This window comes from Aethalodelphis obliquidens, unplaced genomic scaffold (assembly GCF_003676395.1).
Source record: "Aethalodelphis obliquidens isolate GAN/ISIS:26980383/991018 unplaced genomic scaffold, ASM367639v1 scaffold8, whole genome shotgun sequence".
NCBI classification, from domain to species: domain Eukaryota; kingdom Metazoa; phylum Chordata; class Mammalia; order Artiodactyla; family Delphinidae; genus Aethalodelphis; species Aethalodelphis obliquidens.
Genome location: NW_020837952.1, coordinates 3,917,242 through 3,986,269, shown reverse-complemented (window position 1 = coordinate 3,986,269; position 69,028 = coordinate 3,917,242). Strand labels below are relative to the sequence as shown.

The 69,028-nt window shown below is 56.2% G+C and overlaps 2 protein-coding genes across 26 annotated transcripts; both read right to left on the bottom strand.

Moving 5' to 3' along the window:
* Positions 1-18,293: 18,293 nt before the first annotated feature.
* ATG101 (autophagy related 101) lies at positions 18,294-25,013 on the bottom strand. Of its 5 annotated transcripts, none has more exons than XR_003432777.1 (4): positions 24,527-25,013; positions 21,299-21,625; positions 18,402-19,096; positions 18,294-18,312 (listed from the first exon to the last, which is right to left on the bottom strand). XR_003432777.1 is itself a non-coding variant. In XM_027106361.1 (4 exons), the coding sequence occupies exons 3-4, from the start codon at positions 21,548-21,550 to the stop codon at positions 18,692-18,694; spliced, it is 657 nt and encodes a 218-aa protein (XP_026962162.1). In that variant the 5' UTR covers positions 21,551-21,625; positions 24,527-24,683; positions 24,794-25,013; the 3' UTR covers positions 18,398-18,691. The 5 variants fall into 5 exon arrangements, 4 of the variants coding, with proteins under 4 accessions (XP_026962162.1, XP_026962164.1, XP_026962163.1 ...); XM_027106361.1 differs by lacking the exon at positions 18,294-18,312 and having other exon boundaries at positions 18,398-19,096; positions 24,527-24,683; positions 24,794-25,013; XM_027106363.1 differs by lacking the exon at positions 18,294-18,312 and having other exon boundaries at positions 18,398-19,096; positions 24,527-24,683; positions 24,964-24,978.
* A 7,798-nt stretch (positions 25,014-32,811) lies between these two features.
* NR4A1 (nuclear receptor subfamily 4 group A member 1) lies at positions 32,812-53,916 on the bottom strand. 21 transcript variants are annotated; one of them, XM_027106342.1, is made up of 11 exons: positions 53,567-53,914; positions 53,329-53,396; positions 52,347-52,528; positions 51,177-52,050; positions 49,684-50,144; positions 37,114-37,976; positions 36,180-36,309; positions 35,721-35,872; positions 35,191-35,393; positions 34,926-35,104; positions 32,812-33,629 (listed from the first exon to the last, which is right to left on the bottom strand). In XM_027106342.1, exons 5-11 carry the CDS (start codon positions 49,913-49,915, stop codon positions 33,373-33,375), a joined length of 2,016 nt encoding a protein of 671 aa, XP_026962143.1. In that variant the 5' UTR covers positions 49,916-50,144; positions 51,177-52,050; positions 52,347-52,528; positions 53,329-53,396; positions 53,567-53,914; the 3' UTR covers positions 32,812-33,372. The 21 variants fall into 21 exon arrangements, with proteins under 21 accessions (XP_026962143.1, XP_026962150.1, XP_026962152.1 ...); XM_027106349.1 differs by having other exon boundaries at positions 52,347-52,488; XM_027106351.1 differs by adding an exon at positions 47,631-47,737 and having other exon boundaries at positions 49,684-49,803; positions 50,105-50,144; positions 52,347-53,913.
* Between the last annotated feature and the right edge of the window lie 15,112 nt (positions 53,917-69,028).

Genomic DNA, 69,028 nt, shown 5'->3' with positions numbered 1-69,028 from the left:
TTGGTGGAGCTGAAAAGCTCCCTTCACTGCTTAGCCCAGTGTGAGTGAGGTGTGTCCTTGCAGGTGAAAGCTTCCTGCTAACTCCAGGTGCTTCTCAGGATCGTGTTCCCCAGTCTCTTCTGACCCCACCCCCAATCACCACCCCTACTACTGGGCTAGACGTGGGGAGTGCAGATAGGAAGGAAGCACAGCCGGACTCACAGAGAGACAGACAGACAAACTGTCCCCAGAGTGCTGAGTGCTGCAGTACAGCTGTGCTCTTGTGAGCGTGACCTGGCAGGTGTGGGTTCCTGGGGTGGGCGCTACAGAACCCCAAACAAGAGGTGTGTTTGAGCTGAGTCTGGGGTTATGCAGGTAAACAAGTGGCTCCAGGCTGCAGGACCAAGGGCGCCCAGGCATGAAGGCAGAAAGATGTCGACACAGGCAGGGAGCTACAGGGAGCTGGGGTGGCTGGAGCGGAGGGTGAATGTGGGGACAAGATGGGGGATGCAGCTGGACAGGTGCACCTAGACGGGGTGGAGGCATAAACTAGGTTAAGGAGACTGGACTTTATCCAGAGGGAAATGGACAATCAGGGAAATTATAGGCAGTAACGTGATTACAAGGCAATGCTGGCCAATAGAATTTTCTGCAGCGATAGAAATAGTCTGTATCTGCACTGCCCCATATGGGAGCCACTAGCCACCTGTGGCTTCTAAGACTAAAGAACTGAAGTTGTAAATTCTACTTGATTTTAATTAATTCAATTGTAGCCACAGGTAACTAGTGGCTACAGTCCTGGAAGTGCAGATCCAGAGGAAGGACTGGAAGGAAGATTTGGAGGCAGGGACATCGGTTAGGAGGCTATGGAAATGGTCCAGGTAAGGGCCTGAAGACAGTGGCAAGGACATGGAGAGGAGGGCACAGATGCTAGAAGTGGATGCTAGGAGGACTCCCAGGGTGACCTGGGTGATGGGAGGCTTGCTGTATCATCACTGAGAACAGGGACCCAGGATGAACAGGGTGGAAGAGATGGCAAGGTCAACTTTGGACAAGCAGAAATTGAGATGCCTTGGGACATCCAGGTGTATGGGCATCTAGTAGGTAGCTCTGTATGTGGCTCTGGTGCTCAGGAGAGAATTAAAGCTGGAGACAGAGATCTGTCAGTCACCAGTGGTCACAAACTGGCAACCCATGGGCCAGCGTTGGCCACAGGTGGAAGTTAGGATTGGCTCACACCATTTTTTAATGGATCCTACATTTTAAAATCAGTAGAATTCATATAAAAATCTGGATTTCCATCTCCTCTTGAACAATCAGAAGATCTGACACCATCAGGCCTGAATCCCTCATGCAACAGCCATCTCAGGTCCCTTAGAGGGTCACCCTACGTTTCCCACCTAGCCCTCGTGGGCACTGTATTTGGTCACCCGATAGCATATTTGGTAGCTATGGTAGATGGTTTTGAAAGAAACTCACAACAATCCCCCCATCCCACAGGCCCCTTTACCGTGGCCTTTGCCCCTTCTTTCATTAAGAATCTCTCAATTTCCACTATTTTAAATCCAGCCACACAACCAACATGACAACCACCAGCCGTAACCACAGCAGCCAGAGTTACACTCAGAAATTAAAGTTCAGAACGTATAACATGGTAAAAACATACCCAGGGGCTTCCCTGGTGGCGCAGTGGCTGGCGGCCCGCCTGCCGATGCAGGGGACGTGGGTTCGTGCCCCGGTCCGGGAGGATCCCACATGCCGCGGAGCGGCTGGGCCCGTGAGCCATGGCCGCTGAGCCTGCGCGTCCGGAGCCTGTGCTCCGCAACGGGAGAGGCCACAACAGTGAGAAGCCCGCGTACCACAAAAAAAAAAAAAAAAACCATACCCAGGTAAGCTCAGATTCATCTAACAAAACATCTCTCAACCAATGCAGCCAACTTCCCCACAGAGCCAGCCCATCAGGCCTTCGAGCTTCCGAGCCTTGGCCCCCGGTCCCCACTCCAGCCAACAGCCCAGGCCACCAAGCCTACTCTCTGGGCCAGTTCATTTTAGCCAACAAGGTTGCTGGCAGTAGAGATTGGTCAAAGCAAAGCAAACAGAATAGCTATTCAAGGACTGGGCTTCCTTCGTGACAATCACGCTAAAGGGAAACCAGCCAAGATCTATTGTGTCGCAGGAGCCTCAGAGCGCGGGGAACTCTGGGTAAAATAGTTGCGGCACACTGAAATTCTTGAATCACATTTGCATCCTGTATAAAATTCTTGTACATATTTGGCCATTGCTCCATGCAGAGATTTGTTTCACATAAGTAGTAGTTCCGAAATGTGTTTTTTTTAAAACTCTCTTTGGAAAAAGAAGTGAATTTAAATTTAGTAATGTGGCATTACAGTCCTTGGAAATAAAATTAATTTTATACTGTTGTTCTGACTAAAGGAAATGCACGATCCGAAGAGCCATGATTTATGCTTTTTTTCCAAAGTTCTTCTTCTCTTCCAAAGGGAAGGTTTTCAATGTTTCCCCAAAGGATGTTGGTTGGAATGGTGGTCCCATGGGAGGCTCCTTTAAAAAAAAAAAAAAAAAAAGAGGAGGAGGGGGAAAATCAATTCTTTGGTCAAATCTGCTGGGAAGTGCTCTGTGCTTCTCTTAGAGTCATCATAATATTGGCATAGCAATGCCTCTTACAGGAACTGCAATAAAGAAACAATTTTCACTTTGCCGAACGCAATAATCCCCTAATTTATTAGACCACAAAACCCTATTTTCAAGCAACACCCATTAAAGTCCCTTGAGGCTGGAGGATCATGGAACCCACTTTAAGAAACACCGCCTTAGCCACCGGGGGAGGGGAGGGGGGGCATCAGCCTTGCTTTCTACCCAATGGTTTTGAAATATTCATCATTTCTCCCAAGTGACAAAGGACAAACTATAGTTTCTACTTTTAATTCATTTCTCCAACAATTCCTATAATATTTGCTGTCTGATAAAGACATTTTTAATGAAAAGATACGTTCAAATTTGGGACCACACAGGCAGCACGATGTTCCTATTCACCTGCCACCTGTGCCTTTGAAGGGGGTGCTTCTGCTCCAGCCGTTTCCACAGCCTCTGGACCTCGCTCCCAGGTGCTGGAACACGCTGTTCCAAACTTCAGCCAATCACACAGCCCTGCCCTCTCCACCCAGCTTGCACACAGGAGAAAAAAATGTGCTTTTTTTTTTTTTTGCAAACGCATGAAGAGTGATATCTAAGAACGGACAGTATTGAGAGCATTTGGAGTTACTGGATTTCCTCACAAAACCTCATTGTTGCCAAATCCAAAACGTGAGCATGACGATATCCCGCAGTCTGCCGACTAGCCCCCTTAAGCTTTGCCGTCACTTCTCTAAAGCTTCCGTTCATGCCAGCAGCGTGTCCTATGATCGAACTCCAAAGTGCCTCAGCTGGGTTCTAGCGCATTTCTGCGAGCTAACACATCTTTCACTCGAGAGAACTAAGGGGCTAGAATCCATTTATACTTTCTCCCTCCTCCCCACGCTGTGATCAAAGAAGAACTCTAAATTCAAAATTTTAATTCATTCAAAAATCGATTTCCTCATAGCCTTCTGTGTGCAGTGAATGGGACGGCAAAAATCCCTATCCTATTGGAGCTGACATTTAAGCAGATGGCTCAGGCAGAGAAGTTTCCAGCTAACGTCGTAGCTCTTGTCATGACAGCCAGTCCAAGAAGGAGGTAAATCTACTTTTAGCTGGGTTGTTGGGTTCTTTTGTTTCGGGGGGTTGTTGTTTTTTTCAAATCTTTATTTATGTGGCTGCGCTGGGTCTTAGTTGCGGCACGTGAGATCTTCGTGGGGCATGCGGGATCTTTTTTTAGTTGCAGCATGCGGAATCTTTAGTTGTGGCATGTGCACTTAGTTGCGGCACGCGGGCTCTTAGTTGTGGCATGTGGGCTCTTAGTTGCGACATGTGGGATTTAGTTCCCTGACCAGGGATCGAACCCGGGCCCCCGGCATTGAGAGCGTGGGGTCTTAGCCACTGGACCACCAGAAAGTCTCAGCTGGCTTGTTGTTTTGCAAGGAAGGGATTCAAAGTCAAATAGGAGGGTTCACATGGGCTGTCAACTGTGGGTGAACAGCTGCTGTCATAGTGGTGAGGAGTCAAGGCTGCTGTGGGGAGAGAGACCCTGGCAGAGAAATGCCCTAGGATCTCCCCCCGTCCCCGTGGAGGGAGCAGAGACCCGGGCTATGGACACCTCCATCACAGACCCGTGAAGCCTGGGGGAGCAGACGTGCACAAGGCAAGTGACTGCAAGAGGAACACAGAAGGGACAGTGAGGTGAAACGTTAGGGACCCTCAAGTGGTACCAGGGACCGAGTTAGTTAAGTCAGGTTGCCTACACAGCTTGGAACCCTAACTGGATCCTTTGCTAAAATACATCTTCAGCCTCCAGCAAAGTTCAGTGTGATCTGGGCCAGGGGAGGGCGGCAGCCACGGACAGGGACAGTATTCCAGCAGAAGCTGCGCCACTTTCTGGCCATCGGGGGATTCTTGGAGGAGAAGAGCATCAGGCAACGGAGGCTCCAGGCTGAGAGCTCCGGAGTCCGGCCCCCTAGGCATCCCTCTGTCCCCAGACACCGCTCCCCTTCCTGTGGGGCACGCCCCTTCCCACGCCCCTGCACCATCATCGCTGGGTTGCTCTCTGGTTGAGTGGAGCACATTCTTTGGTGGTTTCCTGAGAAAACGTACGAGAGAGGTGCATGTTCTGGGTCTCCGTGGAAGAGCTGGTCAGCCTCTCACTCATCCCCCCACCCGACCCCCTGACATTGGCTCTCACCATGGCCCTGGTCCCTGGGCCTCCTCGCTGTTTTCTCCTTAACTGTTTGCTCCTTCCTCAGGCTCCCAGCTCTTGCTGTTCTGTTGTCCAGAGGGCTTTTCCCCACTTACCTTTATTGCTCTTTCTCACTCCGGTCTTTACTCAAATGTCACCTTCCCCATGACCCCACTAAATACTTCAACCTTTCCCCTGCACTCTCTGTGCACCCACCATTTTGTTATTCTCCACAGCCCTTCTTACCACTTGTTATGAATTGCAACCCCCAAAAAACAGATGTGTTGAAGTCCTAAGCCCCAGGACCTCACATGTGACCTTATTTGCATTGCAGAGGTAATTGGTCAAATAAAAGTGAGATCACACTGGAATAGGGTGGGCCCCTAATCCAATATGACGGGTGTCTTTATTAGAAGAAAGATATTTGGAGTCAGGTGCACAGGTGTCACGTGGAGAATGCCACATGACAATGAAGACAGAGGTTGGAGTTACGCGGGTACCAGCCAAGAAACACCAAAGGGTACCAGCAAGCCACGTGAGCTCGGAAGAGTTCCCGACAGATCGCAGAGGGAGCATGGCCATGCCGGCACCTTGGTTTTGGACTCCTGGCCTCTATAACTGTGTGGCTTTGTTATGGCAGCTCTGGGAAACCAATATGCCATCTGATATTCTCTGTGTTAAATTACCTGTATTATTTATCATCTGCCCCACCTCACAAGAATGCCAACAGCACAGCGGCAGGGACTTTTATCTGTTTTGTTCGCTGCTGCATCCTCAGGGTCTAGAGCAGTGCCTGGCACAGGTAAGTGGTTTATAACACTAGTGGAATGAATGAATAAATGAAACCTATCATGCCTCTGTACCACTGAAGACTGGGTGCGTGGCTGCCTCTACCTCTCCCTTCCCACCCCTGTGTACCTTCTGTGAAGCATGGGTGACCCTCCATCACACCACCCTTTAATGCAACTCCAGTCACCTGCCATCCACCCTACCTGAGCTACCTGAACCCACCCTTAGACTTTGGTGTCACCTGGAACTGTCCCATCCGGGTCAGCGTCGGGGCTGGACCCAGGGTCTGGCTGGCTTGGGTGCAGATGTCCCCCAGAGCATCTGTTATAATCTGAGAAGTGAGAACAAGTGGGAGTCAAGAAAGAGCCCTGGTGGTCCAGTGGTAAAGAATCCGCCTTCCAACGCAGGGGACGCGGGTTCAATCCCTGGTCGAGGAACTAAGATCCCACATGCCGCGGGGCAACTAAGCCTGTGCGCCACGACTACTGAGCTCGCACGCCTCAACTAGAGAGAGAAAAACCCTCATGTCGCAACTAGAGAGAAGCCCGTGCACCACAACAATAGATTCCCACGTGCCTCATCGAAGATCCCATGTGCCACAACTAAGACCCAGGCAGCCAAATAAATAAATAAATAAATCTTTTAAAAGAAAGAGCCCAGGGCCTGGGGCAGGGGAGCAGCCTCCTTCACCTGCAGGGCTGAGGGCTGAGCTGGAGGAATAGAAGAGGAGCAGAAAGGGAATCAGAGCTGGAGGGGGTCAGGGCTGAACGGTTCAGGACAGAGGCTGTGACGATGTCAGGCGGGCAAGGGCTTTTGCTGTTGGGTGAGGCTGAGACACGTGGGTGGGTGGGTGGGTGTCCCGAGAAGGGACACGAGACGTGTAACTGAACACTCGGATAGAGACTGCCAGGGGCGAGCCCAAGCTGGGGGAATGCCTGACAGGGACCCCCAGGCCTGAACAGGGGAAAGAGGCCAGCTGGGCAACGGGACGAGGAGGGTCAAAGGCCCAGAAGACACGGTGGAGAGCGGGCAAAGGCGACGAGAAGAGGGAGCAGAGACCCAAGAGGGCGGCAGCTTGGGGACCTCATTCTGGACTCCATCCTTGGAGCAGTGAAAACCCATGCTGGCAGGTGGCGATGGGGGCGTCCAATAGGGAATGGCTCGACAGTCTACTCCTTTTTTTTTTTTTTTGCGGCACGCGGGCCTCTCACTGTTGTGGCCTCTCCCGTTGCGGAGCACAGGCTCCGGACGCGCAGGCTCAGCAGCCATGGCTCACGGGCCCAGCCGCTCCGCGGCAAGTGGGATCCTCCCGGACCGGGGCACGAATCCGCGTCCCCTGCATCGGCAGGCGGACTCTCAACCACTGCGCCACCAGGAAGCCCAGTCTACTCCTTTTTAAAAGACCGCTCTGGTGCCCATGGAGAAGGGGTGGACTGAGAAGCACCGACGGACGTGGGGCTGTGGGAGAGGTGAGGCTGGTGGCCAGAGATGGAGCAAAGCTTTCTAAGGGGTACAATGGACCCCACTTGGTGATGGGTGGCTGTGCAGGGGAAGGAGGGGGTGACTCGAGGACAACTGCTGGGGAGGAGGTGGTCCCCTCGCGAGGATGCTGCGCCCGGAACAAAGGGCTTCCTCCCTGACTTCCGCCCTCCCTCTCGCTCATGAAGCTCCCGCCACACCAGCCTCATTTCAGTCCCTCAGACATGCCAATCTCACTCCCACAAGAGGACCTTTTGCCCCGCTGTCCCTCTGGCAGGAACACTGTGCCCCAGCCCTCAGCCTGGCTGGATCCCCGTCTGCCCAGGTCTCGACGCAGATGCCGCCTCCTCGGAGAAGCTTTCCCTGACCACCTCCACCTACAGTCGGCCTGCAGGTCTCCGCCCCATTGCCCTGCTGTGTTACCATCTGCAAATGACCATTTGTTCACACGTCCGTCAAACAACCCCGCCCACCAGCACGTGGGCTCTGTGGCGGGGTCCCTCTGTCTCATTTACCACGTATTCCCCAGTGGCTGCCAGCGGAGCTGCTGAGGAAATCATCGCAGAACGGACCGGTGCGTTAACGCGGCGTTCAGGACCCGGGTTAGGCTGGGGCTGCAGCTTTCAGAGCCATGGCATACAGATGGCGATTTAAGCTCCAGGAGAGCGGGGGGCACCCAGGGCAAGAGGGCAGGGTAAGAGGAAGGCCTCAGACAGTCCTGAGACGCTTGGCATGCAAGCCCTGGGCGAGGAGAGAGGAGGTGCTGGCACGGGACCTTCAGAGAGAGGTGAGACTGGGACGAGGCAAAGCAAGACCTCCCCAAGGGCTTGCGGCTGGGAGCCAGGGAGCCTGGATTCAACTCAGGCAGGCGCTCCAGGGACCTGGGGCCCATTCCCTGAAATCCACATCACCTCGGGGGTTCCCCAAAGTTGGTGTTATCCTTACCCCACTTCACTAATGAGGAAGAGGGTTTCAGTTACCCAGTGAGTGGCGGACCCAGAGTGTGGACCCACTATCGCAATGGAGACCACGGTTTCAGCGTCTCCCCTCCACAGCACCAAGCTTCCCCCCGAGCTATCACGGCAGTCACGGGGACAGCTGTGAAGAGGAGAGGTCGGCAGCAGGTTGAGTAGCCAGGAGAGCCGCTGAGATAAGAACTGAAAAGCAGGTTCAAGCAACCATCCGGGGGTGGATCGTGACCGGTCAGCGCCAGTGTAGACAGGAGCCAGGCTGGAGAGGAGTGAGTGGGAGGTGAGGACGCAGGGACGGCAAGCGGGGGTAACTTTGGAGACGTTTGACTCTAAAGATGAAGCAAGACACAGGGTAGTAACTGGAGGCACCCTGGGTGCACAGGAGGGTTATTTTAAGGTGGAAGAAACCTGAGTGTTTTGAAGTTGGAGCCAGCAGAGAAGGAGTGGTTAAAGGAGCATTAAAAAAACTAAAGCGAAGGGGGTGAGGTGCAGAGCTGGAGAGAGCACCCAGCGTGGCGGAGCATCCTGGTGCCTCCTTTCTGTGAGAAGCAAGAGGTGAGGGCATCTGAGCAGAAAATGGGAGATGAGGGGTAGGGTGGGAGCAGGGGCAGAGTGGAGAGTGGGCGTGGTCCGCAGTAATTCAGCAGAGCTGCCCGAAGCTGCAAAGGGTCCTGTGCGGGTCTGGTGACCATTCTTGGCGCCATCAGTCCACCCAGGGGTGAGGTGGGTGGGGGGGCACTTGGCAGGCATCCAGGGCTGAGGTTGTGCCAGGAGGGCTCCATGCGAGGAGTGAGGTCAGGCAGTGGGCAAATGGGATTGGGGCAACGCACCACGGAGTCGGACCTGGAGGAGAAGGAAGTGGGGGTGGGGAGGCGCTGAGGGATAAGGAGGAAGTAGGGACAAATGAAAATGGTGAAATGCACAGAGCGAAAGAATAAAGGTGTGACATAGAGCACAGCAGCATCTGAAGCAGGGACTTCACAGACGGAGTAGTTTCCAGCCGTGTCAAGGTAAACAGAGGAACCGGGTGTGGGAGATGAGGCTCAGCCCTCCGGGCAGGATGCGGGCCTCACAGGATCACTGCAGCTTGGAAGGGAAGCACAGTAGCCACGGAGTAGGATGAGGTCTTCCGTGTGTGTGCTTTGTGTTGTTTCGTTTTGCCCAGGTGAGCCGTGTGTGTGTGTGTGTGTGTGTGTGTCTGTGTGTGTCTGTGTGTGTGTGTGTTAGAGCATTCACACATACAAAGGAGTAGACTATAGAATGGAAACCCATCCCTCTCCCTGCAACGGCTTTGCCGGCCCAGAGGGACCACGTTCCCCCTTTCTTCTGCATGGGGGCTCCTCCCCCATCACGCAGGCTTAGGGCGGTGGTGGGGAGGGGTAGCTCAGGGAAGCCATGTGGTCCAGAAAGAAGCCTTCCGCCCTCCCTCCCTCCAGAACTGCGGGGGGGCGAGGGGGGGCATGGACACGCCCCAGTTCCAAAATCCTTTGTTTCCCGACTCCCAAAATAGCTGGCTCCCCGGCTTCCCTCCCACCTCTCCGGGCGCCCCTCCTCCACGGCCCACCATGTCCTCTCACCCTGCCCTTAAGGGGTGTCCTGCTTGGCCTGCTCCCTTCTCCCCCCAACCTGGTCCCTTCCCACAGCTCCATCTTCTGCCTCTAGAGTCACCATGGCCTGGAAGCCCCCCTGCTGAGCCCCAGCCCCATCCACTGATTATCCACCTTGGACGCCCCCAGCGTGCTTCCAACCCAACACACCTGAGCTGGACGCATCACCGCCCCTCTGCCTGCGGCGCCCCCATCTGCAGCAGCCATGAGCCAGTCTATGGGCGCCCAGCCTCTGTTCACCCCAGGACTGAAACGGGATTAGATTTGGTAAGGCGACAGCCCGCTCCTCTAGGCCTTGTGGTTTGGGGTGTCTGAGTAGAGCACGTGACCAAGGCTTAGGACATTCCATACTGGCAGCACAGTACCTCCGGGGTAACACACAGTCACAGCTGCTCCCAGGGTTTGGCCTGAGGGACCTGGGACCTAAGGGACCCTAACCCCACCTCTTTCATGATAGATATGAATCTGAGAGGCCATGAAGCCAACATCCCCTCTTCACATGGAGGCTGAGACTAATAACAGGCACACTTACTGCGCCAGGCTCTCTACACATGGGGATCTCATTTCATCCTAACAAAACATGTACTAGTTCGGCCCCACTTTTCCCCACTCCGAAGAGGAGGGATTTGAGCCACGAGGGGTTAAGCACCGTGCCCAGGTCACACAGCTAGAGAATGTGGTACCAGCTTTCAAATCCAGGCACCTGATTCCAAGGCCTTGCTCTGACCACTAGACCACCCTGTCAGAGGCTGACAGACCAACCAAGCCACGGGAGGCATAGAGGCCAGGCCTGCTGTCACTGTCAGACCTGAGTCAGGGCAGACCTGAGGCCAGAACTGCCGCTAGCCTTTGCAGTTATGTGCAGTATAAATTCCCCTCTGCTCAAGCCAAATATCTTTTGGGTTTCCTATAAATTCAGACCAAAAAAGTCGTAACTGATAACACGGCCCCTCAGTGGGTGGCAGGCATCACCACCCGCTCAGTAATTCAGTCCAAGAGCTGGGGCTCCGTCCTCCCTGTTCCCTCTCCTTCATCTCTCACATCCAACTAGTGACCAAAGCCTGAATCCCAAACATCACTTGGATCTGTCCCCTTTTCTTTCCACCCCAGTCCAGGCCACCACTTTTTTTTTAAATAAATTTATTTATTTTATTTATCTATTTTTGGCTGCACTGGGTCTTCGTTGCTGCGCGCAGGCTTTCTCTAGTTGCGGCAAGCAGGGACTACTCTTCATTGTGGTGCGCGGGCTTCTCATTGCAGTGGCTTCTCTTGCTGCAGAGCATGGGCTCTAGGCACGCGGGCTTCAGTGGTTGTAGCACGCGGGCTCAGTAGTTCTGGCGCACGGGCTTAGTTGCTCCGCGGCATGTGGGAATCTCACCAGACCAGGGCTTGAACCTGTGTCCCCTGCACTGGCAGGCGGATTCTTAACCACTGCGCCACCGGGAAAGCCCTTTTGCTGGGTTTTGATCACAGCCTCCTTGCTGTCTCTCTACCTCCAGCCTGTTCCCACCCACAGACTTACCCCCCATTCCCTAAGATCCAGATCTTACCACGTCACTTCCCGGCTTAAAACCCTCCAGAGCCCTCACTGCCCCCAGGGTAAATTCCACTCCCGTCCAGGCTACCACGCCTCTGGTCTCCCGTCCGGTCCCTTTTCACACCCAGCTCTACTTACCTGCTTCTAGGGTACCACCAGCCCCACACGCCACTGCGCGTCTGCCCCGAATGTTCTTCCTCCCCTTCTTCGCTCCGTGAATGCCCATTCAGTACCCCTTCCTCGACAAGCCAAGCCAGTCACTCTCTGCTCTTGGCTCCATCAACACTGGGCACTTCTCATTGTCTGTGTTAGCTTCAGTCTTTTTTTTTTTTTTTTTAACAAACTTAATTTTTATTTTATTTATTTTTGGCTGTGTTGGGTCTTCGTTTCTGTGCGAGGGCTTTCTCTAGTTGCGGCAAGCGGAAGCCACCCTTCATCGCAGTGCGCGGGCCTCTCACTATCGCAGCCTCTCTTGTTGTGGAGCACAGGCTCTGGACGCGCAGGCTCAGTAGTTGTGGATCACGGGCCCAGTTGCTCCGCGGCATGTGGGATCCTCCCGGACCAGGGCTCGAACCCGTGTCCCCTGCATTGGCAGGCAGATTCCAAACCACTGCGCCACCAGGGAAGCCCCTAGCTTCAGTCTTGTAAGCATCACTCTTTACCGGACTGTGAGGTCCTTGAGGGCAGGGCCTCTGCCCCATTCATCTCATCCCCAGCCCCAGAGCCGCCCGGCACAGAGCAGTCACTCAATAAACACTCATGGAAAAGATGAATAAACGAAGTGTTCCCAGGAACAGGTGGGGAGCGGGTGGTTCTATACCTTTTCTCTGGGAATGGCCAGGTTCGGAGGAAAAAATAACAACGTCACATGATGATCACAGCCTTTCATCTACAGACAAGCACACTATATATTTGATCCTCCTGCCATTGTTGCTTCCATGTTATGGATGAAGATACTGAGGTCCATGAAGGTTTACAGTGTAGAATTCATTGCACACGCTCACAAAATCCACTCTTTTTTTGAGGCACAAGCTCTGGCCAGACTATGTTCAGTCGTCAATAGGGCAGCTGAATGAAGACATGTTATTGCCCACACTGGCCACAGGGGGGCAATCGATTGTTGGCGTGAGAGTCACTGCCCCACTCCTACCCACCCTTGGAAAGCTCTGGATCTGGGTGTGGAAAGGGAATAGCCAGCACTGAGGAGGGACCAGGGGAGAGGGGCCATGGCTGGGGTTTGCTATTTCAGGATCTGCCAGAAACAGTCCAAACTGGAGCGGGGCCCGGGGGCTACCGCTAATGCCAAGAGTCAGGAGCTGGAAACATAGACCGTATACCCCAAACTTGCATTACCAGCATATTTAATAACAAGCCACAGGAAGAGATGGGGCAGTGATGGGGCACTGTTGGGGCACCCAAGACCTCCAAATGGGGGACAGTGACCCACAGCCCTCAGCAGGGACAAGTCACTGGCCTGTCAGACCACGGCCACCCTGCATCAGAGATGGGACAGGGCCCAGCAGGCAGGGGGCTGGTCAGCGTCTGCGGGCACTGAGCATCCGGGGGTGTGGCCTCTTCAGTGCCCAGGACACACAGCAGTTGCCCGGGGGCCCATTCATTCCTGGAGCGCTGACCTCCCAGACCCACACCATGAGCAGTTCAGGAGGTTGGATAGAGCAGATCAGAGGCAGCAGCTGAGTGCAAAGATCCCAAGTTGAGGTCTCACGACAATCCAGGTTTCTCCCAGGCTGTCGTCTGCACCGCACACGGATCAAAGGTAGCAGGAGTTCCCCGTACAGCCAGTGTGCTGGAATGGGAGCTCTCTGGGAGACAGACCACACAAGGCTCGGGAATCTGTAACAGACAGCCACCCCTGTCTTTGCTGGGAAGGGAGCCAAGGAATGACAGACCTTTCCAGCTCAGAGTGAGACTCAGGGGCTGGAGGAAGGTTAAGTCAAGATGTCCACCCACCTGTGGCCCCGGCGTTTCCATCAAGGACAGCACAGGCTAATGGAGCTTGCTGGTGACCAGATGCCTGGCCTCACTCCATGGCACTCAGACCTACAGCCATCCCCCACCTCTCCCTCCCAGCCGGAGCCTGAGAAATGCCATGACAGCAGCACCCATTTCCCAGTTTTCTACATTATTTTCCTCCCCACTCAGTCTGACAGCCTTGACCAGGGTCAGAGTTCCACAGCAAACATCTCGGTATCTTTCTCCAGGAACACTGAGGTCTCCAGCACATGCCACGGGCCAGCTACCCAAGCACTGAGCTGAAGGGATAGTGAAGGCAGGAAGTTGGATGAAGAAAGCCTTTGCCTACCCCATCTTCTCTCACCCCACCGGGACACCCCCAGCCGTGTCTGGGTGTGAGCAGACACCGTGATGCTGGGGGCACGGTCCGTCCCTCCATCGAATCTCTCTACGCCTCTAACACCACCCAGACTTGAACCCAAAGGCCAACCCAAGTCATCACCTTGACCTCTGATCCTTCTGCTCTGTCCACTTGGATTTTTTTTCCATAGGTGTATATATTCCAGCTGACCCTCTGAGCTCACCCGCACCCTCAGGTTTGGGCCAGGAAAGCTTAGTCCAGCTGGTTGGGGAGTTGCTGAGGTACCTGGAAGGCCATTCCCAGCAGGAAGAAGGTATCTAGCAAGGCTGCCGGGAAGTAAGGATGGGAAGGAGGACACGGAGCGGGAGGGGGGGAGTTGAGGTTCCAGTCCCGGAAACCATATGACAAATGTGGTGTGAAGGTTCATTCTTTTGGGAAGAGAGGCCATATTCTGCATCAGCATCTCAAAGAGTGGTGAGAAATCAGGGAAAGAGAGGAGAGAGCAAAGAGGGCAACCCAAGGGGTCCTTCTCACTCAGGGATGCCACCCCACCCCCTGAGCTCGGAACCAAGCAGGAGCCCCGGGGTCCAGTTCCGGCTCTGTCATCCACTTGAGCATGTCACTTTCTTCTCTCTGAGCTTCCCCATTTGTAAAGTGAAGGGTTCACAGCAGAACTGGAGACTGTCCCAGATGGGGAAGGAGAAAAGAGCATAGTATGGAGATGGGAGAAAGGATGGAAATGCAGCAAATTCAGCAGAACTTATGGGCAAGGGGGTGGGCGAACCGGGACACAGTAAAGAGAGGGCGTTCCAGCCCCTCCCCCAGAACACAGCAAAGGCAGGTGGGGAATGTCCCCGGGCTGGCCCGCCTCCCTAAGGCCAGGAGCAGTCACAAGCACACACACACACACACATCCCTGGCCAGCCCTCTCTCCAAGGGGGTGGGATCAGCATGCCTGAGGTGAGAAGTCCACAGCTCAGCAAGGCCAGCGTGGCACAGCTGTCCGGGATTAGCACCAAATCCTGGGCTGCTCTGTGCAGGGATCACACGTCCTCAGCCTCACAGCTGCACCCTGCCCACTCCGGCCCCTCACCCCTCATCGGCCCCTCCTCTCCAGCACTCACTCCCTTCTCAGAGGGAAGCTGGGACCCTGCCTCTGCCCTGGCGGGCAGGGGAGGGGCTTTAGAGTGGGAGGGGCAAGAGAGGTCAGAGGCACCCCTGGTGAACAGCTCCACCCACAGAAACCTGGGAATCCCTTGGTACACCACTGAACAGAGGAGACAGACACAGAAGGCTTCCCTCGCCAAACCCTATGGCTCTGCCCAAGGCAGCCTTGGCCTAGAATTACCTTGTCTTTAGGCCACCCAGGCCCTTCCCTCCAGATGGTTCCTGTCCTTGGAGAGGCAGAGGCAGGAGGGCCAGATGGAGCCCCTACAGCTGGGAACCCTCAGTCCCAGCTTCCTGGAGCAGCGTGCTCCTGAGGCCCCCCAGCTGTTAGGAATCTTGTCACCTACCCCCCCACGCACACCCCAAAGCCCCTTGCTCTGGGCCACACACGTCCCCCCACCTGAGCAGGGGCTGGGGGGAGGAGGCCCCAGCACACCTCCCCATCCCCCAGGGTCATCCAGGCTCCTGGCTCTGCCCTAAAACTCGATCCACACTCCCATCCCTGCCCCAAGAGGGAGGCCACAGTGAGGAATCATACCCAAACCTCTCTCCGGGGAAAAGGCTTCCTGAAGGAGAGGACGGGAGGAAGCAGAAGCCGGGGGCCTGGGTTGGCTGAGTTCCTGTGGCCATGGCTCTCCCCAGCCTCCCAGTGGGATGGGCAGTGCTGGGATGACACAAAGTTGGGCCTTAGCACCAGGTGGGGCTGGCGCAAAGCGGGGTGGCGTGGGCGCAGGGAAGAAGGGCTCCCCCGCACACTGTGCCCCCCCCAGACTCCCTCCTCTGTGACCCGCCCTGCTTCTCCCTCTCCCGCAGTTACACAGTGACCTAGAAAAAGGCGTGGGTCGGGGCGCCACTGGGCTGGAGAGACGACCGGGAGAGGGAGGGAAGGGCAGCCTCTCCGCTCAGATCCCGGCACCCCTGGGATAGCCGCCGGCCCACCCCGTGGGCTTCCAGAGCTGGAACGGGAGTCGCTGAAAAGCTGATTCTGTGGCTGAGCGCAGAGAGCCCGGTCAGTACGACGGTTTCCAGCCCCTGCGCCCCCACTCCCAAGGCGCTGCGGCTCTCATCTGGGCGGGCTCTCACCTGTGTGTGCGCGCGCGCGCGCGCGCCAGCATCGCCGGAGGGCTTCCCGCTGAAGCCGTCTGGCGCTGGGGGCCGCTCCCTCGAAGTCGGGCGTGGAGTCCGCGGGCCGCCGGGGGGCCGCGACCCCCGAGCGCAGCCGGACGCGCCTACGAGTCATCCTCGCCTCCACTGGCGCCGCCGGGCTCTCCCTCCCGGGACGCGCGCAGCTCTCGGGCCAGCAGCGCCGTCAGACCCTGGGCGCGAAGCAGTAGGCCGGCGCCCAGGAACAGGAGCCCGCAGAGCACGAGCAGCGACAGCACGCCCAGCACCGCCGCCTGCACGGCGCGCGGCCCCTCGGGGGGCTCCGGCAGCACCCCCGACTGGTTGCAACAGGAGCTCAGCCAGGCGGCCCGGGCTGTGACGTCCGCCTGCGAGCCGTTCATGCTTCACGCCGGCTGCCCAGAGGTGCTGGCGACCGCCAGATGTGCGGGAGCCCGGGGCCGGCGGGTGGGCGGCGGCCGCGTCAGGGAGGGGCCCAAGGGGCGGATCCCAGACGCCGTGCGACCCCACCCCCTGCGTCGGAGCGTTCAGGCCCTTTTTAGACAAAGGGCTCCTCCAGTGTAGCTATGGCCCAGAATCCCAGGGCCGGTGTTACTTCTCGGCTCAAAGGCCCACACAACCACGCACGCACCCAACCGGCCAAACCCAGGAGTCCTGTCCCCAGGGCTCTCCCTCTCCCTTAGCAGAGGTCAGGAGATAGCCCGCCCTCAGAATCCCGAAAGGATCTTCCAGACCACATCCCAGGTGCTGGCTAGGGCGCTGCCCTCGCTGAGCGGGACACAGGACAAACAAGGGCCATCCCCACTCCTGGGCTTTCTGTCCCTGGGCCAAAAAGGTCAATACTGCTAGGTGGCCCAGGTGGCCACTGGGACAGGAGGCAAATAAGCAGCCTCTAGACCCTTAGTGATCATAGCCTTCATCGTGCATCATCCCATTGGGAGCGTCCTGGGGCCGGACAAGCAGGCCAGTGCCTCCTTGGTCCCAGGGGAGGGAGATGGAGGGCAGGAGGACTTTAAGGCCTGCCCCCATTCCTTTGCTCAGGCCCCAGAGGTCAAGGAGAGTTACAGACCAAGGGGAAAGCATAGATCTGAGTCACCAGGGCTCCTGTCCTGACCTTGAGTAAATCAGTCCCCTGCCTCCGGGAAATCACGCCACCAAAAGGGATGGAGATGTTACTGAACTGCCCACTACGGGGGGCTTGCTGCCAACTGGGTGTCCCACAGCCAAGCCAGGGCGGGAGACTGGCGCAGAGCCTGGCTGCAAAAAAGTAGAAAGTCTGGGGAAGCTGGGATGGAGGAAAGACCCTCCTGACCAGGTCTCCTGAGAACTGTAGCAACCCTGAACTCGGTTTAAAACAAAGTCGCTGTCGGCAAACACCTGACTCAGCCAACTCCCCGGAAGGGATGAGCTGATGGCCTCTAGGAGGAAAAGAAGGTCCCCCAGACTGCAGCAGGCCAGGTAGGGTCACACCTCATCAAGGACTTGCTGAGAATTGGCCTTCCCCATCTCCAAACCCCTGAGAACCTCCTGAGTTCTCCAACTCCCCAGTGCCCCAGAGGTCAAGGGTAGGACATCAGAAAACCCCTCATGAAACAGCGCACGGCCAAGAGTGGCTTGGGGTGAGGAAAACGTGCAAACACTTCCTGGCCATCCTGGCGCCTAACTGCTCCAGGACCGTGGACAAGACCCCCAGCCCCTTTCTCCCTTAGCACAGCTGCTTATGCACTGCTCACTTAGTTTGGTTAGAACTGGCACCTATGTAACAAAAAGCATTGTAAAACATGGAAGACTAAATCAATGAAAAGCACACAATGGAGTTCACCAGTTTTGAGCATGCTTGCCTAGAAATGAGTGAGTTACCAATGTCCTAACAACTGGCGAGGGCCAGCCCAAACTGGAAGAAGTGTTACCAGACATCAGTCTTAAGGTGGCCAATCTCTCTCCAGAGACAGAAACACCAAATCAAAGGAGCTCTCTGGTGCAAGTGGGGGCCTGTGTGTGCTCTATGCAGACAGAGGAGATATTCTTTGGGGTCATCTGAAGGAAGACCAGATAATATAAAAGGCAGGGATGTCATAGCTTCCTTAGGAAGGGAGGAGAAATAGCACAGTCATATCCAAAAGCAGTAGATCCTGATCTGTGCCCTCATTCATGGGACTGACCATGGTCACACCTGCTTATGTGAATGTCCAACAAAGTACGAAATCAATCAGCTTTCATCTATCTTTAATCCCATCCGCCCACTCCCCTCATCTTGGAATAATGCTCTCAACACACACGTGTGTCCTGGCAGGTCTGCTATGAAAGTGTTAATGTTTTGGGCTTCCCTGGTGGCGCAGTGGTTGAGAGTCCGCCTGCCGATGCAGGGGACACCGGGTTCGTGCCCCAGTCCGGGAGGATCCCACATGCCGTGGAGCGGCTGGGCCCATGAGCCATGGCCGCTGAGCCTGCGCGTCAGGAGCCTGCGCTCCGCAATGGGAGAGGCCACAGCAGTGAGAGGCCTGCGTACCGCAAAAAAAAAAAAAAAAAAAGTGTTAATGTTTCAGGCCAGAACACCAGCCAAGGTAGAGATGGCTCAACCCAAACTCACATTCTCAACTTTATTCACCAGCCTAGTGATGTCCTCTGTACAGCGTAGGAAAGGGGACCCCCACCAGGGGCACGGAGAGACAGTGTAGGCCGGACCTGACCATCAGTGAAGGTGATAGGATGACCAGAGACTGGCAACCACACACCAGGAAGCCAGGGGTGGCCCTTCCAGATCTCATCAAGGACCTGGAGCGGGTTCCAGAGCCCCAAGGGCTAACAGGGCCTAACAGTACGATCCCCAGAAGCCAAGGTCTGCAAGCCATCAAGGAGCACCCGAGGCCCCAGCGACACCTAGAGGGCCAGGGTGTCTTTGATGAGCCTGCGCATGGTGGTGGTGACGGAGGAGCCCAGGGCGTCGGTGATTTGGAAGGAGATCTTGTAGAGGTAGGGCTGCACGTCCCGCAAGCCTGTGTCAAACACGTTGTCCACCTCCGACTGCGTGGGCATCTTGGGCAGGTACTCGTGCCGGTTCATCACCTCTACAATGTTGGTGATCTTCTCGCAGAGCTTCTCACCCACCTTCTCCCGGCAGATCTGCCGTTCCTGCTCCGTGGCCAGGGCCACCACGTGCACCTTGACCGTCCACACCTCCCAGGGGATGCACTCGTCTGAGAAAGGCCAGCGAGACTTCTTCTTCTGATAGAACTCCAAGGACATCTGGCCCAGCCCATCGCCCCCGGAGTTTCGCAGAGCATCCTGGGGAAGGAGGAGCAAGAGTGAGCAGGCCAAAGCCTCCGAGGGGCTCTCGCCCTGAGCGCCTGCTTCCTATGCCCCAGGGAGCTGCTCTCCTAGCTTCTTCAGTCCCCCGGGAGGGCAGGGAATGAGGCCCAGAGAGTAAAGGATTCGTGTGAAGCGCCACAGCCAACTGCCGGCCTCAAGCTGAACGGTCCAAGCAAAGTCTGTGCGCCCACCCAGCTCCTCCAGCTTTGCTCGGAAGTGAGGTTTTTAAGCACATATTCTGGGCCAGGCTCTTTACACACGCAATCCTTCTCGCTCCTCTCAACAACTCTGTGCGGCAGGTATATAACCTCCATTTGACGGAGGCAGAATGAGGCTCAGAGACACTGGCAAGTTACCTTGCCAAAGTCCCAGGCCAGTGGATGACGGCGCCAGGGTTTGAATCCAGATTGTCTGATTTCAAAATCTTTGCCTTTCAACTTTACAAGAAGGACCTTCCTTCTCCTTCCACAACCCCGCCCCTTTGGCCCCCATCCTTCAGAAGGTTCTCCAAAATCACCTTCTCTCCAACGTCTCCTTCTCCCCAGGCCAATTAAGCACAATCCTACCTCATTCACTCAATGACAACCTAAACTCACAGCCTCTAAAGAAAAGCCCAGTGATCCTTAAAGAGAGAGACAAAAGCCAAGGAACCGAAGGGGGACAGGAGGGGAAGGACAGACCAGACCTGGAGCTTCTCCCTCCTCTCCTCTGAGAAGCCAATGGGGCCACCTGGTCCGATAAATCTGCCTGCCCCCCCGTGGGGTGTGGCAACCCCACACTCCTCCTAATGCAGCCAAGACCCTAAAGCACCTTTCCATCTGAGTCCGGGCCAACCCAGAAGGTAAGGATGCCTCCCTCAAGTCCTTAACTGCCCATCAGGAATAAGTCTCTCCTTCACGAACAAACCAAGCTCGTGTGCCCTCAGCTGACAGTAATAACAGCTGCCGCTTCTGTAACGCTTCCTGGGTGCAGGCTGTGAAGCACTTGACATATTTGACTCATTTAATCCTCACGGTGCATGTACCCCATGAGGTGGGCACAATTTTCATCCTAATTTTACACACAGTGAAATTGAGGCTGGGAGGAGTGGAATCACTTGCCCAGGGTCACACACTTGCTGGGTGGCAGAGCCTGGCTCGAGTCTGTGCTCTAAGAGTCCACTGTGCTCCCCGTGCCGCTCATAGGCATCTGGAGGACAGAGGGCTGAGTACCGCTGCCTCCCTTTGAAGGGGGACTGGGAAACTCTTATGAACTTGCCCTTTCTGGCCTTGGAGGGATGGAGGTGGGGAGCCCACTGTGGCCTGGGAGAGGGTCCACCCCCTGCAAGGATCACACCTCTGTGGAATGGAAGTCAGACAGACAACCCTCCTCCTCTGACCTCAGGGAACACCTTAAGAGAAATTCCCTTGGTTACTTGAAAATTTAAAAATATGCACTCATCGGGGCTTCCCTGGTGGCACAGTGGTTGAGGGTCCGCGGCTGGGCCCGTGAGCCATGGCTGCTGAGCCTGCGTGTCCGGAGCCTGTGCTCCGCAACGGGAGAGGCCACAACAGTGAGAGGCCCGCGCACCGCAAAAAAAAAAAAAAAAAAAAAAAAAAAAAAAAAATGCACTCATTGAAATAGTGAAACACTGCAACACTGAATGAAGACAAAATAAAAATCATGCCTCCATTCCCACCCTGAGGTGACCAACATTAGCAGAATGGCGTGTCCCATCCACCTTTCCCCTCACCCCTACAGGCACACACAGACACGTGCCACGCTGCCCGAGAGACACTCCACTTGGATGCCCACTGCCTGAGCCCAGCATCCCTCCCTCTCAGGGAGTTTCATATAAGAAAGGCCCAAATGTGGAAGCAGAGCAGAGGGGTATCAGGAGAGAGAGCTGCAGGGTCAGAGAAGGTCAAGAGCACAGCGGCAGCGATCACCCAGGGGCCCTGACCGCCAGCGCTCCGAGGGCTTCCTGCTCTGCTTCCTTGTACTTTTACCAGGTCCCCTCACCTCCCCGCCCCCCACCACGCCCTCCTCACCCACAGAAGCTCTGAAAGCTCCTCTTCCTTAGAACCTGAAAGGACCCGACAAGTACCCCCAGGAAGGGCGAGCTGGCCCAGCAGCAGGCCGGGGCGGGGTGGGGATGACACTCAGGGGCCGCCTGCCCCCCACCGCGCCCCACCTTACCCTGAACTCCCCGACGACCTTGCGCAGGGCGCGGTCCAACTCCTCAGACGAGACGCGCACGTAGGTGAAGTCGATGAAGTCGCAGTCAACGTCCTGGGTGCCCACGGTGCCGATGGAGTAGGTGCCCTCCTTCTTGTAGTGGAACTTGCCGGTGCTGCGGTGCAGGAGCACCGTGTGCAGCACGGCCAGCATAGCCTCCTCCACCTGCCGCCCCTCCACCGACACCTCCAGCACCTCCGAGCGACAGTTCATCTTGCAGCCGGTGGCCCACGCTGGGGTCGGGACGAGAGTAAAGACCGGGGAGCTTCGCCCCACCCGGGGACCGCCCTGCAGAAGGAACCATATCAGATGTGGACACCTTCTGCATGATCTGCGCGTCACCTGTTCACCTCCTTCCAGGCCCAGCCCAGCCCCTGACGCCGCAGCCCGTCTCTGCACTGCGCAGCACATGCTGGCAGAGAATCACAGACTCTCGGGATCGGAGAAGAGGAGAGCCTCAAAGTTCCCAGTCCAAACACCCGGCCCAGGCCTGAAGTCCATGACGGTGTGCAGTGCAGGTTACAGCAAATGCTCACTGTGCAACACCTATCAGCCCCTGCCCTTGAGAAGCTGCCAGGATGGAGGAGAGACAGGCAGGTAAACATTACCAGAGTGGTGAGACTACATGGTGGGAATAGAAGAAAAGGAAGATTGGAATCTGATTTCCTGGGATCTTGAATGACCAGATTAAGGCATCTGGACTCTGTCCCGAGGGCAGAAGAGTCACTGCATCACTGTCCAGCACTGAATCTGGGCAGCAGAAAGTGAACTCTGGTTGACAAGCAGAGAATGGCTCGTCGCTATTTTGGGGTCACGGACTGCTCTGAGAAGTCAGTGAAAGCTAAGAAGACTGGACTTGAAAACCTGACTGACATATACACACCAAATCTCACGTTTCCATCCACAGACTGAGGTAAAAACTTGCCAATTTAAGGCAGAAAGGGCTGGGCAAGGAGGCCAGTTAGAGGCCACTACAATAGTGACAGTTACAGAGACAGTGCAATGGGATATGGGAGAGTGAAGTACAGAGTGTGGGGTTTTCACGTCCAAAGGGCCTGGGTCTGAATCCCAGCTCTCCTATATCTTGCTCTGTGACCTTAAGCAAATCATTCAACCTCTGAGTCTATTTTCTCATGTGTAAATTTGGATCGTTATGAGGATGAAATAAAATAACACATGTAAAACACAGCAGAACAGTGGTTAAGAGCAGTGACTCTGGGCTCCCCTGGTGGTGCAGTGGTTGAGAGTCCGCCTGCCGATGCAGGGGACACAGGTTCGTGCCCCAGTCCGGGAAGATCCCACATGCCGCGGAGCGGCTGGGCCCGTGAGCCATGGCCGCTGAGCCTGCGCGTCCGGAGCCTGTGCTCCGCAACGGGAGAGGCCACAACAGTGAGAGGCCCGCGTACCGCAAAAAAAAAAAAAAAAAAAAAAAGAGCAGTGACTCTAAAGCCGGACGGCCTGGGTTGGAACCCCGGCTCTGCCAACTGCTGACTGTGTGATGTGATCATGGACAAGCTGCCTCACCCCTATGTGCCTCAGTTTCCCCAATCCATAAAAAGGGCATATTCACAATAGCTACCCCGAAAGGGTCGTCTCAAGGACAGGATGAGTAAGTATCTGTAACGCACTTAATGCAGTTCCTGACAGGTAGTATTAGCTGCTATAATTATTTCATTGTCATTGATGAGAGATGACACAAGGCTACAGGACAGGACTAGTGGAGAGAGTGGGAATGAAAGAAGAGACTTGAGGGCTTCCCTGGTGGCACAGTGGTTAAGAATCTGCCTGCCAATGCAGGGGACACGGGTTCAAGCCCTGGTCCGGGAAGATTCCACATGCCGCAGAGCAATGAAGCCCATGCGCCACAACTACTGAGCCTGTGCTCTAGAGCCCGCAATATAAAACTACCGAGCCCGTGCGTCACAACTACTGAAGCCCACGTGCCTAGAGCCCATGCTCTGCAACAAGAGAAGCCACTGTAATGAGAAGCCCACGCACCGCAACCAAGTGTAGCCCCTGCTCGCCACAACTAGAGAAAACCCACGTGCAGCAAAGAAGACCCAACATAGCCAAAAATCAAATAAATAAATTTTAAAAATTAAAAAAAAAAAGAACAGACTTGAGAACCAGAACTTCATCAGTAACTGAATATGAGCCCAGCAAGAGAGGGTTCAGCCTACACACCTCCCCTGACAGAGAATTCACTACTTCTCGCAGCAGGCCATTCCGTCTTTTCAAAGCTCTACTCAGTGATTCCCTCTATGGAAGGAATCTCTTAGTGCTTCAAACCACTAAACTTAGTTTTGATATCAAGAGCCACACGCAGAATAAGTCTCACCCTTTTTCCACAAAGGAGCCTTTCAGATATTTAAAGGCAACTCTTCCATCACCCCCTTACCCCTCCCCCCCACCCCATCTACAGGTTAAAGGTCTCCAGTCCCCATAAACATGCCAGCTTGACATCACATCTTATCTCCTCAAGTCTGGCAGCTCTCTTCAAAGTGTATTGGTTTGTCTCTTTGTCCCTGAAGACAGGGCAGCAGGCCATGGACTGCTCAGAATCAAGCTGGCTCTCTGCCTCTCGCTTGGCAATCAGCCCAGGACTACCTGTATTATCAGTTATCTTTTCACAGGTGTTAATCTTGACTGATCTCTCCAACTAGGCAGACGATTCCTTGAGGGCAGGGACTGTATCCTAGTCATCACTGGAATCTCAGTATACCTGATTCCTAGTACAGTGACTGCTCAATTCATCCTGATGCAGGAATTGTTGCTGGGTTGGTTCTCTAGTCTAACTCCATCCAGCAATTTCCCATCTAAAGATTCCCAGCTCTGGTCCAGCTCCCCTTTCTTCCACAAACCCCCTCTTGTATCCCCCGCAGGCCATCCATCTCTTCACTTTTGGCCCAAACCCAGGCTCTTCCCTCATTCTCGGCGCCACTCCACTCCTTCAGGAAGTCATTACTAACCAACCTCAGCCTCCTTCCCAACGCGGCCACCTTTGGTCTGTGATGAGCTTCTCTGCTCCCTCTCCCCCGACCCCGGTGAGCAGGGGACTTCTCCAAGGCAGGGCCTGGGAAGTCTCGTCCCTTCGGTGCCCCCAAGGCCCAGATCTGCAGAGCACAGGTGCAGAGGCTGACTGATGCCTTCTCTGAGTCAGGCCGGAGCCCAGGGTACCCCCATCCTCACCTTATGCAGAGAGACTGGAGCGCGGGTCCCTCAGGCTGGATCTTGCCCTTCCTCCTCCTCAGGCGCAGGTAAGCCCTCCGCAGGTGCGATCTCCGCAGGTACGATCTCCGCAGGTACGCCGCAAACTCCGCGCGCCCGAGGAGCCGCAAGAAATGGGCTGAACGCAAAAACACACAGTTATTCGGCTCCGCATCAAGAAACCCCGGCCGGACGCAGGAAGGACTTCCCGTCCGAGTCGCGTTTCTCCAGCCACCAGTCCCGGCGAACCTCCACGGTCCAGGGCTACGCGGGAGGAGCGGACTCCTCCAGGTCTCGGGAGCGGCGCCCCGCGCCCAGCCTGGCCGGTCCCGGGAGTTCGAGGCGCGCCCGCGCTCGTACAAGAGAAGGGGGCACACGGCTAAAACGGCCCCCCACCTCCCCGAATCCCCGTCCTGGACCTTCGGGCCACGCAACCGCCCTCCCCGCGGGCGGCAGATCACCTCGGCAGGAGGCGGTGCCGGCGCCGGAAGCCCTGACCCTCCTCTGCGAGCCTGGCCGGTCCCACCTGCTCCATCGGCCTCCGGCGGGGGCGCGAGCGGAGCTGGCCGAGCCCTGACACTAGTGCAGCTACCCAGATCGTTCTACCTCCACTCCAGAGGACAAAAAGAATCATACGCTGCTCTATAATTTGAAATCTACCTGTTTCTGGGTTATCTATCAGCTTTTAAGATTTGATGGTAAGAAGTATCGCCCTCATTTGGACGAGTCCATTCACTCCCACCACCGAGGATGTTGTTGTGTTTCGGCTGGAACAACTCACTTCCGCCATAGAGATTAGAGGGAAGGAGGGGCCTGATGGGCTCTGTGCTGCCTCCCTTGGCCGAGAGTAGTCATCGGCGGCGAGCCACCCCTGGAAAGGAGCCCCAAGTCTGGGCTCAGAGGCTTGGAAGGGGCATCGATCCCCCAAGATGAGGGGCATGCTATTTGGAGAGGTGCCCTGGAGATGAGCTCAAGCCAGTGTTCTGAGTGAATGGCAAAACTTTAGCTTGTTCAATGTGCACGATAGACAAGATCCCTGGCCCCACAAAGATGCTGGACAAAGGGGCTTAACCTTACTCCGTTATCTTCACACAGGAGCACTTCTTGGTGCTCTGCCATGACGGATCTGGTGACATTTCTTGTAAAGCTTGTAATTCTGCCATTGCCTCTGTGTGTGCCTCTTGATGTCATTCATCCATTCTTATTTTCTCCTCTATAAATGGGGCCTGGGGAAGGAGAAAGCCGCCTGCTTTAGAGAGCAGCATCCTCTTCTAGAGCCTGGACTTAACCAGAAAGGAATCAGGATAAAATATTGAGAGGGGAGGATCTGTAAGGAGCCAAAGGAGGGGGACCCAGGGACGTTAGAACCAGCCCCAGGGGGCCGGGGGGAGAGGGGCGGGGAGAAACAGAGCCTAGGGACTTCCCTGGCGGTCCAGTGGTTAAGACTCCCCACTTCCACTGCAGGAGGCGCGGGTTCGATCGTTGGTGGGGGAACTAAGACCCTGCGTGTCGTGTGACAAAAAAAGAAAAAAACAGAGCCTAACTTCCAGAGACTGCCAGTGAGTGAGGGGAGTGACTGACCGCTCTCTGTCCCCTGACACACTCATCTCAGGGCCCTTCACTGCCACTGTCCTGAATTCCCCATCATCACCACTACCAGTCACCGAGCTTTGCAAGGTACCACACCAGCACTTCACATGCACTAGTGTGTTGATTTCTCCTACTGCCTTTGAAAGTAAATACAGTTTCCCCCCATGTTACAGATAATGAATCTGAGGCCCGGTGATATGTAGTGATGTGCTGTGACGGCTAATGTTATGTCTCAACTCGACTGTGCCAGAGTGCCCAGACATTTTGTCAAACATTATTCTGAGTGTGTCTGTGAGGGTCTTTCTGCAAGAGATTAACATCTGAATGCAGACTTAGTAAAGCAGATTACCTTCCCTAAGGGGGGTGGGCCCCATCCAATCGGTTGAAGGCCTGAATAGAATAAAAGGTTCTGACCCTCCCTGACGGCTTTCAAGATGGGACATTAGACTTGAAGTGAACTATCTGCTCCTCCGGGGCCCGCGTTTGGAATCGCACCATCGGCTCTCCTGGATCTCCAGCTTGCTGGCTGTAGATCTTGGGACCTGTCAGCTCCCATAATCACATGAGCCAATTCCTCATAGTAAATCTCTTTCTATATATACACATCCTATTGGATCTCTTTCTCTGGAAAACCCTGACTAATACACTTGCCAAAGCTACACAGCTACTCTTTCCTCATTCTGCCAGTCTTTTTACCCACTCTCCTCCCTCCACACCTCACCTTGTCCCTGGAGCCTTTCCTGCCTGAGCCCCCTCACCTATCTTATCTCACATCCAGACACTGGCCAGTTCTTGCCTCCTCGTACCTCCCTGAAACCTTACGGGGCCATTCTCGTTGCAACTCTGACCCTGAGTCCTACACACATCTGGGTGGTCCTGTCAGGGAGCAAGGGTCTCAGCCCAAAAAAAGGAGGCTGTGTGGAGTGAATTCTCCCGTCCTATGCCACTACTCCTGATGACCCAGATGGAATCATTCAATCATGCCACGCCTGTGTGACTGTCCCCATGCCAGGCCGATGTCCTACCAAGGGGAACAAGTCACAATCCTGGCCCTCCAGGAACTCAGAGTCTCACAGAGGAAATGGACCAGAAGTTGCCCCTGGGTGAGAAAACACAACCAATGGTATGAAAAATGGCAGCAGGTTTTGCAGGGGCCAGAAGGGGCCAGGATGGAAGCCACTGCTGTTATCCCAGAAAGAGGCCTGTGGCCCGGAAGAGAAAGTGACACATTCAGAGTGAAGAGGAGTCCCAAGCCCTGCTCTCAGCAAGCTGGGAGGTGACTGGGCACCAGTGGAAAACCAAGACAACTTCAGAGAGCACACAACAGTAACCTGAGGAGATGGACAAGAAGGGGGCTTGGCAATTCCAGGAAGAAGTGGGGCTGCAGGGAACTATGTTGGAGAGGCTTCCTGGAGAAAGAGACAGAAAAGAGCTGGAGAAAGAGGTCTCACTGAGGGCTGAGGGTGGGAACTGAGAGTTCTGAGGCAGGACAGGCCAGGACAGAGGGAGCTGACTTCTCAGCCAGAGTCATGGCCAGCCAGTCAGACAGGCGACTGGCGAAGGCCCTCTGAGGCACGTCTGCAGCAAAGCCTTTGTGGAGGGACCTCGAAGGCCAACCCAAGACCTTGGGAGTAGGCAGCTGGCTTCCCATGGCGAGTGTGGCCTCGGACGGCCCCGCCCCATCCTAGTGCGCCCAGGGGAGAGCTGAGCCCTGAAGCTGGCCCTGCAGGCCACCCCCAACCGCTCCAGAGCTGACCCCAGTGCGTCACAGGGAGTGACTCAAGCCTCTGCAGCAACAATGAGTGGGACTGACGTCAGGCTGGGGGCCCCTGACAGTGGCCGGCTTGGCGGTGTAGCCAGCACCCTGCCCGCTGACCCTCTGATCCGAGCCAAGCCACAGGGGCCATGAGGACCAGCTGTCCCCTCTGACATCTGCCCCCTGGGATCCTGCGCAGGGGTTGCTCCACCTCCCACCCTTTCTGGATGTCACTCCCAGCCCCACCTCTTCCCAGGCAGAGGAAACGGCTGGGCGGATGAGAGAGTGGCAGAGAGCATGAGGAAGAGGTGGCGCCCAGCCCAGTCTCATCAGGCAGCCTCTAGACCTGGGCTGGGTGGGAGGGGGCGCATCTGCTGCCCTTTCCCCTGGGACACATGGGGCTCTGTCCTTCTGTGACGGGGAAGGGTGTTGTGTCTCTTTCTCTGAGAAGATCTACGTAGTTGTCTCTCTGACCAAGCTGGGGTGGTGCTTTATTTCTGTGTCCTGCCGGGATAAGGGGTCAATCTCGCCTTCCTGCGAGGTCTGTGCCTCTGTTCCTTTGGGAGGTGTGTGCATATCTGTTGTTCTTTGGGGCAGAGGATTCTGTGAGGCTATCCTTGCAAAAGAAGAAGGATAGCTGTTTACCCACCCTTGGTAAGGGAGTCTCTCCACCTACTCCTGGGGGGGCTGCTTTTCTGTCCCAGGTTTCCTATCGGGTGGGGTCACCTCTGTAGCTATCCTCATGGTACCCCAGTTACCTGGGATGGGGTCCAGGTCTGCTGCTTGGGCTACCCCAAGGCTGGGCGCCCCGGGTGGCGGCCCTTTCCCTCTGATGTTCCTTGACTAGGGCAGCGGCGGTCAGCACCCTGCCTGCTCGGCTCGCAGCTGGGCACTGCTCCCTGCTAACGCAGCACGTACCAAGACAGGCCCCCCCTGCACCCCCCTCCCCAGCCAGCTGCCACCCCAGGCCCTCACAGCCCAGCTGGCATGATTTATGGTCCTGAGCCAGCACCTGGGTGAGACCTTGAGGAGACCTCAAATGGCCCCCCCGGCCTGGCAGGGTCAGGGCCCAGCAGGAGGCAAAGGGGAACCAGGGTGGTGGGCAGGATGGCTGGAGCATGGTCCTAGGGGTGGGGGACGGGAGGCAGACGCCAAGGCCAGAGCCTCCAGGGCCCCAGAGCCTTCAGAGTCCAGCTGGGGACCCTGGAATGTGCCTCCCGCCCTCAGAATGTCCCTGGCTGTGTGGGGAAGGGGATATTGAGGGGGTGGAGGGGGGTTTCCTCAGCCTTGCACTCCTTCCTGCCCTTCCCACAGGGGGCTGGACGTTTCCAAGTCCCACTAGGCAGCCTAGGCCTTACCCAATCAGCCCCCAGCCCGGGGGCCAGGGCAGGGCTGGCAGCGGGCTGAGCCTGCAGCAGAGAGAAGCAGCGGTCTGGGGCTCCAGGGAGAGCAGAGCAGCCGCCCGCTGAGCTGTGGGGCTGCAAGGCCAGGTCCGGACGGGGAGGCAAGGCAGACGGGCGGAGGCGCACCCCTTCAGCCTCACGTTCTGAGAAGGCCCAGCAGCCCTGGGGTCACGGCTAAAGTCAGGGGCTCGGTGGGGCTGGGGCTCGTCCAGATTTAAGCTAAAACACGCTGGGAATCCTCAGACCCAACTCTCACGTGAGGGGGACGCAGCACTGCCCTCAACCAGAACAGGCCCAACACAGCTGCCTCACGGCTACGGAAGGACATCACTCGACCTGCGGACTGTCCAGCCACCACCCAGCAGCCCCCCACCTCTGACAGGCTCTCACAGGCTTCCGTCTGCAGCCACAGAGCCGGCTACCACCCAGCCCGGCGCGTGGACACTCAGAGCAACCGTGCGGTATCGTACAGCTCAAGTACCGGCTGGTTGCCTGTGACCTTCAGAAGCTTCTCTACTTCCTTGAGGCCGACCCTCACCACCTAGCTCCGTAACCACGTCCGGATGTAGCAGTTTCCCCTATCCCAGGCCCCCGTGAAGGGCCATCGGCCCCTGCTCAGAGCCTAGACCTCAGAGCTATGGCCCCAGTCACCGAGCCGCCCCCAGACTGGGGAGGGGGCCAGGGCCTCTGGGCACAGGGCCCTGCGTGGGTGGGGTGCTGGGAGACAGGGAGGTAGGCTTCCTGGGTCTCCTGTGAGGACAAACAGTGGGATTTGAGGCCTTGGAAAATCCCGCCTGGGATTCCAGGCCCTGCCGGCGTCACTGCCTTTTGACTATTGTCCCCGACGGAAACGGCCCAGCCCCCGGGCCGCAGGGACAGAGCGGCCATTGTGAGGCCCCACCAGGCTCAATGCCCCCTTGTTCGCCCTCCTGGCCCCTAGCAAGACTCAGAGGCCAGTTCTTCCAGTTGCTGGTTGGAAAGAAAAGGCCTGCCTGCAGGCTCCAGCCCTTGGGCGGGGCAGGGTGGGGCAGGGCTGGAGAAATCAGCCCCCCACCCCGTACCCCAATTGCCAGAGTCCCAGAAAAGAGCCACCATCCATGGGGCTTCTTTCATTTACAAGGACAGGGAGACCTAGTGGTTAAGTAGTTAGACCCATGCAGCTCAGCCACTTAGAAGTCAAGTGACCTTGGGAAAGTCATTTCCTTTCCTCTGAAATGAATTCTCCTCTTTGGTAAAAACAATAGCTATTACTGATTGGGTGCCTGCTACAAGGCAGGCACTGTTGGAAACACTTTGTATACATTCATTCATGTAATCACTATTAGCAAATTTGTGAAATAGGTACAACTAATTTCCCCATTTATAGATGAAAACACTGAGGCACAGAAAGGTAAAGTGACTTGCCCAAAATTGCACAGCTAGGAAGAGCTGGAGCCAAGATTTAAAGCCGGGTAGTCTGGTTCCGGAGTCCTCGCTCTTTACCCCTCTGCTGTGTTGCACGCTTTCCTTACAGTGTGGTACCGAGGGCTAGAAGTAACAAACATCATATGAAAGGAACTTGGCGGATGATAAATCCTAATATGTGGTAGCTGCTGTCATCACTATGGGGCCTAGATGTCTATAGGGACCAAGATTCTCCACTGCCCCGGCCCATTCCCGGCCCCTGGCCCCTCCTCAAACACCTTTTGCTTTCCCCAGGGGCCTGCCCTGTGCTCCACATCTATCTTTGCCAAAGAGTGATTCAGAGGGAGAGGGACTCAGTCCAGCCACAGCTGGTGGGGCACTTCCCAGCAAGCTCTGCTCCTAACCAGAGTACTGCCACCAGACTCACCTCCGCGTGGAACAGATAGGAAACCAGGGCTCAGTGAGGAAGAGGGGCTTCTCAGAGAGCAGCGTGGAGCTGGGGTAGGGCTGAGAACAGAAGCAGATCTCCCAACCACCCCACCCCTAGCCCCGCCTTGCCAGGTGCTGGTGCTGTGACACAGGCTCACTCACGAGCTCTGGCGGGGGTGCCAGGGATGCACGCTTGGCAGTCTGCACACTGCTGGCCATGGCAGTCATCATGCACAGGGCCCAGGACTCCCCAGCCCACCCCACATGGACCCTTCAGAACAGAACCTGAGCGAGGGCAGGTGGCTGGGGACTCCTTGGGGAACCTGCAGACTGAGGCTGGAGCACCAGGGAAGGCCCTTGATTCGGTCCTACTGCAGAGCAGAGCCCTATTTTGTTTGACTTCCAACCAGCAGGGGCTGCCCTCATCCAGCCAGTTCCTAGGGGCTGTGGAGGTAGAGGTTCAGTGGTCCTGGGCCAAGGGCCCTGCTGGGTCATGAGGCTGGAAGGGCACTGAGAGCAGGGAAAGGGGCCGGACCCCGCGTGGCTACCTTGGGCCTCGGGTTAGGGTCAGGCTACGTTCATGTTTCTCGAAAGAGTGGCCTCCAGGCCTCCAGCCTCACAAACACCTGGGTGCTGGGCAAAAGTAGAGCTCCATGAGCCCCACCCCATCAAATCTGAGTCTTTGGGGTAGAGCCTAGGAATTTGTTTTTGTTTTTTTTTAAAGAATCAATTTTATTTACTTTTGGTTGCATTGGGTCTTTGTTGCTGCATGCAGGCTTTCTCTAGTTGCGGCAAGTGGGGGCTACTCTTCGTTGCAGTGCACGGGCTTCTCATTGCGGTGGCTTCTCTTGTTGCGGAGCACAGGCTCTAGGCACGCGGGCTTCAGTAGTTGTGGCACGCGGGCTCAGTAGTTGTGGCACGCAGGCTCAGTAGTTGTGGCACACGGGCTTAGTTGCTCCGCTGCATGTGGGATCTTCCCCAACTAGGGATCAAACCCGTGTCCCCTGAGTTGGCAGGCGGATTCTTAACCACTGCGCCACCAGGGAAGTCCCTAGGAATTTACATTTTAAGCCAGCTAAGCATCTGATGGGCTTGGGGGATGGAGAACCTACGTGGGGGTATTTGGGCACAGGTAGGGACCTCAGAACAGTTTCCTTGCCAAGAGGGTGCTAGACGCGTGGGGAGAAATATTGAAAATGGCGATGGGAAGAAAACTTATACTGAGTAACGATAGCTGCTATCACCATCCTGAGCTGCCTTGTACCCAGCCCTATGGTGAGCACCACACCCACCCCCTCGCAATCCCAGCAGCCAGGTGAGGTGGGGAATGCCCTCCTCCCTGTTACAGATGTGGAAGCCGAATCAGAGGCCATCACCCCAGGTTAGGAACTTACAGCCAAAGCCGGTGCTCTTATCCCTGGATGAATCAGCCTCCAGGCGCAGGCCCCATCCACAAGCCAGGCCTGCTTCCCAGAAGCTTTCTCCGTGTCGGAAACTAGTCTCAGTGCTTTGCATAACAACCCCATGAAGCAGCTGCGATTATTTCCACCTTTTACAAATGAGTGAACTGAGGCCAGTAAGCTCAGCTTGGTAACATCCAAGATTTATGGGTGCCACCCCTGCCTCTCATGCCATTTGGGGGATGGGTGGTATGGGGGGAGGGTGTCAGAGAGAGACAGGATCCTAGCTTCAGCTACACGTCTATTTTTTATTCAATATATTAAATATATTAATCAGAAAAGACACGTACTATAAATCCAGGAAAATACACAAATATAAATGTCAGAATCTGTCACTTGTCTGCCTCCTAGAGTGAGTCTATGTACACATGGAAGGAGGGCGGGAAGAGAGCAAGTAGGAGGAGGCTGGTGGGGGCCCGTCCCTCCCTCCCAAACCCCACTCCCACCTCAACCTCTTCCTTCCTGTATTTACAGCAGCATTTGGCTTATTTACAGCATGGCGGTATGTGTGTTAAAAACGGTTTTATCTTACAAAAACATAAAGACCAGGGCTGGGCTGGGGGTTAAGACAAATAGTAAGGGTCACCCCTGTGAACGCATCCCCCTCCCCCAGGGCATGAACTCCCTGCCGACCTCCCAGAGCAGGTGGCGGGGAGGGGCGGCCAGTCTGCAGCTCAGGCCCAGGCTGAGGGGTGGTGCTCCAGGGGTCCGTGGGCCGTGGGCTAAAGGCACGTGGGGTGGCGTGTGAGCGTGCACACGGAGTGCACGCGTGTTCCCGGGCTGGGGTCAGAAGGGCAGCGTGTCCATAAAGATCTTCTCGACGATGGGTGGAGGGGGCACCAAGTCCTCCAGCTTGAGGTAGAAGATGCGCTGCAGGCCCTGGGTGCACAGGGTCCGCAGCTCGGGCAGCTTGCCCAGCAGGCGCGACAGGCAGCTGGTGGGCTGAGGCTCGCCTGCCTCGGCCGAGACGTGCTCCTTCAGGCAGCTGGCGATGCGGTTCTGCAGCTCCTCTACCCTGCAAGGCTCCTGCAGCCCGTGCCGGTCTGTGGGGAAGGTGCAGGATTAGCTGCACAGCTGAGGAGCAGACGCCCCTCTCCCCGGCCTCTCCCAGGTCTCTGGAACGGCCGCCAGTGACCAGGCCCCACAGCCCTCTGCACTGTGCAAAGGCACAGGAGCCTGCTTCTGAGCCCCAGCAGAAGCCTAGCAAGGCAGCAACGTTCATTATCCTCATCTTCCAAGTGACACAGTGAGGCCCAGAGAGGTTAAATGACTTGCCTAAGGTCGCAAAAAGGAAATAAAACCCTATGCAGGTTTTCTGACGAGGCCAGTGTTGCTTTTGGTTTCTGGTTTTTTTCCCCCCAGACTGTTTGTGAGAAACCCTGGGTTTGAGCAGCAGGGTTTCAGAGGCCACCTCCAGGGAAAGCAGGCCTCAAAACCCACCACACTCTCTCTGCAGCCCAGAGTGCCTCAGATTCTGTCCTACAGTTTTTTGCCCTATGTAGCTTTGTGAAATTTCAGTTAAAAAAATTAAGTGAAAAAGAGATGGGGCAGATTCTGGTGCTTTAAAAAATAAAGAGACCCGAAAACCTCCGCATTTAATGCCAAAAACTCCATCCTGCGTAATTATATTTACATAAAGTACACAACGAGCACAGCTAATCTGTGCTATTAGCAGTCGGGGTGGCAGCCACCTTTTGGGGAACTGATGACAGGAAGGGGGCACAGGAGGGGTTCTGGTGTCCTGGTCATGTCTGTTTCTTTTTTTTTTTTTTTTTGCGGTAGGTGGGCCTTTCACTGCTGTGGCCTCTCCCGTTGCGGAGCACAGGCTCCGGACGCACAGGCTCAGCGGCCATGGCTCACGGGCCCAGCCGCTGCGCGGCATGTGGGATCCTCCCGGACCGGGGCACGAACCCGTGTCCCCTGCATCGGCAGGCGGACTCTCAACCACTGCGCCACCAGGGAAGCTCATGTCTGTTTCTTGATCTAGGTGCTGTTTATGTGCACATGCTCCGTTTGTAAAAACTTCCTGTGTGCAACACGATTAAGATTTTAAAAACAAACCCAAACTTTAGGCCACACATGACACCTACACGATCAGGATCTGTGGTCCTCTGGGATAACTCACAGGCTGGCTTGGTTTGCAGTCAGCCACAGCTGGGCCTGAAGCCTGGCTCTGCCACCTGCCAGCTGTGTTGCCCTGAGCCATGCTTACCCCTCTCTGCATCTAATCACCCTCGCTCCACAAGGTGGGGGCCCAGGAAGCGCCAGGTGCCCGCCCATCCAGGGCCAGGCCCTCAGGCCCTCCCCATCTCCCCAGGTCTGTGGAACTAGCCACCCACCTGTGATAAGGACGAGCGCAGAGAGGCAGGCAAAAGCAGGGACGTCGACGACCAAGCTGTGCAGGGAGCGAGAGAAGGCCAGGATGCTGTCGATCCAGTCCCCGAAGCCGCGGGCACACTGCAGCCGGTGCAGCACCAGGCCCGAGCAGAAGATGAGCTTCCCCTCAGCCGGCTTAGACCTGGTGGGCAGGGATGCAGACACGAGTCAGAGGGGCTGGAGGGCAGGGCGGCAGGGTGAGGGGTGAGCAGACAGCCGGAAGCTCACCGGTAGGCCAGGCGGAGGATGAAGAGCTCCAGGAAGGCCGACTCCAGCAGCAGGTCCTGGTCCCCGGGGGAAAGCTCGGCAAAGCCGGGGATCTTCTCAGCCCACTTGCGGATAACCTCCAGGGAACCCGAAAGCAGGTCGTAGAACTGCTGCACGTCCCCGGCATCCTCCTTCCCGAAGTGGGGCAGCACCAGCTCCTGGAACTAGGAAGCGGCCTGGCCGGGTCAGACCCCAGGGAAAGCCCCGCACCAAGGCCGCCACGTACAGCCATGACACGCCCTCCCTCGGATGTCAGATCCCGGGGGTGAGAGTGGAGCTGAGATTCCGCCCACACTTGCTTGCCAACTCTCACATATTAACCCAGGGCCACAGCTGCTGGAAGGAGCACGTTTTTCTAATTGACCCCTGCCCTAAGGGGTACATTTTCCCATCTGGTCAGCCTGGAGGGGCCTCCTCTCTTTTCAATTTGTGGAACTGGGGCTTTTCTAATGTGCAGGAAAGCGCTGAACGTGGGGTAGGCGGGGCCTCACCTTGGAGTAGTCCAGTTTGGAAGTGCTGGGCCCCGAGTCCAGGTGTGCCCGGACCAGGGAGGTGAGGAGATTCGCAGGGGAGGCATCCGGGGGTTGCTTGGGCTTTGAAGGGAGCCGCCCCCGCCGCCCCTTCAGGCTGTCTGTCCGGACAACTGCAGAGAAATGGGCAAGGGTGAGCAAGGGAGGAAGGGAGCCAGGGAAGGGCCTCTCAGCCCAAGCTGTGCCCAGCAGTGCCAGGCAGCAACCCCAAGTGCAAGGACCTAGAGCCCCCGAGACCCAGGGGACTCTGCAGGGACCTCCCCCACCACAAGGCAGGCAGGTGGACCAGAGGTCGGGGAGGAAGTAGGGCCCAGGCATGCCCTGCCCTGCGGCCCACCAGAACAAATGTCTGGGGGACTCTGCCGGCCCCACCCCACTCAGGCCCGCCGCTGTCCCACTGGGCCTGTGCCAGCCACCCACCTTCCTTCACCATGCCCACAGCCAGGCACTTCTGGAAGCGACAGAACTGGCAGCGGTTTCGCCGTCTCTTGTCCACAGGGCAGTCCTTGTTAGCCAGGCAGATGTACTTGGCATTTTTCTGCACTGTGCGCTGGCGGGGGGGGGCAACACGGAACACGCTGTCAGAGCGTGGGGATGGGGGGAGCCCAGGGGAGGGAAGCGACCAGATCCTACTGCCATCGCAGACAAAAGCGCTCTCTGTTCACAGCTATTTTTCTAACATTTGGGTGGCAGGGGAGGGAGAGATGGATGGGTGGGGGAAGGAAGAGAAAAGTCTTGGGGACACTGGGGGAGGGTTCGGCCTCACCCTCAGGACACAAGATTAGGGGCTCGGGGCTCCCCAGCAGCTGGTACTTCTTAACATGCCTGCGTCCGCCTGCCCCTTCCCTGGGGCAGACACGAGAGGGCTGAGGAGGGGCTGGGGGTGGGGACGGGAAGCGAAGCAGGCACCCAGCACTGGGACAAACACACAGCCTGTTCCCAAGTCCACCCCCAGCCCTCAAGCACCAAGCCCTCTTCTCAGATCCTTTCATCTCGCGCCAGGAACACGAGTGCCTGGGGCCCCCCTTCCCACCAGGACCTTGAGTGGGGGGAGGCCAGGCAGAGGAAAGCTAGAGGCTGGCCACTGAACTTCCCCTCGTGGGTACCCCTGCAGCCCGCACCCTCTGCCCAGCTCTCACCCCTCCCTCCATAACTCTACAGCCCCAGTCCCAGCATGAAAAGGTCCCCGCTCCCTGCTCCCAGGACAGTAGCCCACCTGGCAGGCCTGCCCTCTGCTTAAAGAGCAGAACTTGTTGGGAGGAGAACCCAAGGGAAGTCACCACAGACCCTGCTGGGGTGAGAGAGCAGCCTGTCCCACCTGTCATAAAAAGCTACCCCCCGGGCAGCCCAGTACCTTGAAGAAGCCCTTGCAGCCCTCGCAGGTGCGGACACCGTAATGCTGGCAAGAGGCGTTGTCCCCACACACGGCACAGCGGCCCTCGCTTGCACCCGGAGCCCCACTCCGGGCTTTGGCTGGGGTCACGGGCGCATCCACCATCCCCAAGCCATCGAGGTGTGAAGACGCGGGCACCAGGCCTGGGAACACTGTCGGCATGGAATAGCTCTCTCCCTCCCCCAGCTGGTGGGCAGCCTGCGAGGGGAACAGCCTCAGGGGGCTCTGGGCCAGGCTGGGACTGGGGCCGGGGGGAGGGCTGAAGGAAAAGAAGGTCAGCGGCTGGGGGTGCCCAGAAGCCTTGGGCAGCTGCTCTGTCCATGCCCGCATGCCTTCGTAAGTCTGGCTGGGCGAGAAGGGGCCGAAGGAGCCGTCCCAGGGAGAGAGCTGTGGCGGCTGGAAGCTGGGCGTGGACGGTGACGGGGCTGAGCAGGGGCTGCCGTAGTAGTCGGAGCCGCTGGAGGACAGGGTCTCGTCGAGAGGGCCGCTCAGGGTGCCGGGGTAGCAGCCGAACACCTGGAAGTCCTCGAACTTGAATGAAGCGGAGGCAGGGGAGGTGGCTGACGATGAAGACGTGGAGGAGGCCGAGGAGGAGGCCGAGGAGCACGGCTGGGCTGTTCCCGGCAGCTGGTACAGGAAGGTGTCAAACTCCCCCGTGTAGCCGTCCATGAAGGTGCTGAAGCTGGGCAAGGCCGTGGGGACAGCGGGGGCCGCCTCAGGGCTGGCCAGGTCCATGGTGGGCTTGCTGAGCTCAGGGGTCAGGGGGTCACCGGGTCCCGGGCTTGATGCTGGTGTCCCATACTGGGCTTGGATGCAGGGCATCTCTGGAGAAGGAAGAGACCAAAGGGTGGGGAGGTGGGGAGTCAGTGAGAGAAGCCTGAGGCCTGACCTCTAAGTATAGGCCCCTGAGTTGCCAGGTGGCAGGAGTCCCAGCCAGACAGGGGACACGAGGCGTTAGGGCCACAGCCCACCACAGAACCCAGGAATCCTGGCCCCCAGCCAGAGCACCGTCTCAACCTCCATGTCACAAAGCCCCTGGGCAATGGCCCAGCAAGAGTGGGCTCAAGTCGGAAGGCCAGCCACACCCCAGGCAGCCTGGGAACCCTAGGGAAGGCATCTAGCCAGCATTTCTCTGCTGGAACAGGGGAAAGCTGTGTTCCTCCAGCCCCCTGCCCCTCCCTTACTGGGTAAGGCATGGGTGGGGGCTGGGAGAAGGGTGGGTGGGAGAGGCAGCCAGGCAAGGCCTGAGCCCAGTCCCGGGAGCAGATATGTCGTTCCTCCAACCTGCACTTCTGGGAATATTCCCAGGCATGGCCCAGCCTCTCCCAAACCCCCTCTCCTCCTCCCCACACAGTGCCAGTGCCTGGGCTGAAGGACATCCTGCAGATGGAAAAGGAGCTGGGAGTAAAGGCCCAGCTGCCTACGAAAGCAGCCTAAGCAGCAGTGAGCCTGTGCCCCTCCACCCCTACCCCCACCCGTCCCCACCCTACGTACTGAGCAAAGGCTGCAGATCCCACGCGCACCCCAGTCCTGCCATCTGGGGACAGGCACCCACTCTACGCTGCCTGGGATGCTCCCAGAAGCAAAGAGAAAGGGAGCCCGGCCTCCTTACCCAGTCCCCAGCTCCCCAGGGGATCAGGTAACCTGGCTCCAGACCTTTAAAGGCCACGTGCTGGAAGGGGGAACGTGAGGGAGACAGCAGCCCCTGGACTTCCAGGAGAAGTCCTGAAGAGGAATTCCTCTGCTACCCCCAAAGCGTCTCCCCCTGTTATTTTTATGAGAACACTCAAGAGTCCAGGAGGCTGGAGATGGCTGTGCAGGGAAGAGGAGGAGCCTGCTGGTGAGTGCCGGAAGCCCGGGTCCCTCCGCTAAAGAGTTCTGTGCCCTGAAGAAACCAGGAGCTCAGGCAAAGGTGCTTACACCCTGCCCCAAACCTGTGGAGCCTGAAGGAGCAGACGGAGCATCATTCGGGGGGATCCCTAAGTTCGCAGACAAGTCAAAAACTAACGCAGGGGAGGCTCCGGGACAGTTCCCCATCCCGCCTCCTGGCTTGGCGGTCTCCGTGACCCTGGTCTCATCAGTCAGGGAGGGAGGCTGGGTAAGAAAGCAAGCTGAAGCAGAGCGCCATAGTCAAGGGGGACAGCAGGAGGGGCCAAGGTTGGCATCACCTCCTGGCCAAGAGCCCAGGGAGTCCTCTGGTTCTAGCCTTTCTCCCACCTCCTTTGGCCCCGGACAGGGCAGCTCCACCCCTGACCTGACACTCCCACAACCAACCCAGACAACAGAGCCCCCAGAAACTCTGGCCCCACCCACCCAGTGGCACCCATCCAGAGGCACTGAGCACCTGCAAGAGGTAAGGGTGGCCACGTCTGCCTGCGCTACGACAGCCTGGGCAGGGATGGGTTTGGGTGGAGGAAAAGAGGCAGCAGCTACACAGGGTTGGGCTGGGCGTTCCAGCCTTATTCAAATCCCGTTTCTCCACGTGGACGTCCCACATCCGGATCAATCCCCACCAAACTACCCCCACTCCTGCCTTCATGCAGGTACTTAATGACACAAGATATGGACCTACATGTAGCCTTTGGCGGAAGCACAGGGAGAAGGAAGAGGCGGGGTTGAAGGAGGGAGCAGGGAGAATCCAGCTTCAGGCGGGTCCTGGCAACACTGTGGTTTGCACCTGTCGTGCTGAGCAAGCCTCAGGCTGCACCCTACCTGTGTGATCCAACATAGACCAAGGCGGGAGTGGGGCAGGGCTGGTATCCTCTAGGTGGTACCACACCACAGAACGCAACATTAGCAACTGCCTACCAAGGATCCCAAAGGATGACGCTTTCCACCACGCTCCCTCCCTCTCTCCCTCCCTCTCCCTCTCTCACACACACAGACAGACGCAGATCCAAGCTACAGTAAAAACAATCTTCCCTACGCTTCCAGAGACCCTGCTCCTGCCGGTGAGAAGACGCCTCTATTCCAACACACAGCAGCACCCCCTGCACAGTTCAGCCAATGCTGACCTCAACAATCTAGACCTCTCCTAGATAATCCAGGGAGAAACTTGCAGCTGCGGGTCACCACAAACTAAGCCACAGCCTCTAAAGTGTTAAGAAAACAACTAACGGCTGGGGTGCGAGCTGACAAGCTGGGAAGAAGGAGACCCTTTTGGAAATTCAATCCTGGTAGGAGTCAGATACATCCCAGCAGCCCAAGCTCTGTGCACCTTCTCCCCCACGCACACTGTACTGAGACCCCAACCAGCAACTAAGTCCCAGGCGCCCGGGCCCACTAAAGGACCCTGGGAGACTGAACTCTAGCCAGTCTCCTACTGAACAGGTCCCCACTGCCGGCACCAACCTAACCCTCTGTGGCTTCCACCTTGCACAGACACGGCCCCCCCCCGACACACACACACACACACACACACACACACACACACACACACACACACCGCTCAGTAAACTCCAGTCCGATCTGAGTCCTCATCCCGTTCCAACCGCTAACCCCCAACGCCACAACTGCATCCTACTCCCGCCCTCCTTCATGCTGACCCTAAAACACCCTTTCTGCCCGCGCGAACACCCATCTCCTTCATGCAGCAAGCCCCCCAACCCAAAACAGAGCTCTGTGGAGATGCACGCTTCCCGGGGGTCACCTACCCGGCTGGCTCCTGCTCCCCGTGCCCAGGACCGGCGCCCCAAGTCGCCGCCCGGTCCCGCGTGCGCTCCCGCGGTCCTGCACACTCCCCCAACTTTCGCAGCCTCCACCACTGGGACTCCCGGCCGCGCCGGACCCTGCTCTTAAGCGCTCCGTGACGCACGGGGAGGGGCGGGGGCGCCACTGACGCACGCGGCCGGGCGAGCTCTGGCCATACAAGGGCGCGGGGGGCGGCGCGGTTCCGGCGGGAGGCGGCCAGGGGTAGGCACGGGGACGGGGAGCCCGAGGAGGCGGGGCGAGAGGGGGGGCCTGGAATGTCTGCGCGCGTGACGCACGCGGGGTTCCATTGACGCAGGGAGCGCGGATTGTTTGATCTATAAATAGTCCCCTCTCGCCCTCTGCGCCAGCTAAAAATAGCAGCTCGCGGATTCGCTAGGCTCCTCCGGCAGGACCCAGCACCGGCCCGGGGCCCCTGGGGCCGAAATAAGCAGCCCGAGGGCCAGAGCCCAAGAAAAGGGTGCTCTAGCGCCGTGGCTGCGGGGCTTCCCCGGACGAGGAGCTCCTCACCCTCCGGCGGCTCCCGGGAGCCACGAACGCGCCCGGCTCCGCTTTTGCACCATCCCCAGCCCTTCCAGCGGGCACGGGGAAGGCCCAGGGCTGGGGCGGGCAACTCAGAGACTCACCCCGGGGAACCTGCGCCCCCCACCTCAGCCCAAGGCGCTGCCACTGCACTTGACCCTTCTTCCCCAGCGGGGTCTCGGGCTGTCTCTCTCACACACACACACACACACACACTTATTCCCTCTGTCTCTCTCACACACACACACACACACACACACACACACACACACTCACACACACACACTTATTCCCTCCCCCCAATTTCTCATGCAAAGTACCTTCCGGAGGGCAGGGATTCGCCAAGCCCAAGACAGGCCAACTGGCTGTGCTTCACAGCTGAAGTTGATTTCTCACCACTACCCTCCCCAGTCCCTGACAGGGTGAAAGCACTCTAGTTGGGAAATTACAGAATTTCAGAACCGGGTGGAGCCTGAGAAATCTTTTCGAATCTGTGCCGACTCTTCCCCACTTTATAAATAAACAGGCTCAGCAAAATAATAGCACTTGCTCAAGGCCACAGAGCAAGGCGGTGGCACACTGGGGTGGAACCTGACTACATCTCTAGGGGATCCCTTCACACCCTCCGCTGTCCATGATCGAGGAGTTCCCACCTGCAGCCTTCCCGGGAGCCCTCGCCTGCTAGGTGGGAGAGGAAGGAAGAAAAGGCTACTATTTAGAAGAAGAGAGCCCCTCCCCACACCCCTCCCCCTCTCCCCTCTCCACACTGAGCTTGCGCCCACGGACCCCACTCTGGCCTCCCCTGGTCACCCAACAGCACTTTCCTCTACCCTTGAGGCACTTCCTGCTCCTCACTTCCACTCTCACCTCCGTCTCAGGTTTCCCACACCCTGCTCTCCAGCCCCCACTTCTGTCCACTCAAAGGTCCCACCAGCACCTCAAATGTCACCCGTTCCAGACAGAGCTTGCCGTCTCTGCACTCCCCGCCTGCCACCCATCTCTGCTCCTGATGCCCCACATGCTACTTTTCACTCTTTCCTGAAATTCTATTTTGGAACTTCTCTTGGATCCTCCGTTCCTAATTGCCAGCCAGAGCCCACGCCTCACTGGTGCCTGAAGGCAGCAGACCAGCTGATTGAGGCCAACGACCTCCCCTTCTCCCTTCTTCTTGCCCGCACCCATTAAGAAACTGCCCCTTCACCAGCCTGCCTCCTCTTCCCAAACCCTACTGTCCACCACGGATGGAGCAGTCTTCATGTAACACCAGCATCATTCGGTGATCCGGTCAGAGCCTAGCATAGCTCCCGCACTGCAGCCCACAGTCTCAACATGGACCAGTCTTCAGAGAGCTCTGGCCTTTGCTAAAACACCTTCCAAAGACGCTTCAACGGCCACCTGCGTGCAGATGAAGTGTGGGCAGGATGATGTTTAGCCAAAGTTTTGTTTTTCTTTGTCTTGGGCTTTTGCAGAAGATATTACTTGGATAAAAAGGATTCCACAGCTTAAAACTGGTTAGAAACCACTAATATAATTCATGTCTTCCCATTTTGCAGATTAGGACCCAAGGGCTCCCAGAAGAGCTGCACCTTGCTCAGAAGCACAAGCAAGTCCGGGCTGGTGAAACTAACCCAGCTGCATCACGGGCTGGTTTCCCCACCTAGCCCCCCGCCCCCCCGCCCAGCAGGGCCTTCCTCAGAAAATAAAAACAATTCTAATATGTTAGCAAAAGATGATTAGCCAGGCCAATGTTCTTCCCAGGTCAGTGTTCTTCCCTCCAAAACTCATCAGCAAAAGAAAAAAAGAGACAAGAAAAAGTATATGAGCTGCAGCCTTAATGGCTCTTTGAAAGCTGACCTAGCCTTGAGCCCTAGCACCCCCTTTTTTCCCCACCACTTTCCATCTGTAAAGAGCAACACAGACCATCCCCTACCTTTCCCATGGGGAGGCCCACCCAGGAGCCCCAGGGAACTCAAGTGTGGTGAGGAGCTGTCCAGGTCCCCAGTCTAAATCTCCGCGTCTCAGCATCCAGCCTCCAGATTTGTGCCTGCAGCCCGGGCCCCATCTCCGCGGGAGATGGCAGATTTGCAGGTTGCAGTCTTGCTGCCCCAAAGGCAGAGGGTGGAAGAGACAGCAGCAGCTACCACCTGGCCATGCTTGTGGAGGTGGGGGATGCTGGGGGCTTGGAACACACCACACTCTGAAAATAAGTAAATAAGGAGAAAAAGGCAGTCCCTCTATAGGAACACACCCGGGGAGCACCTAGCCTAAGACAGAGAGGGGAGAGGCGAGAGGGGCTTGGGGACCTCAGGCTTCATCCCTGCTGGCCAGATGCCCTCCAGGGAGGGTGGCCTGGGGCTCTGAGGTGGAATCTGGCCAAGGTGGAACTCTTGAAAAGGCATAACTGATGCAGACGTTGGGAGACCTGGAGCATAAGCTGGTCGAAGACTGGACGGAGACTCCAAGGGACTCCACTAAGCCCAACCTTTAGGAGCAAGGTCAGAGTGAACAGCTCATTGTGGGGTAGGTAAGGGTTGGAAAGAGACAGGTAATGATGGCAGAGGTATCCGAAACTAGAGGTGAGGACCAGAAGGTAAAGCAGGGCCATGATAACACAGGAAGGGCAGGGAAAGATGCTGTGCTGGAGACGAGACAGCTGCCCGAGGTCAGGCTCGCACAGCACAGCACAGCCCACCAATCTACCCTCACCACCCCCAGGATCCCCACTGCCCCAACATAAAGACCTTGGGCTAAACCTTCCCACCACCCATTGGGCACATTGTTCCTCTTCCTTCTATTCTAACCCTACTCATCCTCTAAGACTTCAGCTCATAACATCCTCCTGGACCAGCCTAACTCTTAATAATAAGTACCTTCTCACTGGAGGGTTTGGGGGTGGGGGAGTGAGGGACACCAGTGAAGGGTCAGACCCTCGGCTTAGGGCACGTCACGTGGATTCTTCCACTTAACCCTCTCCCTAACCGTCTACGTTCGGAATTACCACCTACATTTTATAAATGAGGAGGAGGCTTAGGGGCCAGGAATCAGCTCCCCGAACTCCCAGTTCTGTGCTAGACCCACTGCCCTCAACTCTGAACTCCAGAGCTCTGGCTTCTGGCCCCACAAGCCTTGAGTCTCACAAGTGCACCACACAGCTGGTACGCACAAGGCCTATAAGCTGGAAACAGCAGTGCCTACGAGGGCGTCTCTGGGGGGGCTGGAAGCGTCCCAGCTCCTAGTCTGAACGGTGGTCACCTGGGTGTGCTCAGTATGGAAAAGTAATCACACTCTATGCTCTGAAGATTTCACGTCTGTGATTTGCATGCTTTTCTGTATGGATGTTATACTTTCAGAAAGAAAAGTTTATTTACAAAAATAGCCACACCTAAATGGAAGAGACATATTTATTCAAATGGAGGCAGATGCTGCTGGAGTTTCCTGAAATCACAGAGAAACAGTGGCTGTTTCTCATTACGTTATTCGTTCTATCGACACATACTCAAGAGCACAGCTACGGTTAGGAGAGGCTGCAGCATCTGACATCAGAAAGGGGTCCTCTTTCAGCATGTTTTCTGAACCACTCAGCTCGGGCCTGGCCCCTGCTCGTCAAGTCTTGTGGGGCTCGGGGACTCTCGTGCTCAGGCCATCCCTCCCCCGACAACCAGTGTGTGAACGGGAGGGCAAGGCCCTGTCTCTCCCACCTTGGCAGGAGGCCCCTTCATGCATCCTCAACGGTAAGTAGCCCAGGGCAGGCCGCAAATGGGCAGCCAAAGTACACCATCGTCCCCCAGCCAAGACGGTGGGTAAATAGGAGATGGAGGAAGTGGAACTGCACAGCCCCTTTCCCACGCTGCCCCGCCCACCTCAGGCTGGCCCCTGCCCCTGCTGAGCAAAGGGCAGGAACTTGCCCTACTTTCGCCAAGACCATCCTCACCCATGGGCCTCCACACCCTTCCCACAGGGTAGGCAGAGGGAGTGAGCTTTGCCTCCTCCCCCCCACCCCCCACCCCAGCTTCCCCACCTTAGCCCCAGGACCTATCTCCAGGCCTGACCCGGCCACTTCCTCTTCCTGCCCTGGCAGCAGGCAGGGGGATTTGTGCCGTGGGCAGGGAAGCTCTGCCTACTGCTCCAGGGGGCTTCCACGGACAGCTCTGGGAACTGGGGATGTAGGGGCAGGCCCAGGTCTGATCTTCTGGCCCTTGTCCAGGCCCTGCCACGACCACACGTTTTGTTACCTCCCGGGAAAACAGGTTCCCAAGGACACGGGCAGGTCAGCCGCCACCCTCCACTTCTCACCCCAGCCCCAGCAGAGGCAAAAGATAAAGGAACTCTCAGAGGCATCTTTGACCTGGAGCCAGCAAGCCTGGTGTGTGACCCGGGGCCAGTCCCTTGCCCTCTTCGGGACCGTTTCCTCATCTGCCCAATGCTGACAACATCACTAGTCCTGGTGCTATTAGAATTCAAGTCACTAACGGAAGGGGGAGGCTCACAGTGAAATGGGAGCACTGTCTGGGGGCTGGGGCTCTAGGGACCCGCAGCAGGATCCTGAGGGAGGCACAGAAAGGAGACACCAGCGCCGTCAGCTCGATGGGGAGCCAGCACCCTCCTTCTTCAAGACCCAGAGATAAATAGTACCCCCATCCCCACCTCTCCCTCTCCAGGGCTGCGTGAAAGGAAATGAGAGTATGCCCAGCACCAGGGAAATTCCGGACTGTGTGCAGCAAGTGCTCAACTGATACTCCGAAGAGAGCTGGTTACTTGAGCAGGTCAGACCTCTCTCCACAGAGGTCATTTCCAGTCCAGTGATGTCTCAACCCCCAGCCCGCTATCAGGCCAGAAGGAATCCACATACAACATAAAGCAACAAGATCAGACTTCAGGAAGAACCTCCAGACAGAGCTGGAAAACATAGACAAGATCATGGAGGTCCTCTGGGAAGAGTCGACCCACGCCTCATTTGTAGCCTCCTCAAATCTCCTTCCATTGGCTTCCCTGGTGGCGCAGCGGTTAAGAATCGCCTGCCAATGCAGGGGACACGGGTTCGAGCCCTGCTCCGGGAAGATCCCACATGCTGCGGAGCAACTAAGCCCGTGCGCCACAACTACTGAGCCTGCGCTCGAGAGCCTGTAAGCCACAACTACCAAGCCCACGTGCCACAACTACTGAAGCCCGTGTGCCTAGAGCCCGCAACAAGAGAAGCCACGGCAATGAGAAGCCCGTACACTGCAAACAAAAGTGGCCCCCGCTCGCCGCAACTAGAGAAAAGCCCGTGCACAGCAACGGAGACCCAACACAGCCAAAAAAAAAAAAAAATCTCCTTCCATGCCCCTCAGTCTGCTCAGCTCCTGGCCAGCTCTTCTCTCCCCGACCCTAGGGGGTTCTCCCACCACCTCGCACAACATCAACAACCCACCAAATTCTCCTGTGCCTGCCCAAGGTCTCCACCCAGCCTCCCTGGGCAAAATTTCAAATTCCAAAATAAAAACCCTCTGATAACGAGGCCCAGCCGGAAAGACTGATGCATTTTCCTATTGTTGAAGTATTTTTAGTCACAGGCTCTGGATTCGTTTAAAGACTCACGTTCAGAAAGGGAAAAAATTTTTTTTCAAGAACCGAGAAGGAGAGCACACAGCCTCCCACGTAAGGAGCTCCGCTTATTCCATGCCGGCCCAAGCCCCTGGCCCGGCTCCCGGGGAGCGTGCTTGTGGCAAGCCGGTTGGCGGACTTGCCAAGCCTAGCTCCAGTCCAGCTTCTCAGGCACCAAACCAGGCGGGAAGCCAGGCAAGTAGGGCGGGGCAGGGGCCGAGGGCGGGCTCAGGGACGTCAATCCACAAGTTCAGACCCCAAGTCCCAACCAGCTGGGGGGCCAGGGACCCTACTCAAGGACAAGTGCTGAGGTACCTGACTGACACCCAGCTCACTCCAGCATCCGTCCCCAGTGTTGTCCAGGCCGGGTCAACAGGACAGGAGGATGGAAGACCCTGTTGCAAATCTCTGAGGAAGGAGACAGGCGGCATCACCTATTTCCTCGTCGCCTGGTTCTCAACCACAAAGGGATCCAAGTCCAACTCCCGTCATCCAAGTGCCAAAAAGCCTTTACCCTCATTCCTCGGGAGGGTCGGCCACCCCTGCTTCCTCCTCCGCCCCTCCCCCTCCGGAGGCCAAAGAAACCACAGTGAGGACGGTCACAATGGAAAAAGATGCACACAGCCCAGCCCCTGTGCCTCGGTTTCCCCATTCCTAAGACTCACCAGCTTCCTCCACGCGATCTGCTTTGATTCTCTGAGGGCCTGGACAACTGCACCAAGGGAGAATCCCGGGATTGGTTGGGGACTCTTCCCGGTGGCCTCAGGAAGCCCTGCGGGAAGAGACGTGACCGCCCAGTCAGCCCGTCCTGCCGACCGAGGCTGTGCACCAGCTGAGCGGACTCAGGACACGGAGCGGCCTCCAAGCCAGCATGTCCTCCTCTGTTTATATAGCTGAAACCGGAGCTGGCCTCTGGGGGCAGGGGGAGCTGCCTCAGGGCCCTCTGGCTGAGGCCTGACTTTGGCCCAGGTCAGCAAGAGCCTAAAATAGTCAGCTGACGGGAGCCCTGGCATGAGCGTGACCCTGGGCCCGTGCCCGGGCCTGGCAGACAGGTGCCCACGTCACAGGACCAGCAGCTGTAGCACTCGTGGAGCCCCCGCTGGTAGCACTCATGGTGGCCTTGCCAGCACCTCTGGCATGGGAATTCCACCCAATCACCACCCTTACCCAGACAACGGACTGACCGCAAGGAATTCTGGCCCCAGGAGCCACTGGGTACCCAAAGGGAAGGCTAGGCACTCAGCAGGCCGCGTCTGACCTGAGGGCAGAGGTGGGGGCTGAGCGGAGGGAAAGACACCCGGCCGCTGCTGTCATCTTCACTCACGTGCTTCCCGAGTCCAGATGTCCAGCTGACCAGGGACACCCGCCTCTTCCACTTACAGTAATTCCTCTCCCTGCCCCAGCCCGAGGTTGGTGGCACAGTGCCTGCTGCCAGCAAGAGGCCAGGTGCATACCCAGCGCAGCCCCCAGAACAGGAGGCCCTGCTTCCCAGGGCTTTCCCTCCTTCCCTCCAGGCTTGGAGGGCTGGGCAGCCCATCCTCCCCATCCCAGCCACCTCTCTGGGACTCTCTGCACCTCGAACACCAACTCCACAAGAGGCAACAGAGTTTGGGGGTCCAGGGTGGGATACTGAGCCAGCTCCTGCTTCATCTGGGGATCTCTCAAGGCCCGAAGGGGGTGTTGCTCAGAGATGACCCTCGTTTCTGGGCAAGGAAGAAGGGAATAAGAGGGTCCCTGTCCAGGGCGCCAAGCTGAACTCCAGCTCTCTCAGGTAAACACGGTGACCAGGACTATGTACCCTTGACCCCGCCCCAGTACCTCAAGTCCCCAAGGAAAGGCCTGGTGGAAATCCCATTCCCATACTCTGCCCCTCACCCACAGATCAGCTTGTGTCTTCTCCGGAGGCATCTTCAGGCAAGGAAGGTATGTCCTCCACCAGCTGACCGGGCCACTGGGCTTGCCCAGAATCCAGAAGACCTGGATTCTGAGCTCGGGTCTACACGTCCTCAGTGTAGGACCTTGAAAAGTGCCTTGTCCCCTCTCTAACTCAGTTTCTTCATCCATAAGAAGAGGAGGGGAGCTAGACGGCCACGGATTTCTCTGGCCATGGCCACAAGTCTGAGACTTTCCCTCTCAGGGATGTTGGATGAATAGTGAAGGGTCTGTCCCTGCCCTTGGTCAGCGAGATCCTCCCCATTCATAGAGCCACCCGCCCCATACCAGACCCCACAGGACCTACAGGCCCACCGCAGAAGGGGGCAGTCATCACCCTTTCAGGGAGGCAAGGGGTGGTCCAAGTTTCCCTTCACGCACTCCCCTGGTACAGTGTCTACACCCTAGGAACAAGGCAACTTCCCATCCCCCAGGTCTGCCCCGCTATACTCCCAGCCTGGCCTTGAGCTATACAACCCCACCCCATCAGCTTCCCAGAAGGAGGCACATGCTGCCCTGGGAGCAGCTGTCATCCCCAACAACCCCATGACACCCAGGCCCAGAGCCCCCCAGTCTGTCCTGCTAAGAAAGTCAGGCTTCCCCCCTTCCCTGCCCCCGCGTTACCCCCACCACTGAAGAAATCAGATCTCCCATGCTGAGCAGCACCTCGCCCACCACCTCTGCAGGGCTTCCCCCTCCATCCCCCAAACCACATCCGCTTCAGGCAGCTCCACACCCACCTCAGGGGCCCCAGGGGCGTACAAGGGGCAACAGCAGGGCACTCACCCCTCTGGATGGACCAACAGTCCTCGAACAACACTCGACCATCCCTCGGGCCTTCGGGGCCTGGCAGAAGGCGCTGACACCAGGGAGGGGCTGGGGCTGGCCTCTGTCCACAGTGGAGGCCTGCAGAGGGAGAGTCCACGCGAGAGAGGAGAAACCAGCTAGCGGGACCATTCCCTGGAGACAGCACAGCCAGAAAACACAGGAGTGGGAACAGAAGCAGGACCCGGGCCATGAGGGGGGACAAGGCAGCCCAAGGACCTCCGTGAGCTGGGCGTCAGAGGCTGGGGGCCCACACCGCAAGCAAACAGCACTTGGGAACGTGGGGTGTGGCCAGGAGCTGCCGACAGTGTCTGGGGCACCTCTGGGCCCTGGAGACACAGCTCCTCAGCCTCACACCCCACTCCTGGGGGGAGGGGGGTACCTCAATCCAGCTTTCAGCTCCCTGATGTGCACAAAAGGGCCTGTTGTAGGCAGAGAAAAGGGAGCTATTGTGAGGACAGAGCAGAATACCCCTCTCTCCTTTAATGGGCTCCAACTTGGCCCCCAAAGCTTCAGAGGCTGCAGAGCAAGGGCTCCATGCCCCCATCTCTAGGCAGCCCAGCCTTCTAATCTGAGCCATGGGGACTCTCAGGAAATCCTCTCTGAAGGGATTCCAGTCACAAAGCTGGAAGGTCCAGCTTGGGGTGGAGGGGTTAAGAGCATGGATGCTGCAGCCCTGTGGCCTGGGTTCAGATCCTGGCTCCATCACTTGTAACCTTAGGCAAGTTACATAGCTTCTCTGTTACTCATCTGTGAAAATGAGAATCTGTGGGACCTCCCTGGTGGCGCAGTGGTTAAGAATCCGCCTGCTAATGCAGGGGACACGGGTTCAAGCCCTGGCCCGGGAAGATCCCACATACCGTGAAGCAACTAAGCCCGTGCGCCACAACTACTGAGCCTGCGCTCCAGAACCTGCGAGCCACAACTACTGAGCCCACATGCTGCAACTACTGAAGTCTGCGTGTAGAGCCCGTGCTCTGCTACAAGAGAAGCTACCACAATGAGCAGCCCGTGCACCGCAACAAAGAGTAGCCCCCGCTCGCTGCAACTAGAGAAAGCCTGCACGCAGCAACGAAGACCCAATGCAGCCAAAAATAAATAATAAATAAATAGTCTAAAAAAAAAAGAAGAGAATCTGTAATTGACATCTCTAAAATTAACAACCATACGTTTACCAGCGGGCTTAAAATGAGCTCATATGTGTAAAGGACTTAAAACAGTGCTGGATACACACAGGTGCTATCATTATTAGGAGAAATTGAATGATGACACATAAAAGCTAACCCCAGACCTGGTTCCTATTCCAAGCCACTTCTGGGCACCTGGCCTCTACTTCCAGGGCCACCTGTGCGTGCCACCCCTTCAGCCTCTTCAAGCTCTCCCCCAACCCTGCTGGTGCCAAAGCCTTCAGCCAGGGCAACGCAGACCCCACTCCTCTCCTTCCCTTCTCCTACCCTTACTCAGCCCTCTCCTCTCTTGCCTGGGCCCCAAGGTGAGGGCAGGACCAGACAAGGCGTGATCTTCCCTGGTTATCAGGATGCCCTTCAGGCCGATGAGATCTAGGAAAAGAGAAGTAGATGCTTCCACGGTGCCAGGTAGAGGAAGTGAGGAGGAGGGGTCCCAGAGGGTAGGTGATGGACTCCTTCACCCTCCTAACCTCTGTCCCACGGTCCACAGGCTTAGGGGAGTTCCTCTAGCCCATGGTACCCAGATTCTCCTCTTACAGAGCTATTAGCACCCCGATATCCCTGTGGGTATAATGGGGAGCAGGGCATGAAGAAGGGGAAGGCGGTCTGGATCATCTAGAGGGAGTCCAACCCCACACAGAAGGCAAAACCAGGCTGCAAACCTGGGCCAGCCCACAGCCTACACCTGCTTCCCAGAATGACCCTGTCATCTTCCCGTACCCCAGAAACGGTCTGCGGTCATGCCCTAGCCTCCCCCCATCCCCGACCCCACCAACCTTCCCTTTTCTCCCTTCCAGCCCACAGCTGCGGACAAAGGGTAGGGAGGGCCAAACACCTCTTACCACAGTCAGGCCCAACCTGAGTGCCCGGGAAGACCCTGTATCTGAGAACAGGGGTCAGAGTCGGGGATCCAGTTGGTGCCCAGAAAGTGATTCACAGCATCTTAGAGCAGGCATCTGATCCCATCTCCTGCCCTCCATCCAAATCCCATCCTCAACAGTCATTCCACAAGCATTTACTGAGGGCCTACTGTGAGCCAGTGAGCCTCAAACAGTGGGAGATCCAAGAAGCAGCAGATCAAGGTCCCGGGGCCCCAGGAGGTTACGATGCAGGAACGAATCAACATTGGTTCCAGTCAGCCCTGTGCCGAGGACAAACCAGCTGAGTGGGCTTGGAGGAGGAGAAAGTGATTCCCCCCCAAAGGAAGTGGGCGCCTCAGGCCAGACTTCAGCCCCCAGCCCCTGCTCTCCAGCTCCCCTTCCCTGCTGTGCTCCAGCCCCGTGCTCTCTTGCCCCATGCAGAGCCTCTGCATTGGCTGTTCCTTCTGCCAGGACAGTCACTGCCTGCGATACCTGTGTGGCTAGCGCCTTCTCATCAATCAGGTTTCCATTCCCATTTCACCTCCACTCCCACCCCGCCACATGAACCTATTTTTACCATCGCCATAGGACTAATGCTGTGCGTTTGTTTACGTGTCTGTCTCAATGGCTGCAGAGTTCAGACTCCAAACCAGAGCTCAGTACTAATAGGTGCTCAGTTAAGTATCTGTGGAATGCGGGAGAGGGGGACTCAGACGTGCCTGCATCAGGAAGGGTTTAGGAGGAGGGTCAGCCAGTCACCTGGAAGGAGGCAGGGAGAACACTGCGGCTAAGGAGCTGTCCCCTCCACTTGGGGGCAGACCCAAACTCCAAGGGTTCCCTCCTATGCTGAGTCACGACTGACACAGGAGCCCCCAGCCCCGCATGAACCCACCTGAAACCTCCTTCTCCTCCCTCCTATCAACTGAGTCTTTCCTTATCTGAACTCCTTGCAACAGGACATGAATGACAGACCCTCTGGAGCCCTGGTGGCTTCCTGATGGCATAAACTCTGCCTTGGCCAATGTCCCCACCCAGAAATGGGCATATTACTATTACCAACAATAACAGCAGCAGCTAATATTTGTTGAACACCATGTGCTAAATATATCACTACGCACTTTACACTCAGGTTCTCATTTTAGCCTCACAACACTGTGAGAAAAGCATTATTATGAACGTTTTAACAAGGAGGAAACTAAGGCACAGAAATGTTAAGCAACCTGTCCAAGGTCACACAGCTAGGAAGTGACAAAGCTAGGATTAGAACCCAGGGAGCCCAACCAGGGAGCCCAGGGTCAGGCAACCCCCTTCCCTCCTTGGACCTGCTTAGTGGGCACAGAGCAATTTGACAGCCAACACCAGAGAGCCAGTGGGAAGCTCCAGGGCCTGAGTTGCTGGGTTGAACCTCTCAGCTAATTTTCTTAACTACAGCACAGGCCTCAACATTCATAATCAGTCTCATTCATCCTGCTAGACTTGGTCCATCCTTCTGCCTGGCTGCCATCGCTTGGAATCTTGGCTTTACCGTACTATACATTTGTCATTGTCATTCCTCTCACCTCTAGGTCACTACAAAGAGTCGGCTGGCTTCCCTTTCAAGTCTTCAACCAATTCACTTGGTGTGGGTCTAGGGCCAAGCCTGAAGTCACCACTGAAGCCTCCTACCACATCAGCACACTTTGGGCATAACTATTCTCAATCCACCTACCTCTGCCCAGCCTTCCTTTTCCCAGCACACCCCTAATACTAGCCCCCAACCCAAATTATTACTCCACTGGAAACCACTGGAGATGCCACCTCTGCAGCACTTCTAATCCCAGGTCCGCTCCTGACTCCACGAGACCCTCTCCAGGCTCGGCTTCTCAGCTCAGTCCCACGAAGGGGTTGCACCGGGCAACTCTGGTCCCTCCCGGCTCGGCGTCCTGGCAGCCGAGCTCCCTAACTCCTGGAAGCCAGCGGGGAAATGGAAGGAATTCCTCTGGCCTGGCCACTTCCAGCGCCCCTCGCGGGCCAAACCCCACCCTTGGCGGGCTGGGGCGAGAAAGCGCTGGCCGCCACACTCGGGGGCTGACTCGGATGTAGCCGGTTCCGCCGGGAATCCAGTCCCTGCCCCCACGCCCCCCGGTCTCCAAGCGGGACTCCCGGCGCGGCCCCGACCCCCGCCACGCACCCGCGCAGACCGCACCCTTCCCGGGGCCCCCGGAGCCCCCTCCCCGGCCCCCTCCCCTTGCCCGACTCGCCTGGCTCGCCTCGCCGCCCCCGCCTTCCGGGGTCGCACCCCCGCCGGCGGGGAGCGGCTCGGCAGCGTAGGAGCGCCCATGGCCGGGCGGCCTGGGATCGCGGACGCCGCGCGGGGGGCCCCACTGTTCCGCCGCCGCCGCCTCGCGCTCCTGCAGCCGCGCCACCGCGGCCCCGCGCCCCCCGCCCCCGGGGACCCCCCCCGGCCCCCAGTTCCGGCCGCGACCGCGCCCCCCGCCCCCGCAGCTGCCAGCACCGCCGCCCCAGCCCCGGGCTCGCCTCCCCCGGCGGGCGGGCGGGGACAGTGACGCGCGCCCATTGACGTCTCCGGAATCCCGGCTGCGTGGCCGACGCAGCCTCATCAATGGGGCTAAAAATAGCGGCGCCCGGAATAGCCGCAAGGGCCTGGCCCCGCCCCGCGGGCCCCCCTCCCCAACCCTCGCCGCACACCCTGTTACATAATCCGCCCGCCTGCGGCCTGGGTGGGGGAGCTGTTTCTCAGGTGAGGCGTCTGCGGCCTTGCTGACATCTTCCCAGGCAGCGAACCTGGAGCTGACTTATAAATAAATTAACCCGGGGGCTTCCCCGAGGAAGAGGTGGAAAAAGTGAGGCCCAGAGAGGCTCAGCAGCGGCCCAAAGTCACACAGCAATTAGGCTGCTTTGAGAAACCAGGACCGGGGCCCTCTGAGCCCTGGACACCCCCACCAGCATCACTTGGCCTACATGCCACCACAAGGGCAAGGAGCCCAGCCAACCGGGTGTCCAGCGTTCACACAAGAAGGCAGCTTAGAGAAAGAAGACTTCTGGGAAGGTGAAATTTCTCCTGGAGAGAAGCATTCCCAGAGGCAGCTGCTCCCATACTACTGTGTGACCTAGGGCAAGTCACTTCACCTCTCTGAGCCTCAGTTTTCTTACCTATAAAATGAGGATGATGAACTTCCCTGGTGTCCAGGGGTTAAGACTCTGCGATTCCACTACAGGGGGCACGGGTTTCATCCCTGGTCAGGGAACTAAGATCCCACATGCCGCACAGCGCAGCCAATCAATCAACCGAAATGAGGATGATAATATTATCCCCCTTTTCCAGTTATCAGGAGTCAGGAGAATCGAACAACCGTGGAGGTGCCTCGTACACAGTAGTTACTCACAGTTACTTTCTCCTCCTTGTTTTCCTCTAGGAACCTGACTTCCCCAATACACAGGAGTGCTTCGTGAAAGAAACACACAGAGGCACACCACAGTGGCCAGGAAGCGCTGAGTGGCCCACCCTCTTCTGATCCTATTCTTCTCCCCAGTAAGAACCTGCCCGGGAGTGAGAGTGCTTGGAAGGTTTCCCTCTCCCACCTGACTGGAACACTCTTTGGAAATGGGAGAACTGTATTTGTCCGGAGCAAACAAATCCTTCTCCCCCAGCAGCAGCCCACTCAGGAGGGGCTGGCTCGGGGAAGACGAGCCAAGGCCGGAGCAGGGGGGCGGGGGTCTGGCTGGGTGGGGCTGGGGTTACAGTGTCTCCCCCCGTGCTGCCCAGCAGGCAAGGCCCTTGGGGAAGGCCCGTCAGGCAGGACCAGTCCTGTGCTCTGTGGCCCTAGCCATCAGCCGCTGCTCATTTTCGGAGCCACCTTAAATTACGAGTCTGCTAATCAATGCCAGCGCCCAGGCCAGGCCCCACGCAGCAAAGAATCTCTTCTGCATTCAAAACTCTGCAGAAGAGGCCCCATACCTCCACTCAGCCCTCATTCCAGGGGCCACATTCCTCTCCCCCCCCCCCCCCCGCCCACCCCCAGAAATCCTTTCCCGGACCTGTCCTGAACGCCTGCTGCAACTCAGAAGCCCCTTTCTCTCCTTCTTGAGAACGATCCCAAGAATCTCTGGTTTGTCTCAAAATCACCTTCTCAGAACCTTTATATTTCTTTCCCAGATTCAAATATTAGGCCAATATGGAGATAAAGAAACGGAGTCTTCAAAAAACGGCAAGGTCGGGGGTGCAGGGAGGCTGTGAGTCTGGCTTTTTCCTTCCCTCACCACCCTCCTCTCCTTCCTACCCCAGGAGTTCCTTCCAAATGGGCTTTTTAAAGAAGCCACTACCCCCACCTCCTCCTTTTCTTTTTCCAGAAATCTAACTTTTGAAATACATTTTAAAAATATTTGCCTGTGTAGGAGAAATACATTTATTTGGACAGGAAGGATGAAATTTTTTAAACGTCTCAGTTACCAGTTTTTCCATGAAGGCTTCCAGCCCACAGAGGTCTCTCCCTTCTATAAATACTTCAGCACAACTTGGCTTTATTATATACTCTCCTGTTTTATAATGAAATAAAAAACATATTAAAATATGTAATGCTAAAACACACACACCTTTGTGGCTCGTGGTGGCAGACTGAGATGGTGGAAGTAACATAGGCTCAAGAGGCCTGGGATTGACACTGGTTCCAACTATTACCAACTAGGTGACTTCAGGGAAGTTACTCACCTTCTCTTGCCTTCAGTTTCTTCATTTGAAACAAGAATAACGACATACCCAGGGCTTCCCTGGTGGCGCAGTGGTTGAGAGTCCGCCTGCCGATGCAGGGGACACGGGTTCGTGCCCCCGTCCGGGAAGATCCCACATGCCGCGGAGCGGCTGGGCCCGTGAGCCATGGCCGTTGAGCCTGTGCTCCGCAACGGGAGAGGCCACAACAGTGAGAGGCCCGCGTACCGCAAAAAGAAAAAAACAAAACACCTTTAAAAAAGAATAATGACATACCCATCTCATAGATTTGTCATTAAGAGTGCATCTTTGATAGTAGATATAAGAATGCAGCAAGGAGTCTGGCATGTAGTAGCAGACCTGCCATTTCCACACAGGAGGATTTGGGGGAAGGCAGGGCTGGGACTTTGTCTCGAAGCTGCACATGCAAAGTACTCAGCCTGTCTTTGCCAGCTGGTATGTTTATCAGGGGGCTTGAGGAGCTGCACAGATGAGGGCAATGTCACCTCATTATGTCATGAGAGATGTCCAGTAAATTTCAATCCTCTTGTTGTCTCCTTGACCCTGTTAGTCAGTGGCCAAGCCAGGACCACAGCCCCAGTCTTCTGACTCCCTGACCAGTGCTCTAATTTGTATGCACCATCTTGAACCTTCATAACTTAGCCTCTCCCCTTTCTACACAAATTCCAGGAACTACCACAGAGCCCACATGGCAGATGGGAAAACTGAGGGGAGAGAAGGTCAACTCCTTTCACGGCTCAGGAGCTAGGACTAGAGGGGAAAACAGACACCCCAGCCAGTGCTGTCCCACATTCTGGGAAATTCCTAAGGGAGAGGACAAGATTTTGCCACAGAGAGATGGATCCTAGTCTGATGGGGAAGCAGGACACAAGAGGCCTCCCTGGAAGAAGCGAACGTGGGCACAGTGTGAAGGGAGAGACAGGACCAGGCAAGGCAGAGAGAAGGGAGGGTATCCCATGGAGGAGAAAGACTGACCTCAAAGTTCACAGGGGTGGGGTGGAGGCAGGGTTGAGATCCTGGGGGTGCAAAGCCCCAGGACCCCAGACAATCAACCAGACCCTTAGTGGTGTTCCCCATATGCCCTTCCATCTCAAAGTAGCAGAAACTCATGACCCAACTCCACCTAGTCAGGGAGACACCACTCCACCTCACCTCCATCCTGGCCCACTGGGGGCGGTGGTAAAAGGATGTCAAGGGGGCTCCCCAGCCCATTTGGGCCCTGAAGGGGCTCCCCTGTCCAGGCCCCAGCCCTCAGTGAGGCGAGGGGGGCTGTGGAGGGGATTCCCTTTGTGGTTCCCTTCCTTAACCTGAAGATGGAGAAATACCCGGCTGGGGTCCTCCCACCACTCCCCAGGTTTAGGAGCAATTCAAGGGCAAAAAAAAAAAAAAAAAAAAAAAAATGGGGGCACAAAGACAGGGCCTTCCAGGGGCTGTCGCAGGGATCATGGCCTTCTACGGACAAAACCCGGATGAGAGTACTTGCTCTGAATTACATAAGGACGAGGAGGCGCCCCGCTGGGAGCTTTTAAAAGTGCCTCCACATTTGCTCTTCCCTAGTTGCCATGCAAGGCCATCAGGGCCAACATGAAAAAGTGGCCAAAGTCACGAGGCTGGAAGTGACAGAGCTGGAATTAATGTCAAGATTTCTCCTAAATCCAAGCCAGGCTCTTTATTAAAAACAAACAGAAATCCTCTGTAACTTATTTTTTTTTATTACAAAATCAAACTGGCTCGTTGTAAACAAATGCAAAACGTTACAGGACTGCGTGATTTACGAAGTGAGAGGCCGGTAATCCACTCCCAGAGGGGTCGAGTTTGGTAATCCTCTGCTGTCTGCTTCCAAATTTCTCTCCACGTCGCCAGAGATCAGATCTGGCCCAGCGGGCCCTCCCAGAGGGGCCGGGACCGGAACGCTAGGCCGAAAGCAACAGGGCCGGGCCCCGCTGCAGCACTGCGGCCTCGGCAGTGCCCCACGTCGCGTTCCCGGGGGCGGCTGCGCTGCCCAGCGCCGGGTCTGGGTGGGCCGGGTGGGGCCCGGGGAAGCCGCTACCTCACGAGGCATACCCGAGGGAGTCAGCACGGGGACCAGCCGGGATTCCGTTGCATCACCCGGCGGCGCGGAGCCGCGGCTGGGTAAACACCGCTGCAAACCATTGGCTACCGGGCCGCCCTTCCAACCAATAGCACGAGCGTATGCAAATCAGCCATCGGGCTTTTGCTTCCTTTGGATCTGATGTATGCAAACAGACGTCTTTGCCAGGATGGGGAGACCCTGGGCTGAGGAAGAAGCGTGTCTCGAATTCCGTAGGGGGGCTGGTTTGCGACTTTCCATCCCAAATCTGGTCCAGCCACTCCTATGGGGAATAGAGTGTAATTAAGGGTAAGCGCCCTTAATTCTTGAGCTATCTTTCCAGTTAGACCATGCTTCTTGGAGATTCAGTGAACCCAAGAAATGATGCAAAAATTAAGTCAACTTGGAAACGAAAAGAAGGAAGAAATAAGAAATACAGAGATACAGAAAGCTGGATCGTACTTTTGAGAACATCTAGGCCAACCCTCTCGCTGGGGACACAGCAAAGAACAAAACAGACCCAGCCCCTGTCTCCACCCCTACTTACAGCCCAGTTGGGGAGACTGCTGTTAAACCATCTTGCAAATAAGTACTAAGCGATGTAAAGAGAAAACGAGTTGCAGGGTGCCAATGCGATATTTAATGTGGAGCTGTAATTTACAAGTGGGGTGGTGGACTAGGGAAGTAATTTTTCTCCTTCCTCAGGAAGTAAGTTTTCAACTGAGGAATATTGATGAGGTGCAGAGTTGGGGGAAGGGCCAAGTGTTCCAGGGAGAGGCAGTATGTGGGAAAGCCCAGGGGTGGGAAAAAGCATCGTGGAGGGCCTTGTGCCAGACACTGTGCTGAGCACTTCCTTGCTTTGTTTCTTCTTCCTTCGTTCAACAGCCCTCTCAGGTGGGTACTATTTAGTATTGAGAGAACTGAGGCTCCAAGTGGCTAAATAACATGCCTGATGTCATACAGCTGAGAAAATATAGAGGATGGATTTGCATCCTGGCTGATGTGGCCTCAAGTCTATGCATTGAACCACTAGTTATTGCCTCCCGGATTAGAGACTGAAGTTCAGAGAGGTGAAGTGATTTGCCTCGAATCTCATGGCTGCAACAGAGCTAGGACCCCCAGAGAGGTCTGCAGCTTTTTCACTGTGTTGTGAAGGAAGGTGGGGCTCAAGAATGAGGAGCGGGACAGGGAAGGAGGGGAGGGAGGATGGGGATACAAAGGGTCCTCCCTGCCCAGACCTTGGCCTAGAACTTGGGGTTTACTGAAGTGAAAATAGGTAGAAGTTTGTTTTTTTTAAATTTTATTTAATTTTGGCTGCACTGGGTCTCCGTTGAGATACGCGGGCTTCTCACTGAGGTGGCTTCTCTTGCTGCGGTATGCGGGCTTCAGTAGTTGTGGCATACGAGCTCAGTAGTTGTGGCTCGCAGGCTCAGTAGTTGTGGCCCGCAGGCTCAGTTGCTCCGCGGCATGTGGGATCTTCCCAGAACCAAGGTTCGAACCCGTGTCCCCTGCATTGCAGGGTGGATTCTTAACCACTGCGCCACCAGAGAAGCCCGGAAATAGGTAGAAGTTTTTAAGCGTCTTCCTCTGGGGGTCTGCTGCTAGCCAGCAGGGGGCTGCCCTGGAGACTCTGAGGGGACTGGCCCGCCAGATCAGCCCAGATTAGCCAAATCTTGTGTGCTATTCAGGTTGCCGAGCGACGCTGCTCCTCCTCCGGCTCTCACCGGATGATCCAGCTCTGGTTACCAGTGACAACTCCCAGGGGAGGGCCCGGAGAGACAGGGAGGCAGGCAGGAGAACACAGGAGGCCAAGCCCTTTCCTATACAGGTTTACCTGGCAGTGTGCGTGTGGGGTATCCCTTAGCTCTCTGGCGAATTTTGGGCCTGTCTCCCCATGCCATGGGCTCAGAAATACAGGACGCACAGGCGCACAGGAGGGTAGCACAGCAGGCACAGCGCCTTGGCACAGGTGGGACCTTCCAGGGAGAGCTGCTGTAGGAGCTTGGGGAGGGGGTCCTGTCCCCACACCTGAGCACCAAGAAGAGCAGCCGTGTGTGTGTGTGTGTGTGTGTGTGTGTGTGTGTGTGTGTGTGTGTGTCTATATCTGATCACTGAGCAGGGAATCTCATCAAGAAGGAGAAACAACTCACCAGCCTTCCATTGCTCCTTTGTAAAACTTCCCACCCTTCTCCATTTGGCAGGTCCCTACCTGTCACAGGGTTCTGGAGTCATGGAGTAAAGAGGTCCTAACTCCCTGGGAGTGCCCATTCTACTGAAGGATTGGGGGAGAATAATTAGGCGATTTAACTGTTAGGTAATTTAAATCATTTCTATACTTTTAGGGAGGGTTTTTTTTTTCTTTTTGAGGGGTAGGAATCTTAAAGGCTAAGGATTGGAATACCCATCCTCATAATTCTTACCATATGATCACCCTATACTGGGAGAACACCCTCCCACACCCTGGGTGGTCTTTGAAAGTCTGCCCAAGGTGCTCTCAGGAGTAGGCATGTATGTGCCTTGTCTCTGGAGGACTGTGTCCTTGCCAGTGGGCATCAGAATGTGTGGGCACCTCCTTGGGACCGGGAGTGCGGTGACAGAGCGGGCTGTGACACAGAGGCATGGGGGTGGGGGTGGCACGTAGCCTGCAGCCTCTGGCATCCCCCATCCCACCCCCAATTTCTCTGGCTCCTCTTGGGGCCCTAAGCAGAGGACGCCAAGGAGCAGAGATCCCAGCCTTCCCTGGTGCTGGCTGCAGAGATTCCACAACACTTTCTCTGGGCGAGGCTCTGGCTGCCAGCACCCAGGGTGGCCGCAGCGGGCACGTTGTAGCTGTGAGCTGCCTCGGCCACTCGGGCTCGAGAGTGGGACGATCCCTCAGATGCTCGCACCATAAATGTCCAGACACAGAGTCACAGAGGACGGGCAGGGCCTCCTTCCAGAGAGGGCCGGGTAACCTGAGCTGCCGGCAGGCCCTCAGGTCACCTCGGGAGAGGTCAGCTGATGTGCCTGAAGACCATTCATCATGCCCCCAGCCCAGCCCGGCCCTGCCACGGCTATTTCCAGCCTCAGGGTACGGAGCAGCTTATGTAACAGGCTGGCAGCCAGGGGCTGAGCTGGGGGCACTTGTGGCAAGGGATGGGCTGCCCCCACCTCCCACGGTCAGGCCCGCCCCTCAGAGCCCCTGTTCCACATGTGGACGTGTGTGGTGGGAGCTCACAGGGCTGGGTGGAATCACTGGGGACAGCCTGGTGGCCCCCAGCACACTTTCACTTCCTCCCTCCCAACCTGGCCCGGGAGATGACCCAGTCTCCTCCCTCCCATGGACCTGAGGCCACCAAGCAGTGTCTCCTTCACCCCTGAGCCCTGCATGGCCTCTGTTCTCTCACCCACCCCTGAGGCTCAGAGGAAGAGCCAGGTGTGTTTGCTGCTGGCCCCTGTAACAAATGCCTCTACCCATCCCCGACGCCCCTTTCCTGACTCCGGGGGGGAGTGGGAGGTATCCCTTGGAGGTGAAGCGGGGTTCAAATACACGTGTTCACACCACAGCTTTGGGCGAGCTCTGTCAGCTGGCTGAGCCTCAGTTTCCTGTATGGGAAATGAAAAATCATACCTCCTTTTCCATGTGCCTGTGATCACGAGGGCTTAGGAACCCATTCTGGCAAGAGGCAGGTTATTCAGGTTTGAATCCCACCCAATCTGTGTGGCCTTGGGCAGTTTATTGACGCTTTCCATGCCTCCGTTTCCTTGTGTAGAATGCAGACAGTGACACGACCCATCTCCCTGAATTGCAAGGGTCCCATGAGTTTCTACACATAAAGCACTTAGTGCCTGGCGCAGGGCAGCCCCATCTAAGTGTTGGCTATAATTAGACAATGTCTGGAGATCACTTTCCTCAGCCTTGGCTCCTAATAAGCTCTTGGTGAAAGGTAGTTATTTTTAACTTCTTTCTCCTTCACTATTTTAATCCCCTTCATAAACCCACCTTCACTTAGCCTTGCAAGTGCCCTCTAAGCTCTCCTCTTTTGTTGCTAATCTGCTGCCACTACCAATAAAGGCATGTGTAAATTACATTCCCAGGTGTTTACATTCACAAAACATTTCACACACATTCCTGTTTGGGCTTCACAGCAAACCCAGGAGCCAGCCATGCAACTCCTGTCATTGCCCTCATTTTGCAGAGCTCAGGATAAGGTGTGATCTGTCCAGAAGACTCAGCTGCTAAGGGGTGTGTCCAGGACAGCAGTCAGGGTATTCCGGCCTTGGGCACTGGAGCACGCCGGATGAGGCGGCCAGCCCAATGCCAGCCCATGCCAGCCCCCCGCTGCCAGTGCAGATTAGCACTGGGGGCCCTCCTGCTTCCGGTCCCAGCCTGACTGAGCGCCCACAGAGTGGGAGGAGAGAGGCCTGTGGGCTTTATAAATATCTCCATCCTAGTACCAGCCCTGGGAGACCCCAACATGCTGTGTGGTGGTGCCCTCTACTGGACAGAAGTGGCTTCTACTGGGCTGCTGCCTCTTTGAAGGAAGAAAGGCAAGTGGTAGATTTATTCATATTTGCACAAAAATCTGTCCAGGGCCTACTATGTGCCAGGCAGTCTCCTAGGAGCCACAGAGGTGGAGGAAAAACTCAAAAAGTCCCTCCCTTCCAGGGAGATACATTTAGTGGGGAGATACAGATAAAAACATATGCAAACTTACAAGCTTTTGTACAGCAAAGGAAACCACAAACAAAACAAAAAGACAACCTACAGAATGGGAGAAAATATTTGCAAATGATGCAACCAACAAGGGGTTAAGTTCCAAAAAATACAAACAGCTCATACAACTCAATAACAAAAAAGGAAACAACCCAGTCGAAAAATGGGCAGAAGACCTAAATAGACGTTTCTCCAAAGAAGACATACAGATGGCCAAGAGGCACATGAAAAGATGCTCAACATCACTAATTATTAGAGAAATGAGAATGAAAACTACAATGACGTACCACCTCACACGGGTCAGAATGGCCAGCATTAAAAAGTCTACAAATAACAAATGCTGGAGAGGGTGTGGAGAAAAGGGAACCCTCCTGCACTGTTGGTGGGAATGTAAGTTGGTGCAGCCACTATGGAGAATAGTATGGAGGTTCCTCAAAAAACTAAAAATAGAGCTACCATATGATCCAGCAATCCCACTCCTGGGCATATATCCAGACAAAACTATAGTTCAAAAAGTTACATGTACTCCTATGTTCATAGCAGCACTATTCACAATAGCCAAGACATGGAAACAACCTAAACGTCCATTGACAGATGAATGGATAAAGATGATGTGGTACGTATACACAATGCAATACTATTCAGCCATAAAAAGGAATGAAATAATGCCATCTGCAGTAACATGGATGGACCTAGAGATTATCATACTAAGTGAAGTAAGTTAGAAAGAGAAAGACAAATACCATATGATATCACTTATATGTGGAATCTAAATATGACACAAATGAACTTATCTGCAAAACAGACTCACAGACATAGAGAACAGACTTGTGGTTGCCCAGGTGGGGATGGGGGTGTTGGGGAGGGATGGAGTGGGAGTTTGGGATTAGCAGATGCAAACTATTTTATATAGAATGGATACACAAGAAGAGCCTACTATATAGCACAGGAAATGATATTCAATATTCTGTGATAAACCATAATGGAAAAGAATATGAAAAAGAATGTATATATATGTATAACTGAATTACTTTGCTGTACAGCAGAAATTAACGAAACACTGTAAATCAACTACACTTAAATAAAATAAATTTAAAACACATACGTAGAACTTCCCTGTCAGCCCAGTGGTTGACTCCGCTTCCACTGCAGGGGGCACGGGTTCGATCCCTGGTGGAGGAACTAGGATCCCGCATGCCCCGAGGCGCGACCAAAAATAATATGTAACATAATGCCATGTAATGAGAAGTGCTATGAAGAAAAACAGAGCAGGTCTAGAGAATGACTGGAGGCTGCTAATGATGAAGGAACAGTCAAAGCGACTTCTCTGAGGAGGCAACAAGGTAGCAGGGACCCCAGGGAAGTGAGGGGAAGTGGAGACATTTTCTGGAGAAAAAGCTAAGGAGGCCCAGGATGAGTTGGAGGGCCCCAGAAGGGGAATTTCTGGATGGGTTGGAGGAATAATGAGACCCACGTGGCCAAGAATGGTGTCAGGGTGGGGCAAGCTCGGAGACGGAGACTTCTCCCTTTCTTACCGTTATGGCACATGGAGAAGGGAGAACATCGTAAGTGCTCTGAGAAGCAGGCGGCTGGGAAGAGTACTGCACAAAACACAGGCGGCACGATAACACCAGCTAACAGGTTCTGAGCTGGCTATGCCCAGGGCTTTACCGCAAGCCTGTGAGGTGGGTACTCCTGACATTACCATTTTGCTGAGGAGGAAACTGAGGCTGAGAAAAGGAAACGTTATGTGGTTTGCCCAAGGACGGAAACATACAGTCACAGAGCGAGGACTTGAATCCGGGTTTGTCTGACTTCCAGAAGCAGGCTTTTACGATGATTTGTGCTCTTGGAAAAAAAAAAAGACAGGACATAAAACAGCATGCAGAGTATGGCCACATATGCGATATATATGTTTATTATATAATTATATTTGAATTATATAATAAATATATTTAATGCAAATGTGACCATATATATTACATGTATATTATTTTTTTAAGAAAAGACTGAAAAGCAATGCATCAAAATGTGGTGATCCCAAGGGATGAATTAAGCCCCTCCTTCCAGAAGGCGGGAGAGAACACCCTTAGCTTTAACAACGACCACACCTCATCCTCAGATGCTCCCTTTCAGTTTACAAAGTGTCTTCTTTCACTGTCTCGCATTTGGACTTCACGACTGCTATTTCACAGGGAAAGAAGCCAAGGCTCAGGGAGACCGCGACTCTGCCGCAGACAGCCTGTAACAGAGTTGGAACCAGGACCGACATATACATAGTCGGAGTCCTGCAAGGGTCAGGTTAAGGAAAGGACAGAGAAGGCCGAGAAGTCAAGGAAGGTCCGAAAATAAGTGGCCCAGGGGGCAATGAAAGGACGCGGCGACGGAGGTGAAGCAATTCCCTGGTCTTCCCAGCAGAGGGCGACACCTCCCCCAAGCTCTGCAAACCACCCGGGCTACGCCCCCCCCCCCCCCCCCCCGCAGGGACAGCCCCTTCCCGAGACCCAGGGAGCCGGGCGGAGCGCAGGGGCAGCTTTCCCCGGATTCTGAAGGGTCTGCGGGCCGTGGGGCAAGGGATGAAGGGCGGGCCCGCAGGCGAGGCTTCCGGGCGCGGGGCGGGGGTGGTGGGACGGGACGGTGTGGGCGTCCGCAGTGGGGTCAAGGGTGCTGGGGCACCGCGCGCCGCTGTGGAGCGAGAAGGTCGCGGCGTGGGCGGGGGGAGGGCGTGCGGCGTGGATGTGGGACTTCCTGAGGAGGCAAGACTTGCTGCTCCGGGGAGGCGGTTACTCGCTCAGGCTTTGCCACCTGCTTCCCTCCCAGCGAAACGAAACCAGGAGTCCCCTTCTCCACCCCCAACCCAGCTAATGGCGGCCGCACCCCTTGGGGGACCTGCCTCCGCAACTCAGCCCCTCAGCCGCTCGACCTCGGGGTGGGCGAAGGTGGGTGCTGCCCAGCTGACGCCAGTTTGTGCACCCAAGTGGCACTCCCACCCCCACCCCCATTTCAACCCAGTCCAGAACTTGAAGGTCAGTCCTGAAGCGCCCCGGCAGCTCATGGGGCTGCTCCCCCCAGCACCACCACCAATCTGATCTCCCCCTGCTGACCCCAACTGCTGGTCTAGACACGAACCCCGGCTCAGCCCCAGACTCCTCTCGCCTCCCCCCCCCCACCCCCGCCGCCCCCGACCGTTGGCTACACCCAGTCAGCCAGCAGGTCCTGGATACCTGTGTCGTGTCCCTATGCCCCACTCCAACCAAGGCAGGGACATAGATGTGTCCAGTGGGCTCTCCTTGCTCCCCAAGAGCTCCCAGTTTGGGGGGGGGGAGAGGGCGGAGGCAGGGGAGTGGCCACCACACCTACACCGTGAAGCAGAAAGTGTTTCTGTGCCAGTGGGAGGCTCAGGTCCTCAGCTCCCTGAGGATGACACGGATGACAGGACCTCAGGGAATGCCTGAGTTCAGTCAGTATTTGGAGTGCCAAGGTTCTAGGTGGGAGGGAGTTCAGAGGCCTCCGGAATCATCTTCATTCAACATCCAATCAATAAATCCTTATTGAGGGTCTGGGGTGTTTTTAAAAATCCTGATGCTCCAGCCCCGACCCAGAACTCCCAAATCAGAATCTTATAGGGGGACTTCACTGGTGGCACAGTGGTTAAGAATCCGCCTGCGAATGCAGGGGACACGGGTTTGATCCCTGGTCGGGGAAGATCCCACATGCGCAGAGCAAGCAAGCCCGTGAGCCACAACTACTGCGCCTGCGCTCTAGAGCCCGCGAGCCACAGCTACTTAAGCCCCTGCGCCTAGAGCCCCTGCTCCACAACAGGAGAAGCCACGGCAATGAGAAGGCTGCGCACCGCAACGAAGAGTAGCCCCCGCTCGCCGCAACTAGAGAATGCCCGCGTGCAGCAACGAAGACCCAATGCAGCCAAAAAAAAAAAAAAGAAAGAAAGAAAGAAAAAAGAATCTTATGGGGAGGGGTAGGGTCCTATCTTTGGTTAAATGTCCCCCAGGCGATTTGTTGCTATAGTTGGTAACCACTGGTCTTGCATTCACTTAACCAGAGACCGTGTTCCTCAGCACTAGTGGGGCTTGATCTGGGCTTTCAATCAGGGTGAAATTTGGGGAAAGCTGAAAGTGGGACCTGGGTGGCCAGTCACTCTGGTGGGGGAAGGGAGTTGCTGAATGGACTGGCCAGCTGTGTGTGTTGGAGGGGGCCCTGTTAGTGACTCTTTGGGGAAGCAGTGGGGAAACAGGGACAGTATTTGCATAATCTTTACTTTTCGCAGATTTGTGTGTTCTCTACTGAAAGGCTAAACTCCAGGAACAGAAAATTCGCTGCCATTTAGGAGGTGTCCCTTATAGCAGCAATTCTTTGTGTCGCAGTTTAGCAGCTGTGCTCCTCCCCTCTCCCCCCTCCCACCCCAGTCCCGGAGCCTCCAGACCATGCGGAGTTCCCTGCAGAGAAGGTAAGCTGGTTGAAATCATTGGAGTTGGATGACTTAAAAGTTCTGAATTCATTCTTCACTCCCTTCAGGCATACCTGCCTTCAGTGTTTTCTGAATGCCCACTCATTACCAGGCCCAGGAATGGTGTCCGAGAGCTTCAATTGGGTTGTGCGGTTCCAAGGAGGCCCCGCCTTGTAAGGGCGTGGGAGCATGGCTGAAGAGGTGGGCTCGAAGGCGGGGAGCTGCCTTCACAGCTTGTTGGCTGAGGGGACGACCCTACTTCTGCCCCACCCTGTTTCCCGAGCTCAGGGCTGAGAGGTGCAGTGTCCTGAGGTTACCACCAGGGGTCAGGCGCACCTGCTCTGTTCACCAGCGTCTGTCTCATCTCTTGGCTATCTTACTCTCTGAGGAATCTTCCTTGGTCCCTTGCCCTTTCTCTCTCACTTCTCTCGGCCTATCACTCCCTCCTTTAGGTCATCCCATCCAGCCATCAATGCAGGACCAGGCAGGCTCCCAACTCGACAGCCTGACGTTTCTTCTGACACTTGGAGAGTCCCACAGCCCTTCTCACTTCCCCAGCTTCATGAGTGACGGACTGGTGAACAGAAAGTGTCATCTACTGTCTCACTGTTTCCCCTCCTGCTGCCGTTCAGCTCACGTTCTCTGGTTTTGTTTCCAGGCAAAACAGGAGCGTTTATAGGTTCCCTCCTTCTAACAGGTTTTCTTATGTGTGTCCACAAAGCACTTCTCTAAACCCAAGTTCTTTTGTGACCCCCCAGAACCCAGTGCCAAGAGCCCCTCCCCACCTCACTCCAGGACAGCACCCACATCCAAGAGCCTTGATCCCTGTGGACCTGATCTCCTCCTCCTTTTGCTGTCTGCTACACCTCAGACCCTGCTCCCTTAGGTCCCACCATTCATTTACCCTCCATGCTCCCACCTTGTTCCCCACGAGTGAGTCTTACAGCTTTGGAGGTTCAATTCCTCGAAATGATTCCTTACCACCTTGACCCTGTCCTCACACTCCTTCCTCGAGGAAGACTTCCCTCTCCCCAGTCTAGGCTCTAGAGACAGATAGATCTGAGAGAATGCTGGCTGAAGCAGGTACCAGCTGTGCTACCTTATCCTCTCTGATCCTCAGTTTCTTCATCTGTAGAATGGGCTGTCAGATATGCTGTGAGGCCTAAGTGAGGTGATGGATGTGGACGTCTTAGCACAGTGCTGGTACCTAGGGGATGCTCTGGGAGCCAGTCTCCCGTCCTTTCCTTCAGGACAGCTGCCATCCCCACTGTCCCCCAACTCCAGCCTGCTGTCAGGAACCT

What these genes read in the sequence shown, in the direction of transcription:
- ATG101 (XM_027106360.1), bottom strand. Translation starts at nt 21,550, where the DNA reads ATGAACTGTCGCTCGGAGGTGCTGGAGGTGTCGGTGGAGGGGCGGCAG. An exon ending in AGGTCGTCGGGGAGTTCAGG is followed by an intron (nt 19,097 to 21,298) that starts GTAAGGTGGGGC and finishes CTCCTTCCCCAG; the next exon opens with GATGCTCTGCGAAACTCCGG.
- NR4A1 (XM_027106337.1), bottom strand. Translation starts at nt 49,915, where the DNA reads ATGGCCCGGGTCCTGCTTCTGTTCCCACTCCTGTGTTTTCTGGCTGTG. An exon ending in ATCCTCCGCCTGGCCTACCG is followed by an intron (nt 35,105 to 35,190) that starts GTGAGCTTCCGG and finishes CCTGCCCACCAG; the next exon opens with GTCTAAGCCGGCTGAGGGGA. An exon ending in TGCGCTCGTCCTTATCACAG is followed by an intron (nt 33,630 to 34,925) that starts GTGGGTGGCTAG and finishes CCTTCCCCACAG; the next exon opens with ACCGGCACGGGCTGCAGGAG.